We start from the raw sequence: 71894 nt of genomic DNA on the forward strand, positions 1-71894 counted from the left end.
GCGTGCTGCAAAAGTACCACCATTTGCTTGCCTCTGTCTTATGCCCTTTCCTAGGTATTCTCCCCTGGCAGCTCTCACTGACTCACTTCTAGTACCTTCAGTGCTCACCTTAGTGAAGTATTCCTCCATTAATGGCAAAACTGACTTGCACACTCGCCACTAGGTAAGGCATTTTGCAGACCTACAAGCAGAAAAGGGTTCAACAATAAGATGAGTAAGATGCGCTCATACAGAAATTTGTACACGCGGAACCATTTGTCTGATTAGTTTGACTGTTTTTATGATAACTTCCTCACACAGAGTTGCACACAACATTGTTCCAGCTGTAAGTCACCACACACTCTGAAAATCTGATTGCTTTTCAGACCTTTTACGAGAAAGATGGGCACAGCAGGATCTGAACCTTCATTGAGCATCTGCACAGCTGAGGGTCCAGGACATCGCTTTACCCTTTCACAAGATGAGGCCTAATCCTTCTCGCACATCCTGCAACTTCTGCTGCAGAGATGAAAAGTGCTCTTGTTCATCCCTTCCTTTTTTTGACCCTTTGAGACTCCCGTGGAGAGAACTGAGAAAGTCATCCTTATGCTCCCATCCCGGTAAAACCCACAACTCCATTCAGCTTTCACACGTCTCAAACAAAATGGAAATCACCATCTAAGGAAACTGCTGCTTTCTCTCCACCATGGTGGACTGACGTGAATGCCACTTCCATTTTGACACAGTTTTACAAGTGAAAGAGTTCTTTAAAACGCTGCAATTCCTTCAAATGCATTGTAAAATACTTCTGGTATAGAACATCTTTAAATACGTTCAGTGTATGAACAACACAAATCTTTTTGTACTGAAATATTTTATTTGTATTTCTTTAATTAATGTTGAATTGTAAAAATACTTGTACGTAACAAAATTTAAAAATGTACAAATTGTGTCACATTTTAATACCTGTCAATTGCAGTGCGTTTTTGTGCAGAATGCATAAAACAAGATGATCTAGTATTAATGTACACAGTTCTTAATTGTATGCTATAAATTTAAGTGCATGCAAAACTCTTCACACTAGAAGGAAAAAAAAAAAAAAGAAGATTTTTTGGCAAGTAACATTGCGAGTTACACGCTCCATTGTGTCCTTAGGTAGGTACCCTGTTGCGAGTGAGAGCAGAATCTACATCCCAGAATTTTTAGAGTAGATGTCGTGGTTTAAGCCCAGCCGGACTAATCACCACACAGCTGCTCACTCACTCCCCTTCCTCAGCTGGACAGGGGAGAGAAAATATAAGGAAAAGGCTCGTAGGTCGAGATAAGGACATAGGGAGATCACTCACCAATTACCATCATGGGCAAAACAGACTTAACTTGGGGAAATTAGTTTAATTTATTACCAATCAAAATCAGAGTAGGATAATGAGAAGTAAAACCAAATCTTAAAAAAACAACACCTTCCCCCCACCCCTCCCTTCTTCCCGGGCTCAACTTCACTCCCGATTTTCTACCTCTCCCCCCGAGCGGCGCAGGGGGACGGGGAATGGGGGTTGCGGTCAGTTCATCACACGTTGTTTCTGACGCTCCTTCCTCCTCACACTCTTCCCCTGCTCCAGCGTGGGGTCCCTCCCACAGGAGACAGGTCTCCACGAACTTCTCCAACGTGGGTTCTTCCCACGGGCTGCAGTTCTTCACGAACTGCTCCAGCGTGGGTCCGTTCCACGGGGTGCAGTCCTTCAGGAACAGACTGCTCCAGCGTGGGTCCCCCGCGGGATCGCAAGTCCTGCCAGCAAACCTGCTCCAGCGTGGGCTCCTCTCTCCACGGCTCCACAGGTCCTGCCAGGAGCCTGCTCCAGCATGGGCTTCCCACAGGATCACAGCCTCCTTCAGGCAACCACCTGCTCCAGCGTGGGGTCCTCCACGGGCTGCAGGTGGATATCTGCTCCACCGTGGACCTCCATGGGCTGCAGGGGGACAGCCTGCCTCACCATGGTCTTCATCACGGGCTGCAGGGGAATCTCTGCTCCGGCGCCTGGAGCCTCTCCTCCCCCTCCTTCTTCACTGACCTTGGTGTCTGCAGAGCTGTTTCTCTCACATATTCTCACTCCTCTCTTCTCCGGCTGCCGCTTCCCAGTTTTTTCCCCCTTCTTAAATATGTTATCACAGAGGCGCTACCACTGTTGCTGATTAGCTCAGCCTTAGCCAGTGGCAGATCCGTCTTGGAGTCGGCTGGCATTGGCTCTATCAGACATAGGAGAAGCTTCTAGCAGCTTCTCACAGAAGCCACCCCTGTAGCCCCCCCCGCTACCAAAGCACTGCCACGCAAACCCAATACAGTAGACGTGGTATAAAAGCTTACTTGCAAAGGAGCCAACCTCAGTGGCATGGTTTGGATCACTTACAGTGACTGCTACACTCATTTATTAATATGACCTACAAGAAAGAAATACTACCTTGCACTTAGCTACATTTCTTCATGAAGTGGGCACTTAAGAAGGTCTTCTATGGCATGTTAGAATGACTAGTTCCAAAAGCATGAACAAGATGTTTTGTGGCCAAATGTTGTCAGGCTAAACCAAAACATCAAGCAGTTTGGTTTGCTTTTGTACCGTGGCGTGAGCTGCTATGCTTATAGACTACACTGGAATATTGAGACGTTACATTATGGAACGTATATGTAGATAACATGTGGCTGCCTAAAATGTTCCACAAAATATTCCACCACTAGCTGCTAGGGGAGATGGGAAGAAGAAAGTGTCCGTGTTTCCCAAGGCCATTCCTGAAATATATGCCATGCAATTTAAGCGGCTGTCTTATTCTTTAAGGACGTCAGCTTTGCGATTTTTCATTTGGGAACATCTGCACTTTTGAAGTTCTGACCACTATCGGATATCATAGGAAACTCAGAGGCCAAAATTCACCCTCACCAGAGTTTCATGGGGCCCGGATGAGTTGCTGGCACGTATGGTGCCTTGTGGCAGCTCCCCTGAAACCAGGGAGGAACAGTATTAAAAACCAGTACTTGGTCTCTCGGCATTTCATCGGATGCCATGCTGAGAACAGAATTGCACTGGCTCAGGGCAGGGTCGACAACGAATATAGATCTGGATGCTCTGGGTTGTGGCCACTCAGGTCTTGAAGGCTGATTTGCAGGCTCAGGGATCCAACCTCGTCTCTGGGCAACCCACTCCAGTGCTTCATGATCCTCACAGGGATTTTGGTTTTGATCCCTTACCTCCAGCCTGAACCTCTCTAGTTTCAGAAGGTGCCGCCGTCTCTCACCCTCCCACCAGGCAGTGCTGGGAAGAGCCTGTCCCCATCCCCTTGATACCTTCCCCATAGGCACCGGGGTGTGCTGTGAGGTGCCACGATGCCTCCTCTGCTCCATGCTGAACCAGCCCCAGCCCCACAGACCCTCCTTGCCTCCCCTGAGCCCCTCTGCTCTGTCAACGTGACTCCGGGACCCCACGTGGGATGTAGTGCCCGCATGAGGCCTGGTGGGTGCTGAGCAAAGGGGATCACCCTTGTGCCCTCCAGCTAGGGCAGAAAGAGAGGAGAAAACCCTGATGTCACCGAGTCCCCGAGCGATGGGTTCTGTTGTCAGCGACGGATGGGCTGTGTCACCTAGCGATGGTGACCAGGCGACCCTCGCTGCTCCTATGCGGGCACTGAGTCCCACTGAGCTGGCTCATGCCCACACTCCAGCTGAGCAGCTTGTGAGGCTGGAGTGCTGAGCGAGGCCTTGGAGCTGGTGTCCTGACTGGGGAGCTGTTGCGTGCAGCTCTCTGTGCCTGACCCCAGAGCCGTCAGCAGATTATCCCCGGCCCTGCCAGCTTTAGGCAGCCGGGGCACCCAGGAGGTGCGCTTGAAGCAGCAGCGGTGAGCTGGGTGGGGAAACCTCACCCTGGGGAGCTGGGAGGGTTTCCTTCTTGAGGGACCTGGGCATTTCTTCCACCCCTCGCCAGGCCACCCAATGACCGTGGCCTCTCTTCCTTTTCCAGCACAACACCCGCTGCTGCAGCGCCAAAGGGAGGGAGCAGTTCATCACCCCCGGCTCCCCCCGCCCACTGCAGTGAGTGGAGAGCATGGCCATGGAGGTAGGCGACCGCTGTCCAGTATGCCTGGACAGCTGGGATGATGCTGCCTACGTGATGCCGTGCCTCCACCAATTCTGTTACGGGTGCATCCTGCGGTGGGCTCAGAGCAAGCCCGAGTGCCCCCTCTGCAAGAGGAGAGTGCAGTCCATCGTGCACTCGGTGCGGGCAGATGATGACTTCGAAGAGGTCATCATCACACCATCTGGGTTGGCATCACCATCGGTTAGCACCCGCCAGGCAGGAGGAGCGCCCAGGCAGCCAGCCACCCAGAGCCCCCCGCGCCCTGTCACACCCCAGCCGCGGGCGGTGGAGTCGGGGCCCAGGCCTCCAGTGGGCGGCCTCCAGCCCGACACCTGGGCCTCCCTCTTCGACGAGCACCCAGCTCTCCTCCAGCGCTTTCTGCCCTGGCTGCAACAGCAGCTGGGGCTGATCTTTGCGGAGGAGCCCTCAACGGCAGCTGTGCTGGAGGACCTCACCCTCTCCGCCGTGGGCTTCTTTGGGCTGGACGAAGGGGTCCTGGTCCGGCTGCTGCAGGCCAGCCTCCACGAGCGCGCGGCGACGTTCGTACACCAGCTGATCAACGTCGCCGTGCAGCGCTGCAGCAGGGAGGCCCACCGCCTGCTGGGCCTCGAGGACGGCCATGCCGTCGAGGAGCGGGAGGGCAGCCCTGCGGCTGCCCCTCGGCCTGCTGCCTCCCGAAGGGGGTCTCCTGCCCCTGGCCCAGGCCCCTCCGGCAGCCCTGCGGGAGCCGGCGAAGAGGAGCGCCCCGGCACCTCAAGCGCTGCTCTTCGTGGGGGTCCCAGCAGCCCCCCCGACGCCCCCGTTCCCACCCACGGGGAGCAGGAAGAGCCGCAGGAGGATGCGGGTGAGGCTGGGGCAGGTCCCTCCACTCCCAGCTGGGGCAGGGACCGCTCCCCTGGAGGGCCTCGGCGAGCCCCGAAGAGGAGGGCCGGCAGCTCCCCGGACTCTTGCCAGCCACCCAAGAGGCCACCCCACCGGCCCAACTAGGACCAGGCCCCAGGAGCTGCCGAAACCAGGGCCGGGCCAGCAGCTGGGGCGCGAGCCGGCCTGCAAGTCCATCAGAAGGCCCCAGATCTATCAATCCAAATAAACTGCCCGCAGGCAAGTGCGGCCCAGCTCCAGCCCTGCATCTCTGCAGCTGGTCCCCGGACAGATGTTTCCAGCCGGGGGGTCTCCAGGGCCAGCCCGTGCCCCATCGCTCATCACCCCAGGCCCGTCCTCCTCCTCACCGCACCCTCTGCCCCACGTCGCGGGGCTCCGCTCTCCTACCAGCCTGCGCTGCCCGGTGCAGCCTCCCTACAGCGGCACCCAAATCCTCCTCCTGCGCCGAGTCACCAATGGTGCTGCTCTCTGCATCAACCTGGGGTCGTACCCTGCCAAGGCATCAGCCCCAAGAACTGCAGCAAGGGGAAGCGCAAAGCCCTGCACCTGGGGAGGGACAACCCCCGGCACCAGCACCTGCGGCAGGCTGCCTGGCTGGAAGGCAGAAACAGCCCTGGAGGTCCTGGGGGGCACCTACTTTTTCGGAAGTAAAAAGTTTTACTTCAAGCTCAAGCACTGAACACCCAGAGATGCTTATGAATCTCAGTTTTCATTACGAGGAAATGTTTTTGATCCTTGTGACTGCCGAGGAAAAGCTGAAAAGAAACAAAGAGGAGCAAAGCAGAGAGAGTAAGTAAACAAAACTCCAGGTTTCCCCACTTTCTGACTCTGTAGCACCAAAAAACCCCGACAAACCAAAGCCAGGGAGTTTGGTGACCAATTTTCTTGAATTCAATTGCAATTTTGCAAATTTTGCAACTTGCAATTTGCAAATTTTCCAAATTTCAGAGCAGAGGTTATGTAGCACCTGTTCAAAACACTAAGGCTATTAAAAGGCTATTAAAAGGCTAGCTCTATCCTGAAAATTTTTTTTTCCCACAGTAGACATTTGGGCAGCCTGATGGATCACTATTCAAAGTCTGCATGAGAGATCCTTGGTCTTGTACGCACTTCTAGGCTCGTTGTAATACTAACTACATGGGCAATTACCTAAAGGCTATGTACCTCAGGTACCTCAGGGACATCTCAGATACCTCAGAGAAGTAGGACATGAACTTGACGTCGGGGCCAACACACACAGGGCTGTTTACATTTCCCTGGGACTGCAGAACATTTCTGGAGAGTCTTACCTGCTCTTTTACCCACACAACTTTACCTATGCTTTATGGTACATACAAGACCCTGCCTGCGGCAAAAAAATCCACAAGTTAGTATAGTCACGGAATATTGTTAAAAATGTAAGCAATCTTGATGAACATACCAAAAGTCCAGCTTGTCAGTAAAATATTTCTAAACTGCAGAGTGGAGGCCACATCATTTAGAAAAGGCTCCCAGACTGCTCAGGTGTTCCTGAATCCTAGCTTGTCACACAAGGTGTTTCAAGCATTTGTAGTAATCATGGCTGAAACTTCAAAAAGGAGACCGGTCGATGTTACACACATCAGATTGTAGGGATCTTGTGTGATCTTCACAAGTCCTCCTCGATGACCGTTTCAAGAGATGGCAATTACTGGTTGCCTGAAATACGCTAACAAAGTTAATAACACTGACGCTAGAAAGGTTTTTTTCCAAATCTTAGTACGTGCTTGTGCATGATGTTGTTTGAGACTTCAGGGTGCTGTTCTAAATACTGAAAAGATGATAAATAATGCAAAGTTATGAATCACCATGTATTGCAAATGCCAGAAAATCCTGAGGTGAAACCTGGCTACCTGAGAAGGTACACAGTGTATTGCCTGAAATGTGTGCATGTTCATCAGACTGCTCAAACCTGTGGAGGATTAGATGATGGTCTCAAATTCCATGGGACCACAAAAACAATGCAGGCAGCGAAGAAGAGCATGTTGGGCGCATCTTACAGATGCACAATACTTAGCATACATCCATAATACACATACGATACCATACGAATTAACTGTTTGTTTCCAACTTTTTGGGGATTTGCCAGGGTACAAAAAACAATCTAGACAAAATTATGACTCCAAGTTTTAAAAAAAAAAAGGTGTCAAATTGCTTCCTGAATTCGTTTTCTTTCATTTGGGTTTTGGATCCTTTTTACATTTCTAAACTTCCAACTTGTTTTTAATTGCCAGTGTCTTTTTCATTCTACTGTCACCCTGGCCACATTCTTTACTCTGGATGAACTCCTCTGCCCTGACAAACTGCACAATCTTTTTCACTCTTTACTCCCTTTTTCTTTTTTATATTGTTCTGGGCCTTTGTATTCTGGTGAACTCCAATATGGTATTTTTAAAAGTTCTCAAATTAAATGGTGGAATTGTAATTAGCTTATTAACTCCCAGTCTCTGTCTTAAAACTCGTTATTAATTATAGTAATGTCTTTTATACCTCTGAAATAGCTAATCTATTATTCCCCCCCCCACTCCCAGGAAATAATATGGGCTTGCACGGGGCTGTCACTTTGCACGTGGCTATGCACGTGGCTTTTGACAGTTGCTGGAGGACTAGTGTTGCTGCTTGTGTCTCTGAAGACCTTTTTCCCATCTTTCTGGGAAGATCTGATCTACTTCTTGAGGCGCAAGAGCTTAAAAGCAAGAGCAAAGAAGTGGGCAAGCAGTGGAATTCTCTCCATAATTGACCTGTTCATGCAGAGAGTGGGAAAGATTCCCCACAAGCTGTTCCTCATCTCCGAAGGGAAGGTGAACACCTACCAGGATGTGGACAGGAGGATCAGCAGGGTAGCGCAGGTCTTCCTACACTCTGGGAATCTGAAAACAGGCGACACAGTGGCCCTGCTGATGGGTAATGGACCTGACTTCAGCTACGTCTGCTTCGGGCTGGCCAAGCTGGGCTGTGTGGTGGCTTTTCTCAGCTTCAGCATCCACCCTAGATCTCTCCTGCACTGCGTTAACACACGTGCAGCAAAAGCAGCGGTGATAGGAGAAGGTAAGTTCTGTACTGTGTTTGACTTACTACTGACTTTCTACTGCTTCATGCTTTTGCTCAAAAACAGGAAATCAGAGCCATTCCAAGCTGCAAGCACTTCCTAGAGACATACACATATGCTGGATAAAAAAGAGGGGAAAGCGATAGTCTTGTTTAAATATCAAATGCATAAGCACCAAAAATATGTGGAATTAATTAGTGTAATAAAGGACTCAGATCTGAAACTCTCCAATGTACCAGCAGAAACAATCATCCATCAGCAAGAGAACAGCCTGGGCAGATGATTTAGCATCATCTCATTGCTGTTTCTATTTATTGGCTTAGGTAGCTACAACTCCACTGACTACAGGCAGACTCAGATTCCCTTTGTTAGTGGTGATTTCCTTCAGCTCAGTATTTTCACATACAAATTTATGGTTACTTCAGAACTCTTTTAAAGTGGTGGTCCCAAGGTAGCGCTGCTTGGAGCAGAGTACAGCATGTTGAGCTGCAATTTTGGCCCTCTTACTGGCGTATTAGGTAATACTGGGCAATTTATTCAACCTTTCTGCTCCTCTTTTCCCATCTTTCATACAGGTTGGCAATACTTCCATAACTCCATATGAACCCGTGAGGGCTCATTAGTTGGTATGTGTACCAAGACATAAAACAAATGTTCTAACATACCGACTAAATGAAATCCTGTATATTAGCATCACCAAGTAGGAACAGGGAGTTCCTCAGGACACATACCAGGATGTATGACACAGGTGCAGTTTCTGCTACTAAGTAAATGGACTGAAATCTAGGACTGCTAGGAAAGACCCGTAACCATATTACGCTCTAGGATAAATGTTTTCTCTCTCTTCTGCTGATCCTGTCGTTTTTATTTCAGCTGAGACTGTTCAGTCTTCTTGACATCACTTTGTGTGTACTTCCCAGTGTTGTCCTTGCCTTCAAGGACAGAAAAACCCACCTTTAAGATACATTCTTCACAAGGGAACAGCAACAGCAAAACCACACATCTCTACTTCCGTTATTAGAAATAAACCAAACCGTTCCTCTGCCTGACCCTCCCTCCTAGCCATTTGCTTCCTGTTTTTCTTGCTCTCTGACAGGCCATTCATGGTTTCAGACAACTTACTCCATAGTCATGTGGTCTCCTTTACAGCTTCTTTAATCTTTTCCTCCAGTCAGGGTGAGAGTCCAATCCTTCCATAATGTGCCAATGTACCATACGACCAGCCCAGAATTATGATGTCCTCCAAACACAGCAAGTGAAATGAAATATTTAGTATGTGAACGGAACAAAGTCTCTAAGCTTAATTAATATATTCTAATCAGGTGACATAATGTAATCTGTTAATTAGTCAGTAAAATGAATTGTAGGGAAAAAAGTAATGGCCTATAGCTTTTCTAAAATCCAAACACCATCATTATGCCTCAGAGAACATTCATACAGTGATAGAAGATACTTCTTATGAAAAATTAAATAGTACACAAACAGGAATGCAGCACACCCATGTGTATTTAGCAACCTTTTTCAAAAGCTGTTCAGCTTGTGATTTTGACTTTTAGAAATGAAAGGCTTAGTCCGTGTGATTTAAGTTGTTAGCCAACAGTGTATATGCCTTCCTGTATTCATGTAGTATTGTCTACTTCTTCAACCCATTAGGCAGCCAGTGGCATATAGTATAGTGTCCTTTTTCAGCATTTACAGTCTGTAACAAGACTGTCCTCTGAGGTTTGTATGACTAAGCTTAAAAAATGTGTTTGTCAGAAAATACTCTTCCACCTAATGAGGCCTTTGTACCTACTGCAGAGAACATACGACAATGTGAGAGAAATGCTATGGAAACATTTGCTGTATACTGAATGTATTGGAGTTAGGAGTACACAGCAACATCACCACACTTCTTCCATTACACTGAAACAGTCGTTTCAACAGAGTAGTCCTTTCCTTTGGTACAACGCCCTGGCTTGCTGCTTATGGTCCTCTTAAGCATATAAACTAACAGAGCGTAATTGACTGCTTTTGCTTTTAACAATTCACTCTCCATACAGTCAGCAAACACACTGCGTTCTAAGGTGCAACGTCCGATTCCCTTTCAGTCAGATGCTTGAAGATAGCTGCAAAGCTGAGGAACTACAGAACAGGAGACCTGGGACATCCAGGAGACAGAAAGGAGGCTTCAGCTGTATGTGTGGGCATGCAGTCACCAGTGAAACACTACGGGTGTGGAGCTTCAGGAGAGCATCTGCTTGGATAAAATGAGTATGTTCAGATTACCCACGCAACCTTCCTATGAGTGATGCACAGGGGCAGAAAGGATCTAACCGAATACAGGACACACTAATCAAAATACAAAATCAAAAAGTTGGTAAGAAAATATCTGTTTACTTATCATTCAGATGCTGGAAAAAGCACTGGTTATACACTTAGCTAAATTATAATGTTCTCATGTCTTTTATAGGTAATTTCTCAGTACTTACACAGAACAACGTCCACTGTATGTAGCTGAAGTCAGATTAGATTCATTCCTTTCTTTGCTTGCCTTACACTTCTCTGAAGCTGTCTTCTGTGCCTCTCTGCCTCAATCAGATAAATTTCTTAACCTATTCCTATTAACGAAACAGTAGGGTGAGCTTCAAAACGGAACTTTTGCTGCCTGCTGATTAGATTGCTTTTAGCAAGGGTAGCATGTTGTGTAGCTGAAAAAGCTGGCAGATGACTTGGAAAACAGAACCTTCACTTGAATTCTTAGTGAATGTTTGGGCTCACTGTGTTTGGAAAGCCTTCCTGTTTGTCATTAGTCCTGTGGTTGCCTAAATACTGCAAGACAGTTAATTGTGCATTTCGATGCCGTTGACTACTGTCTTAGTCTTTTGTGTTTTACTTCAAGCTCAAGCTCTGAACACCCAGAGATGCTTAAGAATCTCAGTTTTCATTATGAGGAAATGTTTTTGATCCTTGTGACTGCAGAGGAAAAGCTGAAAAGAAACAAAGAGGAGCAAAGCAGAGAGAGTAAGTAAACAAAACTCCGGGTTTCCCCACTTTCTGACTCTATAGCACCAAAAAACCCCGACAAACCAAAGCCAGGGAGTTTGGTGACCAATTTTCTTGAATTCAATTGCAATTTTGCAAATTTTGCAACTTGCAATTTGCAAATTTTCCAAATTTCAGAGCAGAGGTTATGTAGCACCTGTTCAAAACACTAAGGCTATTAAAAGGCTATTAAAAGGCTAGCTCTACCCTGAAAATATTTTTGTCCCACAGTAGACATTTGGGCAGCCTGATGGATCACTATTCAAAGTCTGCATGAGAGATCCTTGGTCTTGTACGCACTTCTAGGCTCGTTGTAATACTAACTACATGGGCAATTGCCTAAAGGCTATGTACCTCAGGTACCTCAGGGACATCTCAGGTACCTCAGAGAAGTAGGACATGAACTTGACGTCGGGGCCAACACACACAGGGCTGTTTACATTTCCCTGGGACTGCAGAACATTTCTGGAGAGTCTTACCTGCTCTTTAACTGACTGAATGCTTCATGTGTTCTTTCTCTCTCCAGGACTTCCCCTGCCTCCCTGCCTTCAGGGAAAGTACACCAGAGTCTACCGACTCATTGGAACAAGTAAGTTTATTTCTGACCACGCAGAGATACAAATCTGGATACATGTGCAGCAAAATGCCCCTTTGTGAAACCTGGTGAAAAGAACGCAAAGGAGAAGTAACACAGTCACATTGCAAGCAGTTACCTCTTACTTTGACAGAGGGCCTTGGCAAAAAAAACCCAAACCAAACCATGCCAAAACTGGACCGTTAGTCGATACTGTAAGAAGAATACAAAGGCTTTGCTGAGACTGCCAATTAAGCATGCACTGGGTAAGATGGGGAACAACTGAGTTGTATGCATTTACAGCTAAATCCCAAGTTATTCATCAGTGTATGAATAATTATTTTCTCCAGCGTGCCTTGAGTTTGTCTAGATTTAAGAAAATGCTTCGCTGTCCTGAGCAGCTCCTTCTTATGGAGTGTTTTATAAATTCCTGGGCACGTAGCCTTTGTGAATGTTTTGGAGAATCCTGAAGTCCAGTAATCAGAAGCAAGCGAGGTGGTACCGCCAGGATACTGCAGCCAAAAGCAGGTATCAAGCTTGTCATTCCAGGCATAGGGGAGGTCATGGCAGTATGGCTTCTGGACTGCAGCTGACTGTATGCCTGTAGTCTCACTCAGAGAGACGCATACTCTTTCTTAGGAGTCACTCTTTCCTAATATTCCCTCCTTTTCTTCTCCATCTATATATTCTATGTTTTTCCTTTCATCTCCTCTCTTTAGCTTGTATTTAATGTTTCTGCCCCATAGACAGTACCTCGCTCAAACAATTCTGAAACAAGGAATTGGTGGGCCTTCCTGTGCACATTCAAGTGTGAAAAGGGTGAACCTAAATTAACCCTGAAACAACTCTGAAGACCAAAACTCTTTCATGTAGCCTGCTTTAGTCTTTTGTCTGTTTTAGAACAGGGAGTTTTACTTACTACAATTAAATCCACAAGATAAATAGAGGGAGATTAAACCATGATTTTTTTTTCCCCACTGTCGAATAGATGGGTTAGTTCTGCTGTACGCAGGTTCACTGTACGCAGCAGTAGTGTCTATCATTCCAATGCAGCTTATCGGGTCTGTAGTTGTTCTTATTTTAATAATAAGCATATAAATTCTTTAACTTGGCAGATTGTTTGGGATCAACAGAGAAAGACTTTCTTTTTCATCTCTTGGAAAATAATGTTGCTGTCTGGCTGATGAGCACTAGCTCTCCTTTCCAGCATCTTCACACTACGCCAGACAAATTAGACAAGGTGCCACATCACCCCGTTCCATCTCACCGTAAAGTTTTCAGTAACACAAGAAACACTGCTTCGTGTATCTTCACATCGGGAAGTACAGGTGAGGATGTGTGCTAACAAAGTACAACTGCAGCTCTCTGAAAATTTAGCTGGTATAAATTTAGCAACAAAACAGGCGCACAAAAAGACAGAACTTGAACTTTTAAGCCAAGATAGGGAGAAATTCATTTAGTTAAAAGCATAGTACACTTTAAACCATTTTTGTCTTGGCATAACAAGGGCGTAATTCCAGTTAGTGACCTTTCACATAGCTATTCCATGGCTGAACTTTATTTCTTAAACATAAGGCCAATAAAGTCAGTCTCTAACAGCTGCTCAGATTCCATAGTGACAGAATTTCACAGGTCTATACTAAAAAGAAATATGGGCAGTACAAGTGCTTGGGCCTTGGGAGAAAAGTGTTCCCCTGAGACTGACCTGAATAATGAAGCTTCACCTTACTTCCCTGGGAAGCAAAGGGGAATCCTTCCTCTTGTCAAGCCAAACAACTTTGTAAAAGTTTTTCCTATTGCAAATAGCAGCCGAGCAGCACAGTGGCTCTTCAGAAGCTTTCCCATTCTCGCTTTGTGGCGAGGGAACACTGTGTGCGCGGTCGGTCTGCACTCGCCTGTGAAGGGTATGGACTTTCTCCCACAGACACAGCTTTCCTCACATAGTAGAAGTGATAGTACTCATCCTCCTTGCAGAAATACTAATGTGAACAAGATCAACAGTAATAAAAGAAGTGTATCTTGAGTTCCCTTTGGCTTCCTGTGGATAAATGCCATCCTCCTGAAGGAAATCTTGTAATATCCCTTCACATGCAGTCACGAATGGAACGGAGAGAGGAGAAAAACTCTCCTAACTAGATTTTAATCCCAGGACATGCAAGGTCAAGCTTGGCTGCTTCTCTGAACCAATGTTGAAATAAAAGGTGGGGTTTTTTTCATGAAACACTAAGTTTATCTGAAAGGTTTTGCCGCAATAATTTTTTCAAAGGCTATTAAGCTCAAGTTGTCCACAAGAAAAGTGTGGCGGAGAGGAGCTTTAGCTTTAGCTTTGAAAGCTGGTTGGTTGGGTTTTTTTTCTGAGGGCTACTTCTTGGTGCTGAAGTGGTTCAAGGCTTACCTGCCATGAGTTGCACCACTATCAAGTCATGAGACTTACAGAATAAACAGAATAAACTTGCCTAAAGGAGGGAGAATTCCCTTCTTAGCTCAACATACATGGTTCAGATTAATATGTTCTTATTTCCTTCTTTCTTTCCCTAGGAATTTTCCTCTGGCAAAATTGAATGCTTCAATGGACACTGTTTGAGATCAATGAGAAAAAACATGCCGCCCTGTTCAGACCCTGTTTTGTTTGACAAAAGCAAGGAAATATTAAGTGAAAATGTCAATCGAAGACACTTTACGAGGTATTGTATTTCTAGATGTCCAATCTCTGTTCAATTCATAGAATTAAAAGGAAAAGTGAAAGCATGCACAATGAGCCACGTCATGATAAATCTACAGCTAAAAATCTGCAGGGGAGTATGATTATGTTAATGTCAGTGTCAGTGTCTTAGAACCAGAATCACTCTTCTTAGTAAAAGTCTTCTGCTTGTATAAAAAACGTGCATCTTTTCCCAACTCCTTTGAGATCTCTCCTCCGCTTTGGTTACTGAGATGTTATTTGCACTATTGAGACTTCAAGATTAGCCGGTTAGGAAAGTTGCGTCCTTACCGAACTGTCTGCATATGGTACGCAGCAGACTTGGGATCTGAATCCTCAGTGTGGTCCACAGGCTTTTCTTTGCATGATGTGGAGCACTGGATTACAAACTTGGTCAGGTTCCCTAGTCTTGATGGGGAACAGTACAATACAAGACTTCTATACAATATTCTAATACAATAATTCTTTTCTTCTTTCTCTCCTCTGTTCTCTTTCTTAATGTAGGCGGTTGGCAAAGCCAAAGTCAGACCAAAAAAAAGGAAGAATATAAAGAAGGTAAGTAGTGGTAACTCCCTAGGATTCCTTTTTACTCTGGTTTCTGAGAAGGATTGCGTTTGGTCACTCCATCTATTTAACTTGGCCACAAAAACTGCTGAACTCATCAACCCAAAGCAGCTGAAGTTGTGAAAATAGATAGTGAAAAGATAGTGAATTTCCTATGAGTTTTACGAAAAGAGGTAGGTGAGAATAGGAGGATATGCTATTAATTCCTGTCAGGCTTGGGGAGAACACAGCGTGAATTCCAGCCTGCTCTTAGGCACTAGTGCCTGAGAATCTGTTCCTTAGCTCAGGTTTCTTCGTGACACGGATTTTCTGGAGTCTGCAGGACACAAATTAATTGAAAATCGTTCTTGCAAATAGGAGGTAATATTTGAGTTAAAAAGTAATTCAGTCATGAGGCGCACAAACCCGCTGATGTGGGGAAGGTGTCACTGAAGTTCAGTGATTCACCTTGGAACTAAATCACTGTGCTGAGTACACAAGCAGGCTTGGTGCTGTGAGGCTGCTTGCTGGCAGCTGGGAAAATGCGTTATTTCCAGGCAGCGTCCTGCCAGCCATGGATGGGCTGAACGCAGGAAGGGGCCTGAAATGCGCTTTGTGTGTAGTAATTCAAGTTCTAATTGTGCACTACTTCCTCACTGACCTCTCTTAACTGTTTTAATGATAGTGCAAGTAACAGACCCGTGGCAAAGGATGCTGTGTGGTAAATACTGGGCAGATCGTTTTTAAAGCAGGCAAGCGTTTGAGTTCTTTGCTATTTGGGAGTTTATCTTGAGACGTTTCTTATCTTCTAGAGCTTTTGTGTCAGGATGCAGAAAATGAGTGATGCATGCTTAAACAATGGACTAAAACCACGCATCTTAAGAAAAGACTTCCCACATAAATAATTTTTTAAAAAAACTATTCGATACAATTTGACATGGATGGAGTAAAAACACCTTAGAGAGAGGTATTTGTTGTTTTCACTTTTCCAGAAAGAAGTAACTGGAATGAACTTGCTTCCTGCATGGAACAAAAGTTGCTTGTTTGTTTTCATCAGCTTGGCTTCCCAGTCTATTAAAAAGTTGCTATACAAGTCATGCTTTTAGGTAGGTAGTTTAAACATAATTAATTTAAGTTGAATGCTGTGGTGATGACAATAACTTCCAATTCAGTATTTAAAGAAAAAATCAAGCCACTGCAGATTTTTTTTTCATTTTACTAGAGCAACGGTGAAATAAAGGGAATAACGTATTTTCTGTCTCAAAATATTTTATACATTAACGCATTGTAGTCACCAGAATACTGAAGACCGGAGCTGATGCAAAAGCTGCACAACAAGTCCATGAAGAAAACAGGGATTTGGAGGTCCGCTGAAGCTGCAGACTTCAACAAAGTCATTACAACATTACAAATCAATCTGTTTTGTTCAACAAACTTATAACAAAGTAAGTGGGTTTTTTTCATGATCTTACAAAGCTACTAAAATGAGCCTTACTAGCAAGCCTTTCTGCTATGGCATCGTATTGGCTAGGGACTTTCTCCTTCTTTTGACAACAGAAAAAGGTATTGTTATTGCTGGCAGCAAGAGCTAAATGTATTCAGTGGTCAGGCTGAGACTTCCCTACGTGCCCTTACGTATACGGTACATCCGTGTGACAACTGCTGGGCTGCAGGTGCCTTCCATAGTAGAGTTCCAACAGGGTGGTGCAGCTTGGAACTTCTGGGTTGTTACTGGCAACCTCCGCTAACATTCCGTGGTCGTTGATCAGGTAGGGTCTCCTCCTCTTCCTCTGCCTGCACTGGTATGTCCTGTAATTATAGTTAATACATTGATTTGTGTAAGGTGTGGGCCTTTGTACTTGGCAGCAAAACTGTTTACCCTGTTTTTTGGAAGTAGGTGCTTGTGGCTGCTTAAGACTTCCAGGTCTGAGAGCATGTGCAGGAGGATGTATTTGGAAGGTGTTTCATGTGTAAAGAATTTGGGCACAGCCAATGTTGAAATTTGCCACTGGTGTCTCTGTTTTGGGATTGCCAGTTGCAGAGAGGTCTTCATACGAGAGTATCTTTTATGTATGGGCTCGGTGGGTTTATGTGTTGTCTTGTGAACCAGGAAGATCACTTTACGTTGTGACTTTCGGTAGATTTAACTTGCCCTCTAAATGAATTTTCTTAGCATCAGAACTGCCTTCATTTTTAATTAGCTTTTCTTCCATGCTTATGAATGTTCTTATAATGCTTGGTTGAGTTAAGATACTGAGGAAAGTTGGATAAAGCCAAAGTGAAGTAGTCCCAGTGTTTCTGCCTGTCTGTCCATGGCTTAATTCTCTTTGTGAAGCCCAAATGGACATTGTTTTCAGAAAGGTTTGCCAAGTGTAACAGCAGTGGGATGTTTTTTCCAGCATGTATAGTCATGGAAAACCAGTACAAAACTTAGATTACAGTTAAGAGAAGAACAAGCAGCCTGTTGTCTGAGGAAGGCTGTGAACTGAAAATTACTTAATGCTATCATGCAGAACAACTTAAGTGCTATTATAAACTGCCATAATTTCTTTCTGTTGTCTTACTATGATCTTTAGAATTCTTATTTTTCTCTTGCTTAAATGGATTTTTTTTACTGTGCTCACCGAGAGGGAAAATAAACCTGAAAACAGTGTATTTTTGCAAATCTCAAATGCTTGTTCTTAAATCTATAAAAACCTTGAACATTTGATCTAATTTTTAAGTAGTGAGAGCTTGCATTCATGTATGTGCTGTGTTGACTGGTGTGGCTATTCGTAAGTGCTAAGAGTTGTTAAAGTAAACCCAGTTTAATGCCTGCAGTGACCTTTTTCCTTTATTTACTCACAGACATTAAATAGAAAACAATTTGAACAAGTATTTAACTATTTAGGAAGTTTAAGCTCATTTGTAAGGTTTTCTGCATTCACTTGCCATTGTTATAAAAGCAAAAACCTTCTAGCTGCATCCTAAGTTAGAAAGCGCTTTTCTCTTTCTCCTTAATTCAAATCAGGTGTCTTCCACTAAACTTTCGGAAAGACGATTTGAAGGGAATTCACAAGGATCGAATGAAAATTGGAGCACGTCTGGCTGACGTTGATCCAATGCAAACAGATTGTTCAGTAAGTATTTTTAGTTCATTGTGTCAGTGAGATGTTTCCAGTGTTTATGAAAGCTTTCAATAACGTGCTGTCTACAGCTACCTTGGTTTACAGTTTTCTCTCAAGCAGTTTGAAAATTGCCCAGAGCATTTCCTTTGTGCTGACATACAATTTCTGATGGAACCTTATCAAGGTTGCAGCTTTCTTTAACATATAAAATGTGTTCTTTTGAATTTCTCTTTAGGTACGCTTTGATGGTGTGGGTGGTCTTTCTGACCACATTTCAGCTTTAAAAGAGATGGTCGTTTTTCCTTTGCTTTACCCAGAAGTCTTTGAGAGATTCAAAATTCAACCTCCAAGGTAACAGACATTGTTTCATAGAATCATAGAATGGTTTGGGTTGGAAGGGACCTTAAAGATCATCCAGTTCCAACCCTCTTCCATGGGCAGGGACACCTTCCACTAGAGCAGGTTGCTCAAAGCCCCATACAACCTGGCCTTGAACACTTCCAGGGTTGGGGCGTCCACAGCTTCTCTGGGCAACCTGTTCCAGTGCCTCACCAGCCACATGGTGAAGAATTTCTTCCTTATAGCTGATCTGAATCCACCCTCTTTCAGTTTTAAAGCCATTACCCCTTGTCCTGTCACTACATGCCCTTGCAAAAAGTCCCTCTCCAGCTTTCCTGTAGGCCCCTTTCGGGTACTGGAAGGCTGCTCTAAGGTCTCCCCGGAGCCTTCACTTCTCCAGGCTGAACAATGCCAACTCTCTCAGCCTGTCTTCATAGGAGAGGTGCTCCAGCCCTCTGATCATCTTTGTGGCCCTCCTCTGGACTTGCGCCAACAGGTCCCTGTCCTTACGTGGGGGGCCCCAGAGCTGAACGCAGTACTCCAGGTGGGGTCTCATGAGAGTGAAGTAGAGGGGAAGAATCACCTCCCTCGACCTGCTGGTCCCCCATTTTCATGAGAATATTCAACTGAGGTATCAATATGTTTCCATGCTTCAAAATTTTCAGGAGTGTTGATGGGGTTTTTTAGCAGTAGTCAAAAGTAATTTCTTAAAAATGGATAGAATCCAGAATATATGTAGGATCAAAGATGTACTGTGTGGTGAGAATATACTTTGAAAGTGTCTTGCCTTTAAAAGGCAGGGTTGGAGTGTTTTTGTTTTGAGTTCTACGTACAAGTCAACTTCATTAGTTTATAAGCAGGAAGAAGGAATTACCTACTGGTAGTCAACTGTAATTTGTTTCTTGGAAGTCCAGTTGTCTCTCCCACCGACTCTCTTTTTTTTCAAGTGCTCAAGTATCAAGTTTACAATTGATAGGACTTGCAACTAGAACCTTGCAGCGTTTGTTGTACTTAGTTATGAAATGAAATTATTAGTTAGCTTTACATATTCTTGGTCAGCAAAACTCAATCATGGTATATTGAAATACGACTTTTAATCCTTTGCTTTCAGTAACTTTAAAAGTATTACAAAGAACGACAACAAAATCTGTGTTTTGCTTCTTTATTCATTTAAATTCTTTTTGAAACAGCAGTGTATTGGCTTTTCTAGCTGATGGCTATATTTATCTGATGGCTATATTTATCTGATGGCTATATTTATATATCCCAGCTTCAGACTTCCTCCTCATTTATCATCAGCAATGGGAGACCAAGTCCACTAACTTAAAGCTTTTTACGGGAGAATTAAATGCTTTACTATCAAATCTTGTCTTTTGTGAAAACAAGAATGAATGTGCCATGTATCATTGAAGAATGAACTGGTGATTCATAAGTTAGCCCAGTCTTAGATTCTGTGCTGAAGTTTGTTCTTGTTTGGCTCCACTGTGCTGTAACCACCCCTGTTAGTTTGTCAGCAGTTTTGGAAGTGTTGTTCTGGGACACTACGATCATTTCTCAAGGTTCTGTACATCTGCATGATCCTCTTTATTCATGTTGTTTACTGCCTTGTTGAGTTGTGTAGGAACACAAAACTTCCATCTGGTTTGACTTTTCTCACGCTTCAGCTGTTACCGCTCTCTTACACGTGAAGTGTAAGCTAGAGAGAAGAGTTGTGTGTTGTAGGGATGAGGGTTGTAATAGGTACTTTGCCATGATGTTTTTTTCTTATGTGAATCTTTGGTATTTTTAATTGCAGAGGCTGTCTCTTCTATGGCCCTCCAGGGACTGGGAAGACACTGGTTGCTCGTGCACTTGCTAATGAATGTAGCCAAGGTGACAGGAGAATAGCCTTTTTTATGAGAAAAGGTGCCGACTGCCTGAGTAAATGGGCGGGGGAATCTGAACGACAGCTTCGTTTATTGTTTGATCAGGTAAGGTGGAAACGTGCCACGTGTTCTGTCCGAGTTGTAACTGTAGTTTTCTGTGGTCAATATTTTTAAGAACTCACTCTTTTTTGGGTTTTGTCAGTTCCTTCCACTGAAACGGGATTGTCAGTGTTTCTTTTTTCAGTGGGTTTTTTAGGGGCTTGAAATCTTGAGATGTATTGGGAAAGATTAATAAAACAAATGAGAGAACCTCACAAAGCAACACCCCTCCCCCCCCAAAAAAAAAACATCAAACAGCCACAAAAAAGGTTTCAAGAGGCAAGAGACGGTGGCTTTAGATCAGAGGGAAACAGATGCAGGCTGCAAGCATGGTCATTTAAATTCATAACAGAAGCTTGCTTCCAGAACCTGTAATTGAATTAAGTCCTGGCTCTGTTCTCAGTGGTTGCCAAACAGCTGTAAAAACTACTGGTATGATTTGTTTCCTGTCACCCAGTCTCAGTGGGTTGACATAGCTGCTGTCTTCTGTTACTCGTGCCACTTACTCCGTTAGCTCAATTAGTAGAGACCCCTGATGCTAGTTGGAAAAATCTAGCTCCAGTGACTTTCCAACCATGACGTTTTTCTCTTTAAAATTGTGCTGGTTTACTTATGTCAGTATTCCTGTGTTTTCATTCTAGGCCTACCAGATGCGACCTTCAATTATTTTCTTTGATGAGATAGATGGTCTTGCTCCTGTGCGGTCCTGTGAACAAGACGAAATCCATAGGTAGTACATTTTTTGTACCTACATAGAAGCTGCTAGATCTTTGTGAAAAGAAGACCACAACCTATTTAACTTCATGTGACACATTCATTTGTCCTGAAAACTAGTAATTCAATGCTACTAAACTTCAGATGGTTTTTAAACAATAATTGAAAACAATTCACTAAGCTTGATAGCAGCACAAGACCTGTGTTACCTTGTCTGGTTTTTTATGTCTTAAAACGAGTCTTTCAGTAAGGAGCATCTCATCAATAAAAGCTTGTCCTTTTTGAGTGGTCATTGGAGAAGGTCATGTAAAATGTAACAAAATTTACTAAACCAGTGAATGAAAATTACATTTTTCTGTTAGCTCTATTGTATCAACACTTCTGGCACTTATGGATGGGTTAGACAGCAGAGGAGAGATTGTGGTAATTGGAGCCACCAACAGGCTGGATTCTATAGATCCTGCTTTACGAAGACCCGGACGGTTTGATCGAGAGTTCCTCTTCAGCCTGCCAAATAAAGAGGTCAGAACTTAAACTCAACCCTAATGCTAATGTGGCAAAGTCCCTCTTTGTAACAAAATCACGTAACAGTGCAGTATCCCGGAGCAGTTAAAGTCGAAATCAGTGTTGTACAACTTGGACAAAAGAGGGATGTCTGGAGAGAGCTGCGTTGTGCTGTGGAGGGCAGACCTGGTACTGAATATATATGACTAAGATGATTTCAACAAGTAGGTAGTTCTAGAATTAATTTTGGTTTCACTGTGACCAGCCAAGAAAAGGGGATGCTGCTAGTCACTGAAATGTTTAAGTAAGGATCAATGTCTGAATTAGCTATAAATTACTGCTATCTCATCTGGAAAATGACAGAAATGGTGTGCACACAAGAATTCCTTTTTGCTAACAACAACTTTTACCAAGGCTGGTGCTGGAGCAACTTAAGATTTTTCATTCCCAAAGTGGTTCATGTTTGCTTACTTATTTAATCCAATTAGGCACTTTCACCCTGAAGCACTCTTGCTCTCAGTTCTTGGTTTATGAATGGATAGTGGACGTACCTGTGTTGGACTGTTCCCAGGCTGGGTATCCTGGGCGTTACCTATAAGTATTTGGGGATCTGACATTCTTACTGGTACTCGTTAACAGCGACTTGGACAAAGATGTGAAGTACACTGCACAGGTGCAGGGCTGGGAAGCTTCTAGTTCAATGGCAATAGCTAAGCAATGAAAAAATAGGTATATAGCAACAAAAAAATATTGGGGGGACGATAGTGTGCAAAACTGGAACCCTGTTTTTGTGGTTTTTCTCTGGCTACCGCTGATACTGCTTTTTCTTTTAGTAGCACTTTTTGGAAAAAGGATAAAATGCTTATTGGAGTGAAGGCTAATAAAAGTGCACTGAGCAGTGTAGTTAACACACACATTTGCCTCCAGTTTCTATCTGCTTTCAGGAACAGGAGAGGAGGTGCCATGAAATGGATATAATACACGGTTCCCTACTGTGGAAGAATTCTAGAAATCTGCCATAATTAATCTGTGTACCAGGAAATACTTAAATGAAAGTCTTGCTAAGATCAGACACGAAGACAGGCAACATTTGACATTTTCTGGATCAATGACAGGAGTTTGAGTCATAATTATTGTTCTTTGTAGTAACTGTAGCAATTTGAAAGGTAGTGCTAGGACTGTCTTCCTTGAATGAACTGGCAGAAAACCAAATTTGATGAACTAATGAGCCTGTCATCATGAGATTTTGCTGAATTGGAGAGAAAAAGTATTTTTATTAATGTGAGGTGGTTTTGTGTTTTGTTTTTTATTTTTAAGAGAAAACTTAGGACAAACCAAAATGCAACCATTTTGTTTCCAGGCTAGAAAAGATATTTTCAAGATTCACACACGAGACTGGACCCCTAAGCCACTGGACATGTTTCTTGAAGAGCTAGCTGAAAAATGTGTTGGTAAGTTTGAAAACAAAGTCAGTCCCTGCACGTGACTGAGTCCTAAGGAATCTGAGCTTGTACCAGGCAGCACCCGAGCTCTTGTGCCTTGCTGCAGAGTGAGGCAGCTGACACGCCTTGGGAGCAAACAAAGTTAGATGCTTCTTTTCTTGTCATTTTCTTCTTGTCTCTCAGAACATTAAAGAGCTTTGGGGCATCTTCCTCAGGACTAAAGTTCTGATTAGGAGGCCACTTCATAAGCGCAGGGTATCAGGCTGTGAGCCACGTAACAAAACTTCTCTGCAGTTCGGTAACGCTTTGGATTATCTCTTAGCCTGTTAATTTTTAGCTGCATACAAAGTCTTTCAGTGTTGCACTTTGGAAACCTTGGCCTTGACTTCTGTGTTGCCTGAGACTGACACAACATTTCATTCTTGTTTTGTTTATTAGGATACTGTGGTGCTGATATTAAATGCTTATGTGCTGAAGCTGCCCTCTGTGCTCTGCGCCGCCGCTATCCTCAAATATACAAAAGCAGTGAGAAACTGCAGTTAGATATTGCTTCTATTAAAATAACAGCGAAGGATTTTGTCATGGCTATGCAGAAGACTGTTCCAGCTTCACGGAGGGCTGTGGCTTCACCTGGGCGAGCACTATCACCTATTTCAAAACCACTGCTTGAAAACACACTAGCAAGAATTTTACAAGCCTTGCAGAGAGTATTTCCCCACGCAGAGCTTGCTCTAAAGAAGGACCAACAGCAAGGTATAACAACAGTAGCCGCTTCTTTAAACTTCTGCCAAAGCAAAAACTTCCGATTTGTGCAATCAACATACAGAAACCTCTCAGCCATAATGACAGTAGGATTTTATAATATGCACATGCACGCCTTTATTTCAGGAATATCGTGCATAGTTTTTATTCTGGATTCTAAACTGAAGTGCTGGATGGGAGCTGTGAATGACTCGCAATACATAGGAGAGAACTATGCATTCTCTCCTAGAGCACCCTGTTTCTCACAGTAGCTAATATCATGTTTATCATTCGTAGAGATGGATTTAAGGTTTAATGTGTGAGGCACCTCTTTCAAAATAAATGTTTAAATGGGCGGAGAGGGCATTTTTACATGAATGCTTCTAATTCCTGTGAAGAATGTCGGAACCACAATACAAGTATAAGTGGTTTAAGCTAAATAGTGTTACAGCTATCGTGATTTTTAACCATAGTCTCCTAATTTGAATGTTTGTGGATCACACTGTACGCCTGCACATGAGATCAGAATGTTTCAGTAACGTATACTCTGGGGCTTGGCTTGCATAGCGTATGTGAGCTCACACTCCTGACTGCATCAGCCCTGACCAAGTTGTCTGTCGGTTGGTGACAGCAAATAAATTGATAAACTCGCTGCACTCCTGATTAACGGAGATCCATGAATAGTTAGTTACTATCCTAATCCCTGGAGAATATCCTATCAGTATTACTCCCAGTAGAGCTGGTAGATTGTTTGCGTTGGTGAAAGAGGCAGAAACCCACCAACAATATAAAAGCAGAGAGGCTAAGGGATTGGTAATTGCATCCCGTCTCCGTTGTCGGCCTTTCATGATCTCTTCCTTCGGGGATCTTTGAGGAGCCTTATTTAGAAGATGTGTTGGTCTGTATATTCTGACTCACTAGTCCTAGACAAAGGGAAGTCTGTGGCCACCACATTCACTTAATTTCCCCACATCCAGTGGGGGAACCTGCTCCAGAAGGAAGTGGCCTTGTTGGGTTTTTCAGGTGTCTAGGAACTACAGAAGTTCCTAATCATCTTTATTCTAAGGAAGAAACCTCCTGTTGTTTTCACCAACAGAGAGAGAATACCTTATGCAAATCATGCGATGTAGGACAGCTTTGTAGAGACTTGTGCAATCTCCTTAGATCTGTGGTAGGATAAACTCTTCAGAAAATAACATTCTGCATGTGCCCTCAAATGAAGAAATGCAATATAAGGGGTCTCCAGCACTGATTTAGAAGCTGTATTAATGTGAGAGCAAGATATGGACTATTCAGGAAAGTTAACAAACCTCTCTTGTCTTTCAGACAGTTTAAATCATATTTTAAGAAATTATGTGATTGACAGTGATGGGGAATCACCACCAATCTTTGAAGATAAGCCAACTCCTGAAATGCCTGGTAGACAAGAGGAAAAATTCCTCAATTTTAGCAGGTACATATTTGTGCCTTTATGTTTGCATTATTAAGATGGCCGTGTCTGTAAACAGTTTTGGTGTGAGGGGTGGTAGCTGAAGAAGTAGAGGGGAGGGGTGTGGGGGGGTGATCAATATTTGCAAGAAGTAAGCGTGAAGATCCAGCTGGGTACTGAGGTTCTAATGGAGTACACTGCCATAACCCATCAAACTGAATGGCCCAGCCCTCTTTTCCTAAGTCAAAGTGGTCCACAGACTATTAGAATGTGTTGATTTAATCCATGGCATTCCTTGAAAGACTCAAGACCAAAGAAACGTGCTGCCTGTCCTTTTAGCTAAAAAAACCCTACAGATTCATGTAGACATCTTTTGCCCTTCTAATTTCGAAGATTGTTAAACCAGCAGCGAATTATGTAGCAGAAACAGAACTGAGAAATGGTTTGTTAAAACACTGTGAGAAAAACTTAAACAATGTCTGCATTTTGTACCTTTAACCGACTAAGTTTATGTTAACTTTTTAACACTTTAATGTGGAAGTCATATAAGCTGACAGTTGAAAAAACAGATTATTGTCGTCACTGGTGGGTCAGTTATTTTTCTCACTTTCTATTGCTGCGCTGTCCAGAAAATCTTCTGACCTGCTGAGCTTGGTTAGGTCTCTAGATCTTTGACTTCAGCCAGCAAAGGTACAATAGTATTGTGGTGGAAAAAAACAAATGCTCTTCACAAATGTGTTTCATGCTAGTAAAGCAGGATTACTAGGAAATTAATAGACAATTCAAAGATGAAACATTAGAATGACTGACTAAAATAAATATACATCTTAATACATATTGAGTGTACTGCTGTAATTTAACCAGTCCATTTGTGTACTTCTTCAGATACAGCTAATGTGTTTCAGTGCCCACGTTAATTTTTTTCTAGAAATGTTGTTCTACTCCTTCCTTCCCACTATCTCCAGTAACTATGGCCAAATTTCAGCTAAACTAGACAGATGTAGAGATCTCACAGCTACTTAAACTCAAGACCTACTGAAAATCAGTGTCTACGGGCAGTGAGGAGATCCAGACTGGCGTGTGCTGAGAGATAGAGTTGTTATTCTCCCCCATATCGGGTTACTGATAAGTTGTCACATGTGTATTTGGCTGGACAGTCCCCCTGTATGATTTAAGAGCCGTTACTTAACCCAGCCAAAGGAACAGCAGACATGCTGGGGATTGGCAGGATTTCTTAAGGGAGGTATGGTACAAGTTTTTTAAAAAGAAAATGGGCTTTGACAGTGTTCCTGATCACAGACCAGCTTATTATTTGCTGGAACATGGAGAGTATTTACCGAAAGGGAAAAAAAAAAGAAAGAAAGGTGTATAGGAGAAAACCTTATCATCTGTGTGCCTATTCATCACCTCATTTTTAAATTTGTTTTCTTCTTCCTGTTCCAGAAATGCTTATTACCAGCCAACATCTTGCAGGCCACGGTTCTTACTAGTTGGAGAGCCAGGATACGGGCAAGCTTCTCATTTGGCACCTGCAGTAATACATGCCCTGGAAAAGTTTCCAGTCTATACACTAGACCTATCTGTTCTGTTTGTTAGCATCACATCATCGGAAGAAACATGTGCACAGGTACCTTTTTTTCTCTTTAATCTCATAGGATTCATGAACTGTATATAAACTAGTAAAGTAAGCAAAATTCATTGTTAATGGAGGTGGCCTGGTTTGAATGTGCTGTTAGGTTTACTTCTGTCTGAAAAGCCACTTTTCTGCTAGATCAAATGATACCAAATGAGGATGTTACATGTGGCCCTATCTTTCATTCCAAAGAAATGGAAAGTGAGGATGTTGCTAGCAGCTTGGGAAGCTGGGAGGTGCTGCTAATAAACCCCTCTTTATAGCAAGAAGTCCTCCCCATCTCGGTGGGATCCAGAAAGTTGTTTTCATTGCTGCTTAAGAATCTGTGCTCCCAGTAGATGGCTCTGCAGCAGCCTGACTGCCTGTCATGCACTTTTTGTAACCTTCATTTTCATTATATTTGTAAGGCAATCAAGCTTTTGGGGAAAAGAAGTGTTTCTTTTTTATATATACATATACAGCTTGTACTGCTGCAGTATATGCAGTAAAAGCGTTAAAATTCATGGAACGCTTACGTTTGTTTTTCTTATACTATAAATTAAATATAAGCAGATTTAGTGCTGTTTTCCTTTTTACTTTTAGGCAGGAAATCCGTTTCGTTGTTTGACATCACTGTATTAAAATATTTTCACCTTTAGTAGCAGCATTTGAGAGCTCTACAAGTAAGGATGGACATGTTACATGACTGGAGACTCATTTGTCACATAAGAGGAACAATTCCTTTTGTGTTATGTGATGGTTGCACCTGCGGTCATATAACTAGCATGTCTAGTCACTGCCCGGATATACCACGTGCACTTCCCGTCTTGTGACAGGAACTCCCTGAATATTGATAATCTGAAAGGGTGCATGGAGAAATTTGTCATGTGAAAGGACTGTTGCCACTTCCCTCATGTGGTAGATGCATGTCCTCTTCTGTGATCGAGGTACCATCTGTAGGCAATGGCTTGTGGTCTTCCAAAGCACGTAATCTGGTCTGATTGATAATGAGAGGCTGTGAGTGGTTTAGCTATTCAGGCAGCTATTCAGACTGGTCACCTCTTATAAAATGTACGTGAAGTTATGAATTGTAAACAGGCTTCTTTCACAGTGTCAGCCCTCATCTTTTCACATAGGTCTTTGCTTGTTCAAACTGTGCTTCAGAGTGACTTGGATATGTGCGCACCCTGAATTGAAAATGGTGCAGTCAGAGTCGTGTAGTGATTTACCCAGGCTAATACATCTTGCTCAAGGGTTAGTCTTGTTTTTTCAGGCACACCACCACAGCAGCTGAGTTGTAAGGCTCTTTAGGCATTACCTTACACCTAAGTAGTTTTGAAATCAGGCAGAGATTCAGGTCAGTTTCTGTCTGTGTAGCAATGTCCATATTTGAGTAAAGTGAAAATTTTGCCTTATTGTTAAGGAGTTGTTTTTTGTTGGATTGTTTTGATGTTTTGGCTGCATGTGCTCCTATTTCATAAGACAGTTTGACTGACACGTAGTTATTTATTAGCCTGTTCTACATGGTTTAGTTTTCTTATCCAAGCTTTCATTTTACCAGTTGATGCGAGAAGCACAAAGAACAGCACCAAGTATCATTTATGTTCCACATATCCATTTGTGGTGGGAGGCTGCTGGAGCTACATTGAGAGCTATTTTTACAACACTACTGCAGAACATTCCAGCATTTGCTCCAGTTTTGCTGCTTGCAACATCTGATGTGTGTCATGCAGATCTCCCAGAAGAGGTATTTCTGTTGATACTCTTCTTACTTTTTTTAGTCAGTTTTTTGTTAATTTATAAATCCTTTAAACATTGGAGTACTGTGCACTCTTAAGCAAATTCATACTGTTATTACTCAGGCACCCTAACCAGGTCTCTTAAAATTTGCTTAGACAAAACAATGCTTGAAAGCATTTGCCTAAAGTGTTTTCTGAGTAAAGAGATTGACTTTGACCCAACTTTTTCCCCCTTCTCACACACTCATGCTTATTAGACAGACATAAACATTTACTTCAGACAATAATTCCAGTGACTTCAAGATTGTTAGGTACGTACTTAGTCAAGAATATACGGTGCTTGAAATGTACATGGGAAAAAGATACTTTTACTGAAAAGTGAAAGATAGTTTTACAGAGAAAGTACGATGGTCACACTCTTAATGATGGAATGTAATTTCAAATTTAAATTCTTTATTAAAAATTTCAATTTCTTTCTTCATATCGGTGAAAGCTTTACAAATCAGAAAGCTAAGTTCCAACTTCTGTTTAAGTAACTTGGAAATCTATTTTTAGTTGTATTTCTTAACAAAATTCAGTAAGAGTATGTGCTTAGCTTTCTAGGTATCTGAGAGTGTGCATTAAAGGAAGGTGTTCAAAATGTGAATATGCTGCTCTGGTTATTTTGTCTCATTTACTGGGGGGGAGAGAGGGGGTTGCCTAGATGTGTTTATCATCAAACGCTTTGAAAGGGCTTAACTTTCTACAGAAATTCTTCTACGGTTAATAAATTCTTTCTAAAATAAGTATTGAAATTCCTTCCATACTTTCTGGTAGTAGAGATTGAAAAATGGAGTAAAACTTGGAAGTGTGCAGCTTTAGACACCTCATTTAAATTAATTTAAAAAAACCCCACAGCACCTTACCAAAAAAGCCCACACTTGTCTCCTGAATCCTGCCTGTTCCTTCTATAGCTGCCATAAAGATTCAAACTAAAGGACAGCAAGGCAGGTAAATACAAAATAAGCAGTCTAGGAGGTGCTGAATGTCAGCACTTTATCAGTGTATCATAGGGTCCCTTCATTGAGCTTTAACTCTAGAGGTGTTCCTTAGAGAAGATACTTTAATTTGCCATGCTAACCTATGAAAATCCAGCCTTTTAAGGCCAAGAAGACACCTTTTCACAGTTTGTCTTATCAAGGTGATTATTCAGTTTAATTTGGAAAGGCACTCATCTTTTTGGAACAGAACATGAATTTGTGTGACCTTACATCTGAAATATCTTTTCTCCTCGTGCTTTAGATAAAAGAATTGTTTATTAATGATGATGAAGTGTTCAAAATCCAGTTGCCTAATGAGGAAGAAAGAAGAACATTTTTTGAGGACTTAATTGTAAATCAAACTGCTAAACCTCCTGCATCAAAAACTAAGACAGGTGAGGATATTCTACATAGAAAACTTTGCTAACTGTAAGTTAACAGCTCTACAGCATTTGCTTTGGTGGTAATTTTCTATCAATAATTTTTCATAGGCTTGTATTTGAGTACCGTAAATTGACTAAAAGTTTCTGATTCTTTTAAGCTTGGCAGACATTGGAAGTACTGCCTGTAGCACCACCGCCTAAGCCTCCACAGCTGACAGAGGAAGAAATAAGACAGCTGGAGGAGGAGGAGGAGGATATATTGCGTGAACTGAGGATTTTCTTAAGGGATGTGACTCGGAGACTTGCCGGTGACAGACGTTTCAGAGCATTTACAAAGCCTGTCGACCCAGAGGAGGTAAATTAGTGTTGATCTGTAATACCATTTTATCTGCGTGTATTCATAATTTCTGCGTGTTTATATTTCTCAGAGTTTGTGTGCTCTTTATAGGAAGGTTTGTCTTTGTTTTTAGGACCGTACTATTCTGATTTTTCAAGAAGCAGGAAGTGTGCTTTTACTTTTGCTGACTCCTTGAGGCCCTCAAATGTCTGTTATTTGAGTTTCACTGAAAGCCCCAGGTTCCTTCTGCAATGCCTTCAGAACTTTAGAATATTTCAGTTGGAAGGGACCTATAACGATCATCTAGACCGACTGCCAGTTAGACCAACTGCCAGTTAGACCGACTGCCAACACAGTTCACTCATGAAAAGGCTTTGACATGTAGGCATGTTACAGCACGGAAAGGCAGAGAGATCTCTTTCTTTATAATTATAAACAGTATCTATAGGACTGTTTTAATAAAGCCTAAAGCTCTTTAATTGACTCGCAGTAGTTTCTGTGAGAACAGGAGTAAGAACAGCAGTTTTTAAAATAAATTCCAAGATTCTATTCTCTGTTTCGTCTGGGGCTTCTCCGTATAAGATCAACCATAAGGGCTGTGTGGTTTCTTCTTCCTCCCATACGCTTCTGTCTTTTTTTTTTCTCATGTAATGTATTGAATAAGTCTAAGCCAGGGGCATATACTTCGAAGTCAGCTGTCGTTTTAATAGAGCTTTGCATTTCAGCAAAGTCCTGTTCCCCTAAACATCCACTGACTTGTCTTTCCCTTTACTTCTAGTTTCTGAGATGTAAATAACCTAAACAAACCTAGATGTCCTCATCTCTACTAGTCATTAGGCTCCTTTTATGGTCTGAGTAAAGAAATCGGCACCTCTCGGTCCAGTTATCTCATGCAAAAGTAGATGCCTAGGACAGATACTTCAAAGGTGCATTCCTGCACCTTTTTCTTCCCGCCAACAACAAAGAGAATCTCGGGTGACTCTACTGAGAAAGCTTTCTTTGCTGTGATTTTCTGAAGCAAAGTGAAATGAATCCCACTCTGGGTGTCTGCTCCCTTCTCTGCCCCACACGTGCTTCTGACCTCCCTGCTTCTTGTTTTTCCCTCTTCTGGTCTGTCTCTTCAAAGCCAGTTGAAATAGCCCTTCTATTTTCAAGCAACTAACTGGTTCATTTCCATATCTTTGGATGTGTCATAAATATTTGGGGTTTTGAAGAAGTCCTTTATTTTACGTTATTAAAATAATTAATGTTGGTAGATACTGTGTTAAATCTCTGAACACGCATATTTCATTTGTAGGTACCTGATTATGACGCAGTTATTAAACAGCCCATGGACCTTTCGGCAGTTCTCTCGAAGATTGACTTGCACCAGTACCTAACTGCAGGAGATTTCCTAAAAGACATCGATCTAATCTGCAGCAATGCTTTACAGTACAACCCAGATAAAGACCCTGGAGGTAAGAATGTGTTTTGATCCCTAATTTGGAAAAATTAAAAATGTATAAATTGATAAACATCATCTGTGGACAGTAGACTTGGGATTAGATCATTTTAAACATCCACAGAGAGCATTTCTTGCCAGGTTGTAAATGTTGGAGCATTAAACTACTTGGACAAGAAATTGTGATAGAAATGTTGATCAGTAACTAGTGCTTTTGCTTTAATGATTAACTTTTATGTTGTTATGCTGAAAATATTCACTGAGATAACCCTTCAGAACCTATCTATGAAAAGAGCAAAATCTTTCGATAAGTAATCAAAATAAAGGATTTCATCAGCTGGTAGAAAAGACTCAGTTCTGACTGTAAAATTTCAGATCGTCTCATTAGGCACAGAGCTTGTGCTTTGAGAGATACTGCATATGCCATCGTGAGAGAGGAAATGGATGAAGATTTTGAACAACGCTGTGAAGAAATTCAAGAATCTCGCAAGAAAAGAGGTACGGTTTTTGACGCTAATGATTTTAAGACTTGTCTTGGTATTTGTAACCAACAATGCAAGACACAATTCTTTGCTATCTGTTCTTTGTTGCAAGGTTGTAGCTCTTCAAAGTATGCTCCGCCTTACTACCGTGTAATGCCAAAGCAGAACTATGTTCCTGGCTGTGAGAAAACAGACCCAAAGTGTAACGAAAGGATGAAGATGCCAGCAGCGCCTGTAGATTCCAGTACACCGTGCTCTGAAGGCAAGTTGCATTTTATTCAGACTTTCTTGGAGAAGGTGCTAAAGTCACTGATACCTTCTCTGGTTTTGTGACACAACAGGTTTCTGTGATGCCTGGTTCTTCGTGCCAGACGCGTTCAGTGTTTTTAATTTGCTTCAAAACGTGAGATAAATCCAGAGGTCATTCATTCGATAGAGTTATGAAGTTCAAGTACAGTGGATGGTTTACATTGTAAGACACTGGACTTGATGACCCAACTGATGTTTAACGGCTCCTAAATTGCTCTCTCTTGAAGTAAAAAATGTTGTACATGGCAGTTTCTGAATACTCAACTAGCTTTTAGTTATGAGAAACAGTATTTTTCCCTTCCCTGCCCTCAAATGCTAAAATCTATGCCACCTCTTAGTGTGATTTCCAACTGAAGGGGGAAAGGGCAGAAAAATAGGGGAGCAATAATAATAGATATGTAAAGGAAAGACAATTATTTCCTCACTTTTCCTGTGAAAAGGACATGAAAGAACAAAGGGACTTGGGTCTCTTTCGGCTAAAACGCATGACATGGTGTGAACTTTCCTGGTCTCCATAACAGGACTAGGAATTTTGCCATTGACTTCACCCATGCGCTTTGTGCAGTACTCCGTTGATACAAAGAACGGTGGGTTTTTCTGGAAGGCAAAAATGCTAAGTTTGTTTTAAACAAGGTTAACAGAAAGCGCGTGAGGTGTAAGTCTTCACAGGCAAATTTTTCTCCAGCAAATATTCCCTTAAAATTGTCTCTTTAACTCTGCCCAACATGTGTTTAGCTTCTGAAGTTTACAGCTTTATAACCGATTTGAAGAAGGGCTCGTCTCCAAATGCTTTTCTGTTCATCTATATTAGTTCATGTAGTAAGACAGTAAGCAACTTCACCTAATAACTTTGCTTTCTGGTAATACTTCCTATCTAAAGTAAGAATTTTCCGCTCATAAAATCTTGAAGCTGATGGTTTTGTGAGTGAAATTCTGTAGCTGGCTTTTTAAAATCTAATAGCAAATTGACCTCATTAACTTGCAACTCTTTCTCTAGACATATGTAGGGAGACAATGTTACCTGAGCTCCTTTGATAATTTTCCTTGTAAGTCAAGTAAGATGAGGATGCTGGATTTTGAAGGAAGAACTGTTCTGGTAAGGTTTTGGCTTACTTTTTCTGATATCTCTTTGTAGAGATGTCAAAAAGGAAACGCAGAAAGAACAAAGCGTCTTCAAGTATCGCAGCAAAGAGGAGGAAATTTTAGTTCAATAAAGAGAATAAAGTTCCAGAAGACCAAAATGAAGTAGAGAGTGCGGAAGAGTCTCCAGAAGAACATGTTTCTAACATGGATTGCACGGAAGTTGAGTCCACGCAGGATTCTTCTATGGAAGAAAATGGAAGCGTACGTCAAGAACGACAGAAAAATGGGAATGAAAATAAATGTGGGTCAGAAAATGAAAGAGAGAGGGTTCTCCTTGTGGCTAAATCTGCTTCTGAAAAGAAGAGTGTCATGCTTTCTGAACATTCAGACCTAAGAGAGGACAGTGAAATGCCAGATTGCCAAATAGCAGAAAGTTCTGAAGACGGAGATTCAAATGGTAAGTGAAAGGTCAAACAGGTCCTTTAGCTCCTTTTTCTTCCTGAGGAGGATTACACTATTTATTAGGTTTTAGCCTTCTTTAATTCCATTCTGCTATTTCTGTTGCATCTCTCTAAAATCAGCACACAGTGTTTCTTGCATAATGGTGCTGCCCCTCTAGTTATAGTAGCCAAACTCATGTTTTTCTGCAGCTGCTGTTCTTTTGATTCTGAAGTTTGTTTTTCCAAATGGTACCTAATTGAAAAACAGTCATTGACTTTCTTTTATTGTATGAGTAGTGTTCCACTAAGGAGCAGCGTAAGTTAAAAAGCTGTACTTCAAGCAATGTGGACCCAGAGTCACATGTGGAAAAGAAGACTTCTGTCCTAATGTTTGCAATGCAGGATGTGTTTCCTAACCTAAATTACTTTGGAGTTTTACCGTGCAGTGCTGTAATGGCAACGTGACTCTATTTTTTTTCCTGTTTTTGCCCTCCCTTTTTCTCTAGTGCTTTTCTGTGTGCCTGAATTTCTAATTTTTATGGAGCACTGGCTTTTGCCAGGAAGAAAGTAAAAGTCAAGCATTTCTCAGTGAAAAAATGGTAATGGGTCTGTCTCTGTCATTGCAGAGAGAGACTGTATTCCAGGCACAGGACACTTCACTGATACTGTATTCCCGATAAACAGGCCGGTGGCCGCCGGCGTCTCCTCGCCCTTCGGCCAGGCGAGGTGCCGGCGCGCAGCGGTTGCGCAGGTTGGGAGTTCTCGGGTGGCAGGGACGCCCTCACAGCCCGCTCCTTCGCCACCAAACTTCGGCTCCGCGCTAGACCGTCCCGCCACGCACCCAGACAGCTTTTAAAGACAGCGTCGTCTCTAGCCCCGTGAAGGGTTTTTCTCTGATGCCAGCCCCGAGTTTCTCTCAGGCGCCCTGAGCTGTCGCTGAGGGAGGACATGGCCGCAGGGTCCAGAGCCCCAAACCAGGGGCGAGTGAGCACAAAGTGACGGCTCTGAGGGAAAAACCCCACACCGCACCACACCACACCCCCCCCTTTTTCTTTGTTTAGTTACAGAACTTGGAGAACGGGGACCTTTTCCTTTAGTACATAACCTAGCTATTGAGGCAATATTTAGTTTTGACTCCCGCTGCCTACTTGTCAAAAACGTTGCGTTTCTACATACTATTTCTTTGATCGCTGCTTGCCATTTTGGTTCAGACACTAGAATACGACTGTTTCCCTGAGGAAGAAAAATAAAGGCGTGCCTTGTGGGAACCGTTAACAGTTGGTCATGGAAGCTCAAGATACACAGAGCTACAATTTTTTTAAAAAACTGTATAGGTACAGTATCCTGTCGAGACTACTGCCAGGAAAGAGTTTGGTCAAAGTTTGAAAAGCAAAAGATTTGATCGCAGGAATGTTTCTGGTTCCTCGTTTCCACACTGTCACTCCTGTTCAGTTTTTCAAACAGTCATCTTGGGGAACGTGGTCAGCAAACCACCCCCACAGTCCCATCGAAAATGGCTGTCAGCAGTCAAGGTGGAGGTCAAGTTGAGGAAAAATTACGTTAATTCCTTTATTACCTTTCCAATGTAATACATTACATTAAAATGTAAATTTTCAATATAATTTTTCATCCTCCTGTGCTTGCCTTGGCCACATAACCAATACACCTAGAGTGGGGTGTAGCTAGCTACACCTAGCTCATGTACAGTTCTTATTTTAAAGTCTTAAGGCTCATGCTGTTTTTCAAGTGTAAGATTGTTAATGATCAAAATTATTCTGTGCTTAAAATAGAGCAGACAAAACCCCCCAAAAAGGTGATTCATTTTTTATTAACACCCATCCAAACAATACAGATAAAAGAAAAAATTCTGCATAGTACACAGATGTTGGCACAAACACACTAGAAAGAAACAAACAAAGGAAACTAAAACATGCGTAAGAAACTAAGCACGGAGGGATTGCACAGTTAGGCATTCAGTGTCACCAGACGTTGTGTGTGTGAGGTGACATAACAGCAATGTATCATGCCACATACTTTATCACAGCTGGTATAAACTTTTATTCTCATAAACTTACACTTTGCCTATCCTCAATTTTTTAAAAAATAGCCGTCAAATTAACAGAGACATTTTCTCTGCTGGTTTGAAGAGGCATACATCTTCAAAACGGGGTACTGCTTTGCTTTTACTTAAACATACTTATCACTAACAATATATTCACTTTTATGTAATAAACAGATGTAATTCTCCCCAGGTAACTAGAACACTATTTACAGTTAAATTCAACTACAAGCCACCTGACCTGTAACTAACAATTTATATTAAAATGCAATTCTCTGGTATCAAGAAGATTGTCATTATTACAAGCAAGACTCAACTTTACCTTAGAAAGTTACAGTAGTACATCTTGCTTTGTTTCAAGTTAGGTTTTTTTGACAGGCAAACATATGCCATAGCAAAAGTTCTTATGTTTGTGGAAAGAGCGTTTCTCCCACATACTTTCTTTAGGTTGTTAATTCTATGAAAGCCACTTGAGGTGCCATCAGGTAATTAAAAAAAATTACCTCTGAACTGCATTAAGAGGTTTCTAAAGGATTTACTTTTCATATACCAAAATGAGATTTGGTTTAAGACCTTTATGTAATATGCAATTGACTATACAGCACCACAAGCTACTTCAGAAAAATGTATTCCCACAAGCTGGAAAACGATGGTAAAAGTGTATCAAGTTTTCAATTGTTTTCTTTTAAAGAGAGGTACTGAAATTATCTGGGAGATGTTCGTATCTGCAGCATTCCAAAGGCAATCACAGCAGTATGTCACATAAAAATATGTATATAGGAGACAAATATGAAATAAAAGCAGTTGAAGGACTTTATTTCAGCTTTCTTAAATTTTAAGGTATATTTGTTTAATGTATGTATAAATATATATGTAGAAGTAATCTTTATTGAATTATGCACAGGTAACAGCATGCAATGAAAAGAAAACATTAGAGTAGAAGTCGAGTACGCTGAAATCAAGTATCACTGAGCATAACTGAAGGCTGTAATTTCTTTCTTCATTTCCTAATAAGAAAAAAAGACAAACTAGCAGTCAGCATAAATATAAGTTTAAGAACCCTGTTTATTTCTTCATAAAAAGAATGAAGAATCTGTACATACATACAATTGTCAGTAATATTTAGCAAATACATGTGCTACCACCACCACAACGTCTTTCTATACCCACTAGCTTCAAACGCATCCTTATGCATCCAAAACAGAGAGTAGGCTAGAGAGACTGTATGGCTCTGTATCAAGAGACTATGGATCTGTATCAACAGTGGTTTCAACAATTAGAAAGAGGAGACAGTTCCTGAAAAGCCACAACTAAAAGCTGGAAATGTTGTTTTCTGCACTCTGAATAATGACTTGTCGAAGTCTCTCTCTTCATACAGTAGAGCTTGCTCCTGACTGACCTACACAGTCACTCTGAATAGGAGATTTTTTTTTTGTTAAAGCTAAAGGTAGAAGTAGAAAACAAAGAAATCAAGTCCCTTTTAATTTAAGCATTAAAAGTTAAGTCACAAAAGCTCACAAGCCCTGAGATAACAAATAAATCCCTTCTCATGCTAAAACACATCGTTATCCTAGATGAGAGAAGGGCGCATTTTTCAGGAATGGCCTCCCCGAAGCCAAATAATCCTCACTGTTGCACAATGGGAACAGAGCATCTGTTCTAACTCTTCATCAGACCTGCAAGAAGAGATCGAGATGACCAGGGCTGAAAAGAAGAGGCTTCCCCTTTTTCAAGGCAGACTGAGAGGCATAAAAAATTTTATCTATTCTCAGGCACAAGCGTCTCAAAGACAAATGGATTCAAGGATATTGAATCTGAAGACTGAATATCCAACCTATCTAAATCGACTCAATACTGGGAATGCCTGACTGGGACCACAGGTGCTTCTGGAAGATGACAACTCAGGAACCTTCTCTTACAGGAAGAGATCACAGAATCTCACTCATTAGCATGAAACTGGCATAGGCAGAAATCTCCCCTATGTCAAATTAAAGATCATAGAATCGTTTAGGTTGGAAAAGACCTTTAAGACCATCAAGTCCAACCGTTGACCTAACACTGCTAAGTCCACCACTAAACCATGTCCCTAAGCGCCTTGTCCACATGTACTTTAAATACTTGCAGGGATGGTGCCTCAGCCACCTCCCTGGGCAGCCTGTTCCAGTGTCTGACAACCTTTTCAGTGAAGAAGTTTTTCCTAATATCCAATCTAAACCTCCCCTGGTGCAACTCGAGGTCATTTCCTCTTGTCCTGTCACTTGTCACTTGGGAGAAGAGACCAGCACCCACCTCCCTGCAACTACCTGAAAAGAGGTTGTAGAGAGCAATAAGGTCTCCCCTGAGCCTCCTCCAGGCTAAAAAACCCCAGCTCTCTCAGCTGCTCCTCATAAGACTCGAGATGCTCGAGCCATGCTAGTTAAAAAGGGATTCTGGTGAGACTAGAGAAAAACCTCAACGTCTTGTTATATTTCATACTTAATTTCTTCTCAAGAATAGAATGACTACTATACCAAGTATTACCATGTCTGACTGCCTGTAAGGGGAGAAAGAGGAAGCAACAGACTGTGAAAAGCACCCTCCTTTCATAGCCCCCCACACCTAAAAAGGTTCTGGAGAAGGACTGTTTGCAGACTGAAGTTTACTGCTTTGAGAGAGCTGTGTGGATGGACCCATTGTCTTCAAGTTCAAGCCTTTTCCTGCTGAAACTGCCAACAATTATGCCAAATACAACAATGGTTTTGCAATATGGATAAATGTCTTCCAGACTGAAATGAAAAGTCTTGTGACACAGGCGACTAAGCAGTAAAGAGTAATGCTAAATAAGCATGATGTCCAGCGTGCACGCATACATACGCATAACACACACATGCATAACAGTGGTAGAAAGTGCTATAAGACAAAAAAATTTACCTTCACTAATTCGGTTTTGTCGTAATCTTCCCGATGTTGGTAAACGCACTGACTAAGAACAGCATATAGTTTTACCAAGTGAAATATTTTGAAGTTCTTGGTTATCACAGTGACAAAATGCAACAGTTGCTGAAGAAAAAAATGGGAACTACAAGTTTAGAATAGCGCAAGATCCTTTGAATAGGCTCTTTAGGTTTTCAGAAGCTAAACAATAACAATGCAACAAAGTGCCATCTTACTTTCTTATAATTTTAAATAAAATATGAGTGACACTTCAGAGAACAGATTAAATATCTTGCAAGATTTAACTGGAGAAAATGAGTTAATTTTTCATACTTCAGAAAAAAAGGAAGGCTTACCTTTCAGACAATATTTTATTACTAATCAATCTATCGCATCAACTATCATAATTGCGAATCAACTGCTTCCAGAACAGCCGGGAATGACACAATCCACTTTGTCGTAGAGTTGCTGCCGCAGCAAAGCCACTGTAGCATTTCATTAGAGAAACTGTTGCTGCAATGCAGGGCACCGTAAAATGGATCTTTGGAAGGCGGGCTACAGGTCTTCTAGATACAGCTGTCCCAGCTGGAAACAGAAGCATCCTTAGGTGCTCGCCTTTGCCCATTAGCTGAACGTGTACTGTGCCTACAACTCTGAACACACTGCTCAAGTGTCTAAAGCAGACCGGGAAGCAAAGTTAGATCACTTAGCTCCTACCTTTAAACTGAAGAGTGGATAAACTAGCAGAGTGACTCTGCCTGGAGCAGATTACTAATCTCTCACACAGTCGTTTCTGTTACCAAAGACGTAAATGTGATAATCTCTGGGAAAACAGCAGTAACAAGCTAGTGGCAGCACCTTCTTCCCCTGCTGCGCTGTTCAGTATCTGTGTTGTGTGAGGCTGTGTAGCTTAAAAGAGCAGCCACACCAAATGAAAATATTACTGCCTCACAAGTGCCCGTCATCAAACTCTGCCTCCCTCAGATCAGCTAGCACAAAATTTGAGTATTCCCCTCAACTTCACTCTATACAACGTGCAGTTAAGATGTACAAAAACCATGCAGTGTGCTTTCAGCTGCTGCAAACAGAAAAGGTAGGATGTGACAGAGGTGTATGGTCAACATCCCATGTGAAACTATTTCTCATTGCTGCCACATAGATGATGGCATGCTCTTCTGTATGTTCATAAAGTTCTAGGACTGTTACCGAGCCAAGAAACAAACAACAACAACAAAAAACCCAAACAAAACCAAGCAGTTACATTTTGGAGGTTCACCTAGCTTATTCGCTGCCGGTGAGTTCCAAAGAGGTTAAAAAGCTGTACTTCAAGCAATGTGGACCCAGAGTCACATGTGGAAAAGAAGACTTCTGTCCTAATGTTTGCAATGCAGGATGTGTTTCCTAACCTAAATTACTTTGGAGTTTTACCGTGCAGTGCTGTAATGGCAACGTGACTCTACTTTTTTTTCCTGTTTTTACCCTGCCTTTTTCTCTAGTGCTTTTCTGTGTGCCTGAATTTCTAATTTTTATGGAGCACTGGCTTTTGCCAGAAAGAAAGTAAAAGTCAAGCATTTCTCAGTGAAAAAATGGTAATGGGTCTGCCTCTGTCATTGCAGAGAGAGACTGTATTCCAGGCACAGGACACTTCACTGATACTGTATTCCCGATAAACAGAAATCCTGACTTAAGAAATTTTTGTCATGCCAGATTCGTGGGCACACCATATGACTCGTGAGAGATGTTCTCGGGTAGAAGAACAACAAGTGATAGGAGTTGAGAAATCAAAGGAAATTCTCACACAGCCAGTGATTGTGGATGACTGTGAGCTCAAAGTAAGTCTAACTTTACTTATGTTCATACTGAAGTAGGACGTTTTCTTGCTACATGTACAGTTGTAAATTAAGTCGTTTGTTAACCAATGCCAATTAAAACAATTTATGGGAAGGATACATGTGGAGGAATGGCTTAGTAACAAGGGACATGATCTGATTCCCATGAGCAACCCAGTCTTTGATGAGGGGGAAGGCTCAGAGGAAACCGTTCACTGTCCTTGAAAGCCTGTTGTGATAAGAGACAGTGGAATGGTAAACAAGAAGAAAGAGCTACATCCGCGAAGAGGAGAAGTGCTCTTGTGCGTGCAACTGTACCAATCTCACTCGCCGCCTTGACGCGTGAACAGAGGCTGTAAGCCAATCATACAATTGTTGCGGACGCGTGTTCTTGGCATCTGTCTATATATACTCTGCAAGCTTGAATAAAGGGGAGAATGACTATACTCATATTGAGATTCCATCGTTACTCCGGGTCCGTCTCCCACTCCGACAGCTGAGGATTCCTGGTACACAGATGGAAGTAGCTTTGTTCGACAAGGTGTCCGCAGAGCAGGGTATGCAATAACCACCGTGAATCAGGTAATAGAATCTGCAGCCCTTGCCCCAAATACTTTGGCACAAAAAGCAGAAATAAGCGCTTTAACCCGAGTGTTGGAGCTAGCCAAAGACAAAAAGATTAATATCTGGACGGACTCCAAATATGCTTTTGGGGTAGTCCATGCCCATGGAGCCATGTGGAAAGAAAGGGGACTCCTATCCACCCAAGGGAAACATATAAAATATGCTGAAGAAATTCTTAGGCTCCTGGAAGCAGTACAGCAACCTGAAAAAGTGGCTATCATACATTGCAAGACTCATCAGAAAGGAGATACCGCTCAAGAATTGGGCAATGCTATGGCAGACCGAGAAGCCAAAAGAGCAGCTGAGAAAGGTGAATTAGAGGTGCACTCATTGGTTCCAGACAGTAAAATACAAATTGATTGTGAACCCAGGTATTCCAAAGAAGATCAGAAATTAGTTGAAGACATAGGGGGAGAAGTAGAGAAAGGTAAGTGGGCAAAGACTACGCAGGGCAAAATAATAATCCCATTTGTGTTATTGTGGGCCACAGTTATAGCAGAACACAGGAAATCCCACTGGGGAGCTGAGGCATTGTATAAACATTTGAGTCAGCGTATAGTTGCCCAAAACCTCTACACCACTGTTAAACAAGTGACACAGCAGTGTGAAATATGTTTGAAAAATAATCCTAAGGTAAGCCCTAAAGTCCAACTTGGACAGATAGGGAAAGGAAAACTATCCAGGGCAGTGGTGGCAAATTGATTTCTCAGAACTTCCAAGAAAAGGGGGGTCTCGATATCTGCTGGTTCTAACAGACACCTTTTTAGGCTGGCCAGAAGCATTCCCTTGCTGAACTAATAAGGTTAGAGAAGTAACTAAAGCACTATTACAAGAAATAATACCGAGATTTGGAATTCCTGCAACAATCTCCTCGGATAGAGGACCACATTTCATTGCAAAAATTGTTCAGCAAGTTAGTAAACTCTTGGGAATAGATTGGCAGTTACATACCCCATATAGGCCACAAGCAAGTGGTCAAGTGGAGAAGATGAACCACTTAATTAAGTTACAGATTGTAAAATTGGGCAGGAGGAGGCTGGATTGCCACAATCTCTGGCACTCCTGAGAATTAGAACTAAGCCCAGAACTAAAGAGGAGTTGAGCCCTTTTGAAATACTGTACGGGAGGCCCTATATTGTACAGGCAGGAATATCAACTCAGACTGGAGATGAGATGTTATCTGATTATATTGTAAACCTGCAAAAACAACCTCAGGAGACAGAGAAACTTGTCTTAGGAACCAGAGCCCGAGGTCTTGGTGGGCCGGTGCATAATATTAAGCCTGGTGATTATGTGTATGTGAAGTCCTTTACAGATTCACCTCTGAAACCGAAATGGGAAGGCCCCTTCCAGGTGCTGCTGACATCCCATACAGCGATCAAGATTAAAGAGCAGACCTCGTGGGTGCATCACACCAGAGTGAAGAAAGGCCCTAAGCCACGATGGGAATCAACACCTATGGGACCATTGAAGCTTCGCATTCAAAAGTGATGATATGGATTCTTATGACTCTGCTGAACTGTAACCACTGTTGGGAGTGGCCTTGGACAGACGTTTATTTTGGGTATATGGGAAGCTCAGGAAAGGATTTAAACGGATTGAATTTGGGAACTGTGGTAATATATAATAATAACATGACACTGTGACCAACTGAATGGGAAAGGATAGATTCGGTCTACACCTGGATGTTTGAGAAAGGAAAGGAGGTCCAGGTAGGTTGTAGACTCCTTAATGTAAGTAACCCGCCTCCTCTCCAGACCCAAATTACTGCCAAGAACGGTGCTGTCTGGGACTCTGCCAATAGAACAGGCAGCACGATATGTGAAAGCAAGGAGGTTTGTTGGTATCCCTTCAATATAACTCAAACGGTGACCATAGTATGTCTGGGGGCAACTCAAGAGGGGGCCCAAGCTCTAACTTTTAGATTTTGGTTGCAGACACCAGAGGAAACCACCACTCCCCCTGCCTACACCACCCCGACTCAGGCTACTAAATCAAGTCCCACAGAGCCTGAGCAAATGGGACCATAAGTGTATCCGACAGGACCATACGTAATTCAACATGTCGGTCAGCAACAGGTAATGTCTAATCCAATATGGTCTCTTAAACGAGTGGAATTATTAACACAGAACAATATTTGCACCGTTCAACCAGCTTGTTCGTCATTTATAAGACCCTTACATACGGGGTAGACGTCATGGTTACATAAAAGGACCCTTCCTTCCCAAATGAGGAAAAGGAGATATGCAATTGGTGCAGTAGGAACAGGACTGGGAGTTTTAAATAGTATAGATACTGCGATAATAAGGAACAAACTCGCCACAGTGACCAGTGATCTAAACAAAATACAGAACCCTTTAAGATCTTCCCTCCTAACTTTAGGAACCGGCCAATGGCTTACAGCAAATGTGTTACCACAGTGGGATAAGCTTAATGAAAAGGACAGTGAACTAATTATAAATGCATTAGACGTGGCTCAGACTAATGTTTCTACAGCACTTAGTTGTATCCAAGCTCAATTATGGATACAGACAATAGCAGCTGCAATCATTAGGGAAGGTGGAGACGGAATCCTACCAAAAGAAATCCGAAAGGTGATTTGGAATAACGCAACGGAATTTGAAAGGAGATTCCCATCGTGGTGGCATTTGGTTAATTTTACCTTTGACCCTACTAACAACACAGCTACAGCTTTTGTACTGACAATATCTAAAGCTTTAGTATATAACATATACCCGATTGTTGCGCTAGGATTAAATTACCATGGAACTGTACCTTATCCCCTAGAACACAGGGTATGGGCTATGAAAAACAGGAATAAGTGGCAAACTACTGATGTCGAGGCCTGTGTCGTACGAGACCAGCAAGGATTTATTTGTGAAGGAAACACCATCAAAGGGCAAGATATTTGTCTTGACACTGAACATAATGTTTGTCACTTTGAGGTGCATCCCAACGAGACCCTAAGAACCATCATAATTTACAGGGGTATGGGATGTGTTTGTCGGAGAAGTCAATGGGATTTTGTACAAGTAGATGATCAAATGGTGGACACGAGCAACCATTCAAATATTTGCATTTGCAACTTTGTTAGTCTTACAGGATGTGATTTTACCTACACGGCTCCTGTTACTACTTATCAATTGCTACAGTTTAATTATACATCGATTCAGGATATACAGCCCACCCCTATTGGAATGAATCTCACTCTAATAAGAAAACTATTACATCATGAAAATTTAAAAAGGTTGTTAAAACAAGTTGAAGAAAGTGGAAGAAAGACTTTAATTACTGTCCATCATGATGCAGATGGGATGTGTTTAGGGGTTATTCCCCGTCAGCTACCAAAATCTTAAACATAATGACCCACCCGATATTGGTGTTACTAATAGCTACGACAACATTAACAATAGTAAATCTTATCCTTTGGTGTAAACTCAAGGAACTTACTGGACAAGCGTGGACACTAAAAATAATGATGAAACATAACAAACCACTTTTAAAAGCCAAAGAATTTGCTTAGGGGACAGAAAAGGGGATAGTGTTACAGGACTTCTTGAAAAATAAGTATTAAAAGCAAGTAAGAAGATTTAGAAGAATGTAAAGAAGATGCTTCGTAACAACTGCGCCTGGCACTTAGACGTATTAGAGATAAAGACTGTCTTCACTGACTCTCTGCTAACTAGCAATAATGATTAGCACAAGGACGTATCTTAGAAAAATAGAATGGACTGCCAAAATAGTGCCCTAGAGTTAACCTGTCTCATTATAATCTCATTCTAATGCTAAGGAACACACCTCCCAGCTAGAAAAGCCCCAACCCAATTAAGGCCCCTACTCTCTGAGCATATGTGGTGAATTAAAAGAGAACTGTAACTTTAAGATGAAGAAAACTATTAACCAATAGTTAATTAAGGGGTAGCACCAGGAGGCGTAACTAACTTTGTTAACTGTTTTGAATACCTGTCATGATTTTAACCCGGTGTGCAAGTTTTGAGGAGAAATCCCCCATGCACCCAGCGCTTCTTTATTTTTTATTATTTTTCTCCCTTCTGTATTTTGCTCCTTTTTGAAGAAAAAAAGGGTTAAGAAGAAAGTCAGCATTTTTATTTACTTTCTTTCCCCATGCTCCTCTTCTTGTTCGCCTCTTATGTTGGCAGACACAGGACTCATTCCTAACTGAAAATGGGTAATCTGTTTCTCTTAAGCCGGGCGGGGATTTGGGAGATGGTATATGTCTCAGAGGGTTGAACATTTAGCTTTTCTTCTAAGGTTTATACAATTTGCCACTTGTTTGTGAACTACTTTGCCCTGTACCTTCCTCCTCATCGGTTTTGAGCCATGTGGCCAATTTCAGACCAATTTGATGCAGCGGGCAGCAGAGATCAGAAAAAAATGAATGCTCAGGAAAACAAACTTCATTAGTTTTTGCAGCTCATGGAATCAGCTTGTTTAAACTCCTCATCTAATGATGATAGGAGAAGCAGAGGGAAATACCGCCTTTATCCTGAATTTTGCAAGCACCTTAAGTCTGCAGATGTAAGCTTTCAACGTAAGCGGAATTCGCCTGGAAAGTGGAACACTCTGGGAATGAGTTTCTAAACATGGTAAAGCCAGAATAACTACCCCGTGCTCAGCCGTACTCTCTTAATTTTTGTTCTATCCTTACGAAGTCTAACAATATTTTTTCTTATTTTAGTGAGAAATTTTGACTATAAATATCTCTCCCCAGGTAATGGACTTGCTGTCTAAAACCAGGAACCTGGTGGGCGCAGGATTAGAGAAGACCAGCAGCAAGGTTGTTATGTGGACAGTTTGAAGGTGGTGCCTTGTCGTAATTACGCGCAGATCGAGAGGAACAAGGGAGTAAGGTGAGAACAACGGCTACGACTGCCATGAATGCCACCAGCAGTCGGTCTCACGTGGTCGTCACCATGCGATTCAAACAGGTGTAGTGTGCGGGCACTGTTTCCTCTGTTCAGTGTAGCTGTTTAGCACTCTTAATGAATTTAGTCCTGTTAGATGCACCATAAAATGAACTCGTGGAAGTTTTTGCAGACACAAAAGCCAGGGTGGCTCTGTTTTACCTAGACCCACCATAGTTTACTGCCACCTCCAGGACAGCGAGCAGATGAGAGCATGTTGGGTTTCCTCACCCTGGGCTGCAGGGTCAGCCTCGCCAGCCCACATTTTTGGCGCTCGCACCCTGTCCACCTGCTGCTCTCGGAGTGAGGATCACCAAAGGCAGAGACGTCCTAAACCACTGCCTGTTTGCAGATGGACTCCGTCTTTAAGATCCTCTATGTCCCAAATATGACAAGTGGTCTTGGAAAATCTCTCACTGGTGTCCCGAAATAACCTACGGTCCCTGTTTATCTGTGGTAGCTGCTGCTTGCCCGTTAGCGAAACGCAGAACTCCTGGCCTCAGTACAACAAGCGGCCCTATAGCGAGCAAGCTCATACAGCGCGGCACAAGTGTGGGGCAGTCTGTGGCACCTCCCCGAGCCCGCCTAAGGGAACGCCGCAGTGGGGCAGCTGCAAAGACACGACCCCAGAGGGTCACAAGGCCCGAATCGTGCTGTCCTCGCTGTGTGTGCCCGGGGCCAGGCGGAGGGCTGCTGGGTGACCGTGGTGCTGCTGCTGACGCATGGCCGAACCATCTCAGAGCAGCCGTGTCGGGGGAGACGACTGCTCGCGGCTCCGCTCTGGAAAAGGGGCCTTGCTCCTGCCATCGCTCCCCCAGTTTTTCCCCTTGGTAGACAGATACCAGAACTACAGGCTTTGTTGAAGTCCCCTGTCGACAGAGGCAGAGAGGTGTCTGCAGGGCAGCTTACACAGGACAACCCTGGGCTGGGGCCGGCTGAGGAGGAGGGGGGTCCGGCTGGCCCGGACGTGCACGACCCATCTCGGCAGCACGAGCGAGCTCAGCACCCCACGGCTGCTCGCGCAGGCAGCTCCAAAAGCTGCTCAGCCCTGGCAGGCAGGGCCAGTCCTGGGCTCATCTGGAAGGGGAAGAGGAGGGAGACATCTTCTTTGCAGCCAGGGGAGGTTGGGAGCCAGGGGTGTTTCCATACTCCCTTTCTGCGGGTGCAGGGGATGAGCGGTATTGCCTGTTGCTTAATCCCAAGAGACGGGAGGTCATTTCTTTTCAGGCACACCTTTGCAGTTCTCATATTTAAAGCAATTCTGCACATAGAAGATGTTCCAATACCGGTAACTATCCCAAGATATTTCCTCTGAGTTTCTGCAGAGTATCGTTTTCTGTATCTTACTTAATAATGTCCGATCAATTGATTTGGTAATTGTTCCTGCTGTTGATACCATATTTTAACAGATTTTTCTCGACTGAAGCAATCACCAAACGGTCAGTTATAAATCTGGTGGGCTTGGCAGGAAGCAAAAGGCAAAAATCCTCAGGACTGGGAAGAGACAGATTGAAGGAAGGAACACGTGTAAATCTAAGTCTAACCACATTAAGAACTGTCATCAGGTTTTTTTTGTTTTTTTAATCCTTTCCTGTGAAGTAAAAAAGAAATTTCTAGATATGAAAAAAATCTTCCCTCCATTCAGGATTCTTTGCTGCATGGTTAATCAATGAATAAAGCCTGAGATGTACATAAGAACAAATATAGTGAAGCATGTACTTAAGCGTGAATATACTGAAGTTTCTAATCTGGTAGCTTTCCCCCTCCGTGCCCCGCCCCCCCCCCCCCCCCCCCCGCCCCCCAATTTGATTTTGATAGTTACGCTTCTATTGTTCACATCTTTTCACTTTATTTTCCCTTAGTGCTCTGGCCGAGGTTGCTACGGAAAAGAAGGTGCTGCATATCCCATGCAGGGACTCGGTCCTGAGGAAACAGCAGGGCCCATCATGGTAAAGTGATTCTTGAATTTATATCCCAGTTTACCTGTTGAAATAGAATTGCATGGCTCGAACGTTGGTGAAAGTGGGTGTAGCTTCAAACTTAACTGTTTGCTTTCTATGCAACATAAAGGTGAGAACCCTTCTGCTGGTCAAAAGTTTCTTGCCACTATTAAACGCACTACTCAAATGGAGAGCACTTCTGTTTTCAGAGCAGAAGTGTGGCTGGCACAAAATCTCTCTCGCTCACTCGCTCGCTCTCTCCATTAGAGATACAAACCCCATTTCTTCTGAAAGAGTTTTTGGCATATTTGTAAAAATGTATCTAAATGCAGATAAATCTAGCTAGATAACTCATAAGCACGTGTTTTATAGAAAAGCCATGTTCTTTACATAAAACTAGGCAGTATTACGAAACAGCTACTTTGTTTCCTGAATGCTGAGATTATTGTTTGTGCTGCGCACCAGATATTGCATTCCTAAATAAGATGAAGCTCCCATAGGTTCTTCTTTGTCTCAGGTGAATTAACTGTATCCTCCAGCATCTTTGAAGAGGTATTTTTGTTAAAGAAAGTACTATCAAGTGAAAGATGGAAGGATACAAATAGAAAATGTGCCCATGTGAAAACGTTGCCTGTAAATGCTGGTAGTCCTAAAACAGTTTACTTGAGCTTCTTCAAATGCTAACTCCCGTAATTCACCGAAGATGTTTTGAACAAATTTAAGGACAGATTCTTCAACTGTTACTTGTACAAATACCATCAAAGTGGTTTTGCGAGGTTGGTTTTTTGCGTTGATGCTAGCGTAAGCCACGAGTTACCAGGATTCAAGTGCCTCCAGTATTAATTTTTGCAAAAGCCACCTGTATCCTCTCATCTTTCTGTCTGTCGGTCTGTCTGTCTGTCTGTCTCATTTCTTGTGAAAGTGTTAAAGAGTTAAGTTATAGCCAGATTGCGAAGATGCTAGGGTTCTCCTTTTATGTTTAAAGACCTTAATGGTTGATTTTTCCATGTTAATGCTTATCTGATTTTTGGTAGTGTTGACAGCTCTTTCAAAACGCCTCCTTCAAAATCTAATGTCAGTTCATACTTGTCATATGCTTACAGATTGCGAACGTGAGTCCAGCAGACGTCTGTTACGAAGAAACTCTGTCAACTTTACGATATGCTGAAAGGTACACTTCCATAATTTTTCCCTCTCTGGTCTTGGTGCAAATTGCAGCCAGGTGCTGGGCAAAATGACAAAAGATACCAGTTCAAAGTGATTGACAGCTCAGGATGAAGAAAGAGTGAATCTGTCAGTAAGCAAGGGCAGCATATGAAGAGCTTATTCTGTATTCTTATTAACGAACGGCATATATTTTCACAACTACGTTGTATGACAGCGGTAACTCTTTTTCCTGAGAATTCTGGGTCTCTCTCACAGGTGTGACTTAATTCAGCGTCTTTCCTTCCCTTTCTCTCCCAGCACCTCTAAAACTAAGCTGTAATTTGGGGTCCCACAGACCAAACATGGCTGAAACATAGAACATACAGATGATCCCTGCTGCCAGGCATTTGTCGTCTCTGTTTCCCAATCCCAGATCCCAGCGATAGTGCCACGCAGAGCTATTCCTTCCTGCCCAGGAGCCGCTTGCTCCCCGGCCACTTTCCCAGTCCGTCGGCTCCTTCTGGAGGAGAGGGTTGCCTCTCTCCTCCCCTTTGCTCTGCTCCTGCCCTTTCTGGGGCTCAGCACTGAAAACCGCTCTCTTTGCAGTCCTTTCAGTCAGGCTTTCTCTGGGACTCCAGCACTAATTCTTATTCCAGCTCCCATAAAAAGAGGTCAGGCACTTAGACGTCTCTTATCCCAAAGCGGATGGATCGTGGCTCTGCAAGCTCGTAGCTGCAGCAGCCTGGCTGTTAGGAGATATCAGGAGCAGAAGATTTAATGTTTCCAGCCCCAGTTCAGTCCTGCAAAGAGCTGAATTGCTTTCACGTGCCGATGAACGCAGACCAACAAACTCCCCACGCCTGAGCCAGCTCCATGCCGGGGCAGGTGGACTTGTCTCTGCAGGGGATTTGTCTGCCTACCTGGCGTACCCACAGTTACAGTGGATGAGGGCTGGTTTTCAGGTATCCCATCCCACATTGCCCTGCATACTGGAGGCACAGCAGCTATGGCTACGTTGCTGCCGGTTAGGGTTAGCTGCAGAAGAGAAGGTTTTTCCTGGGCTGGCAGGGGCAAAACCAAACCAGGCTGTGATTGCTGGTAACAGTACAGGAGAGGGCATCAGATGCTTCCACCCGAGGAGCAAAGTGGCCATGAGACCTTTTCGCTTGTGAAGTTCCAGAGCTACATGGGATATTTCTGAACAGGGAAAAGAGCAAAAGAAGGGGGGGGTGGGGGGGAAGACGAGTAATTTTTGACAGGAAATCTTGCTGTTTGCTGGGATTATCTGGGTACCGGCTTCTGTTTTGTCTTTTATGGATTTTCATATTACCACAAAGCAGTGGTAAATGCAATTCCCGGTGAGAAGCTTATAAGAGACTGAAGGCTGAAAATATCAAAGTGTTGTCCAGTCTGGCTGGGCTCGGGAGCACAGGGCCACCAACAGCCGACGAAACACGTACGTATTTCAGCATAAATAGCAAGTAGATTTTGACTTCCCCAAGCGTTATCAGGAGGCATCTTTGGTAATCTGTAAGATCGAGGAAGTGTGGTGGGAATGCAGCTGAGGTAGGTCCACCGGTGGATTTCTTACAAAGTGGGTGGCAGAGAACATTTTGAACAACTGTGAACACGCTGCGTGGCTGCCACGGTGCTGGTCCTCGTCCCTCACGGGGTTTGCTATCTTACACGTAGATACCCTGGTTAAAGCTGTTCAGAAGAGGTGTGGTTTTTGCTGGCTGAGCATGAGCGGCAGATCCGGAGCACACGGGCAACGAGGGAGTCCCGGCTGGAGGAAGCCCGGAAGGAGTGGGAGCACCAGTATGCCGCCGTGGCTCAGGCGAGTTTCCCAGTAACAGGCATCGCGGCCAGATACCTTAACCTGTGGTCTGATGTTTTCCCCTTCTTGTCATCTTTCAGATTTGTTACTCACACACCTCTCTGCCAGCAATGCCCCGACAAGACCTTCCAGGGGCTTTTAAGCCTAGGTAAACTGGCAATAACGTAGCCCTTGGTTAGGGGTCCACAATGTAATATCAAATCTCTCATGAGTTCAGCTGACAGAATATGCTGTCTACTTCTAACTACATTATAGTTTCTTGTCTTCATTTTGTAGTTATAAAAAATTATTACGGAAATAAGAGATGCCAGTGAATGCACCGAGCCATGTCGAAGCAGCTCAGGCTTGTGTCGTTTCAAAGTCCTTGACAGGGAGAACCAAAGATATTCCCTGTAAAACCAGTCATGAGATAAACACCCTAGAACGTGGGGCAGACGCGTTCTTTGTTCTTTTTCTTAAAAAAGGTTAATACTGCTTTTAATTTGGGGCATGTTTCTGAAAGCAACCGATCTCAACGTGACTTATTTAGCCAGACAGAAGCATTTCAGTAGGAGGCTGTGGCGTGTAAGAGCCAAGGAGTGCGTGACAGGCTGCTCTGGGAAAGACGGGGTCTGATGGTGACTTGCTTAATAAATCGTTCAAGGCACACCTTCGCTGAAAGGCCATATGCTGCTCCCCTCCCAGTTGCTCTACACGAACCGTTTCTTTGCTTCAACATGGGTAACTGCCAAAGGGAGGTGTCAGGAAATTCGCTATCTGCGTAGAGCGGCGATCGCGGCAAGAGGGCTGGGTTTAATGGGGAGAGCACAGCTTTACAGGAATCCAGCGCGTTTTGTGTGGGTCTCTTGATTTTTGCACGAAGCACGCATCACGCAGCAAAGTTGCTGCCTTAAACAAAAGTGCTTGACTTCTTCCTTAATGAAGGAAGGTGACTCCGGGTCTGGAGCTTCTGCCAATGGAAAGAAGCGTGGTGTCAGTCTTTCAGGTCTAATAATTGCTTCCTGATCGTGCTTGGTAAACTTATGGGAAATTTAGGGACTTAATTCTGTGGGGAATGCTGAACCCCACGTGGTGTGTATGGCTAAACGTGGTAGTTCAAGTGCCTTCTTAGTCTGGACGGTTGTATCAGTCTTGGCTGGCAGCTGCCACAGGCGTTTGGGCACACAGGACTGTATCCTGTTCTGCTGAGGACAGCTCCTCATTCACTGACTGCATCAACTCGTTTTCCTGCATTGATTTGCCTGGGGTTTGCTTTTTTAGGACAGTGAAATGAACTTAATCAGGCATCTATTAATTTTGTTTCTTCTACCTGGTAAGCTGTCAGGTACGGTTTTAGAGAAATAACGGTGACAAGGCTTTGCTGGTGTGGTAGTGTTTTCCTTATGTGGTGGAGAGAATGCTTAAATTGGTAGGAGAGAGTCACCAAAAACCAGGGCCTGTTGCACGTGTTGCAAATGCTTTTGCAGTTCAGCTTGTCAGGTTGCTGCTCGTAAAAGTACGTTTCAGAATGAGCTATTCAAAAGCCGTGTGGGCACGGTGCTGGGCAGCCTGCTCTAGGTGACCCTGCTTGAGCGGGGGGGTTGGGCCACGTGGGTTCCAGGGATTGGAATCCTCTTTGTTGTGATTCTGTGATTCCGGAACTTGTGCTGAGAGGGGCAAGCGGTGTGGTAGCTGGAAATGCCTTATTAACTACTGTCTCCCTGTGCTGGAAGGCTGCGTGTGTGTTCTGTACTGAGACACTTGGCACCTCCATCCATCTGTCCAGGTAGACCAAGCAATGTAAAAAAGAGCGCAATTTCAGAACTGGCTTTAGGAACTTTTGCTAGCTTAGCCACGTTAGGCAGGGACTGCAACTCTTGAATGGCAGTATAGTTTTGTTAGAGAATAACCATAGGAGGTAGCTGGGTAAACTGGCTCTAGTGTCAAATTCCGATCTGTGTTGGTTTTGTTTGTTTTCTCATTTAAAGGGAAATCAAGGCTATGGTCTGCATCAGATACAGGATCTTAGCTGTTGGGGGCTGTTGGGCTAGAGAGCTAAAATTCTTTCTTCTTCTCACCTTCTGCTGTAGATCCGTGCTTCTTGGAGAACTTGTGGAGCATCCGCACAACCTCTGCAAGACAACGTGTAGGGTGCACTTGTGTGAAGTAAGCCTGACTCCAGAATTCTGATACAGACAGTCTCTGTTGTGCTAGTGGCTTTTAAGACTAAAACTTTGGTTTTGGATTAAATGTAGGGGTTTTGCCTAAAACATTTGGGGGAGGTTTTCTGACTAAGTGGGAAAGAAATGACCCAGTGGTACTCACTAAATCACCGGCTAACTCGCTCACAAAATCCTCTTTCTGCAGGAGTAAAATATGGCAAACTTCTGTCAAGCTCAAAACTATTTATGGCTGACATGAGTCTATTTTTGCATTGTTTTCTTTATTTACAGTGAAGAATGGGAGAGCTAACGGCTCGGGCAACGAGCAGTCTGCTGCAGTTTCCAGAGGTGACTCTTCAGGCACTTGGGGAAGATGGCATACCCCTAGATTCTGTGCTGTGCGGGAAGCTTTCTAGAGGTGAGCATTTTCCCTTAAATTTGGTGGTGGTATAAAGCTGTTACGGCCTGGAGGTTACCTGAAGCATAGGGTCATAGTATCAACTGTGTCAGGTTGGCGCTGTTAAGATGCATCAAGTTTGGAGAGAACAAAAAGGATGTTGTAACGATTGAAAATGCTAATATTAAAACATTAGTATAGTTAAACTTTGAAATTACAACCACGTGCACCGATCCTGTGCTATTAGAATAATTTACTTAAACCTGCTGAGTCAGTGAGCTCTCCTCAATTTCTGCTTAAATACAAGGCAGTTTCCCAAAAAGTAAGAGTGTTGGTTTGGGCCGTATTTATTTGCACCAGCTCAAGCTCTATGACCGTCATAACATCACACGCAGAAATAGTTCTCCCACACTGTTACAGCGGCAAAAGCCCCTGCTTTTTCTTTTCTAGTCTGAATAAAAACAGAAGGAAGAGGGCAGCACTGTTAAGCGCTGCAGCTGTATTTCCAAAGTATTTAATAGGATGCAGATGAGTAGGCAGCGAGAGCTGCTGGAAGTGGCTAAGCAGATTAGGTAGGTGACTTTCCAGGTGATCTGAAAGCAGAGCTGGGTGCCGAGCTGGATGTCGAGGCTTCTGTCAAGACCAGGTAGAATCTATCTGCCTAACTGTCAATGCAGTAATGGAGTTAATACTTCCTTCGAGTTTGAAGCAGTTCAGTGGAGCAAATGTCTTAAATTCTTTCTGTGATTGGCACGTGTAAAAGTTTAAATTTACTAATGCAGTGCCCGTTTTAAGACAATCTCTTGCTGAAGTCCAAATCCCTGCCCAAAGTAGGCACGCGTCAAGTGAAATTTATAAACTAAAAATGAATTGGCTTAGATTTGTTATGTTTGAAGTATGCTTCAAGACTTGTATTCCCGTCTGTATGTAGATGATTTCTAGCAAAACCAAGCCGACTATGGTATAAAGACTATAGATCAATATATTGCAATCTTTATCCCAAACGATCAAAATTCTTCAGTGCAGGAATGACAAGTACAAATGCAAAATAAAAAGGTGGTTGATGTTAAGATGTGTTGCTTGAGGATTTCAATGGGTGATTTTAGAGAACTGACCAGAATTAGGGAAGTCGGTCTTCCTCCGTTAGGGCCTTTTATTGAAGGAAAGGGGCAGTGACTGTGACTTTTTTCAGTTGTTTTGAGTCTTGTGTTGGAAAGTTGCTTTAGTCGGCTTTCTTTTCTCTTACAGGGAGAAATGGCCTAGCATGGTTGGCGTGTGGTCCTCAACTGGAGGTGGTGAACTCTGTGACAGGAGAGCGGCGCTCTGCATATCGTTTCAGTGGAGTAAATAAACGGCGTCCCACTGTTCGTGTGGTAAAGGAGTTTTCCTGGCAGAAGAGACCTGGACTACTGGTTGGGTTGGAAGAAGCAGCGGGAAGTGTTCTCTGTCTGTACGACCTTGGAATATCGAGAGTGGTTAAAGCAGTTGTTCTTCCAGGAAGGGTACGTACTTTTTAAGCGGCGAAAGGAAGTTTTATGTTGTTAGGTGCTGCATAATCCTGCTTCAGGAAAAGCTTTGGAGCGCCTCTTTGTAGGAGGTGTTTTGTTCTGTACTGCATTAACGTACTGTCACTTCAGAGAATCCAGTCGAGAGAGCCTTGATGTAAAATCTTGGGCTTAATGGTACCATTATCTTCTGAGTCTACTGAGAGTAAACCAAATTTCCTGCTTTTATTGTAGAGCACATAGTTACCTAATTCTCCGCTTCCACAAAAAGGCATTGCAAAATACCTTTTCCTGGCCAGAGTCAGAAAGGAAAAAACCCCACTCTTTCAAGCGTCCATAGCATGCATTTCCTAAACGGTTAATTTCTGTCAGAAATAATGTCTTTAAAATACCTCAAACTTCCACAGTTGTGCTGTAAATGACTGAGACACATTCCCATGAATCTCAGGCTAGCAAGCAGGTCTGACTTCAGAGCAGAACACATTTTTGTGTTGACCTAAGTAGGAAAAACGAGCCTTGAGTGAGGTATCTGACAGACTGTTGAAAGATTGACTTTCAGTCTGAAGTCCTTGAATCTCTGCTCATTGAATATTGTGTTTGTGTAGATGGGATGCACTGGTGTGATGTTACTCATTTTTTTCTGTCTTCTGTAACCCATAAACTCAAGTGTCGTAATGTCCCCTAGTCTCATTGTCTTAATGTAAACAAGAATCAGCGTCAGTTAATAGAAAACCCAGATTCCCTGTATTTTTCTCACCTTAGAATCTGCCACAAATAAATACTTTTCTGTTACTCAGCTTTCCATAATGTGATTTGGTTTAACTTGCTAGAATACAGCTGGAGGGAGTTTTGTTTGTTTGTAGTGCTACAGCACGATTACTAGCAGTAAGCATTTGTATTGTGGTAATTTCTAAAGATATGAGTTGGGTTGGTGCTCCGCTGTGTTAGTTTGCCTATCATCTTGATAAATCTTAGAGTTTGAGGTGGAAGGACAAGCTGTGTGCTGACATCAGCGTATAATCAGCAAGTAAACTATGTTTGTGAAAAAGGTCATAGCTTTGTTAAGTTTTATTTCTTTGATCTACGTAAGCAGGGAATAGGAAAAGGAAAGGTTAAGAAGGATCACGTCACATACCGAATCTGCGTCTACCAAAGTGATTTGAAATAGAACGTAGTTAGACCTGCCCGTTGTATTGGGGAGTTCTTCTATACCGCAAGGCAATGGTTCAGGAGAAAATATGAAGAAGCCTTGGGGGGAAAAGTTGGCTGTTGTGTGATAAAGGTTATGGATTTTGGAATAAAGCCAAAGCTTACCTGAAGTTCTGCTCTTATGCCCTCAACGCTCTTGATGACAAGCATGTTTGGCCTGTTGCTTTTGTTTTGCTTCCTATCTTTTTGCTATTAGCTTAGTTAGATCAGCATAGCCAGGCCACAGGTATTGCTAGTCGGACTGTTAACTTCTAAGTTGTGAGTGGGAGTAAGGGTTAGCAAGAACAAGTAGATAAAACTTGCCCTTGGCCACTGTCCCTATGCTTTGAATTTATTCTGTAACTCATACTTCCAAATTATACATTATGTAACATGCGTTTTTAATCTGCCTGAACGTTTCTCTGATTTCCATAATGATTATTTTTAAAACTAAACTGCAGACCTAGTCTTAACATCACGTTCTGCAGTTTTTGTTGTTACTGTTTTAAGGCTTTGATGAGCACCTTAATTTCTGGACTGTTTTCCGTGTGGGTATATCTTCAGTGGACAACTAAGTTCTACAGGTTAACCCTAACTTTGAGCAACTCTGGTCCAAGGTGTCAAGCCATTAGTGTATTAATACGGGGTATTTATAGTGACTGTATGACTGCCTTTTAGTGTAAGAGCAGATGTGTAGTCATTCAGAGAGCAAAGAATGAGTTAAAAAACCCAAACTCACAAGCTGAGAAAGAATTTAGGCATAATTTTTTTTTCTTTTTTTTCCTTTTTTTTTTCGTGGTCTCTTCTCCCATGTATCTAGCAATAGAACGAGAGGAAATGGCCTCAAGTTGCGCCAGGGGAGGTTTAGACTGGATATTAGGAAAAATTTTGTTACTGAGAGAGTGGTCAAACATTGGAAGAGGCTATGCAGGGAGGTGGTGGAGTGACCATCACTGGAGGTGTTCAAAAAACGTGTAGACGTGGCACTTTGGGACATGGTTTAGTGGGCATGGTGGTGTTGGCTTGATGGTTGGACTTGATGATCTCACAGGTCTTTTCCAACCTTAATGGTTCTGTGATTCTGTGCTCTCTAACTGCCCTCTGGATATACAGGTGAAATGCCGCAGACAACTGAAAGAGTTAATGGAGTATTATTTGAACTGGATTCTAGTAAAAGCAAATCTGAATTTAAAACATTCATTATATTGAATTGGTTTCTAATGGTTGTATGTTTCAGAACTATGGAAGGGTTCAAATTTTGCTGGTTTGTATGAGGCAGAAGGGTAGCATTCAGATTCAGTGAGGTGAGAAAAGCGTCCTTTCTTCATTCCCAGAATGAGTTGGCAGTAGTCTGGGAGAATATGAAAAGCCAGTGCATAGCGCAGTGGAAAAATATGCAGTTTCAGGAGCTTCTACGTGGAAAACTGAAGTGTTAAAACCAGGCAACATTTTTGGAAGACCGTATGCAAAAATGGAAGATATTCCTTTGGGGCCAGTTGTACAAGGAAAGAAATCTTAAAAGAAAAAGAAGTTAGAAGGAACACTTGACCTTTGGCTAATTCTGCAGCAAGATATGTACAGTATTTTGAAGATTGGAAATGTCATTAGCTTTCCTATAAATCTGACAGAAACCCAAGTTGTCCAAATTACTGTAGGTACTTCTAAGATTAGAATTCTCGTGACCAAGATGAAAGGTAAATTCTGTGGTAGATTTCCAGGCAGTGTAGTCCCAGCAAGTGCTTGATATGGGAGAGGAGAAAACTTTGGGGCTTAGGGGTTTGGTTATTTTTCCCCACCTCTTGGGGGGTGGAGGGGGGCGGGGGAAATGTATTAAAAAATGGACTGCCTTGTGATGCTCACTTCTTTGTTTTACTTTCCTGTCAAACTGTGCTGTTGATGTAAAGGTTCCTGGTTTTGTCGTGCTGCTTTTTGTAAGAAGGCTAAACCATAGCCTCTGTTCTTTTGTTGTATAGCTTTAGTGCCGGAGTCTTTGTGCGCTTGTATCTCTGCTAGAGCAGTCCGTATAGTCCTGGGACGTGTTGCAGGTGCTGAAAGGTCTGTCTTCCCCTTGTAATAAAGCTGCGTGCAGACTGCTCCGCATGTTCAAGAGCAGTGTGCGCTTCTTCCTTAGCTGGAGTTAGCTCTTTCTCTAACAAGCTGCTGTTCTTTTTGCCGTTGTTTTAGGCTGGCTTTTAAAATTTCTGTTAACATTCCTAAAAGTGCCTGTGTGCATTTACACCTTTTCTGACTTTATCTGGTGGTTATTTTTATTCTAAATGAGGACTCATGTAAATTTTGCTAAGCTACTATCTCCCTTCAACACTTTCCAAAAATGTTTCATTCCCATGGAAAATGGTGTGTCTACCATGCAGCTTGTCCGCTGCCTCATCTGACTTACAGCCATGATCTCTCCGAATACCTGTTTGGCAAAGAAGGCGTAGACTGTATCGCAGTGCTGATGGGCTGTGAGCAGTGGGAGAACTAGGTGTAGCTTTGTCTTTCTAACTTAAGTCCCTTAAATAGGATGAAGTTTCTTGCATATAACTGGTTTTCTGTGTTTAATTCTTAGAGTTAATTATTTCTAAGTAGGGAGTGGCAATTGGTAAGCTGTAATAATAGAATGGACCTTTTCAGCTGAAGTTAATTCAGTTAAATATTAACTTGTCGCTTTCCTGCAGGTAACTGCCATAGAACCCATAACTAATCACGGAGGACCCAGTACGAGCACTCGGCACCTACATCAGAGTCTGCGATGGTTCTTCGGAGTGGCAGCCGTGGCTACAGATGTTGGTCATCTACTTCTGGTTGACCTTTGTTTGGATGATTGTTCTTGCACTCAGAATGAAAGAGAAGCATCGGGTAAGCTTGCCGTTTTTAAGCTTGAATTTAAAAGTCAGAAATCTTGTGTCTTTTAAAGAAACTATATGCATCCCGCTTTGAAGATACTCATGTGCAGACATTCATGGCTACTGGTTACAGGTGGCAGTTTGACACCGTGTAGTGCTGAAGTGATTAAATATGGGAGTGGCTTAATACGCCTTCTAATGTTATAAATGCCCCCCTCCCACCAAGATCCCCATGTCACTATGATTCTTGCCAGTGAGGTGTAGGAATTTTCCCATCTGAGTCAGTGCAGCTGCCTGATAGGAAGTTGTGTCAGAGGTGCCCTATTTCTTGGGAATGTTCTTCTGCTTCTGTTAATTGACTTGGGGCAAATTTTAGGCTTGTTTTTTAAAATCAACCCGACTTATCAAAAGTCATGCGTTTGGATGAACGAAATCTCTGATTTGTGTGTTCAGATTGCATAGACTGTTTTGGCTATTACAACAGTGGCTTCAGGAGCTGATGTCACTTCAAATAGCTTCGTCATGAGGCCCAAACTCCTGATTACAGAGTCCAAGAAGAATTTGTCTATGAAGGCTACACTTTTACCTGGTTTTGAATGACGAGTGAGAACAAGTTTCCGATCAGAGAGTTGTTGCGTTCTTTGAAAACGTACAAAATGGAAATAGCAGAACCAGTGTTGCATAAAGGGGTATTTTGCCTGGGACGGTAGAATTAGGTTATACACCTTGTCACGTCAGTGTTTAAAATGCAACCTCAGTGGCATAACGCATTCATTTATTGCGTGGTGTTGGGTGTCTAGGTCTGGAAGCTGTCACTGGAATTCCTGCTGAAGTTGCACAAAGAAGAGAAACTGTGGCTGGAGAAGGGAGACATCTCTGTTTGCAATTACAAAATCCTTCAGGAACAGCAATATCAACCCTGTGCTACATAAGCAGAAGCAATCAGCTCGCTGTGGGTTTTTCAGATGGCTACCTGTCACTATGGAATATGAAAACTTTGCAGAGGGAGTAAGTAGGCCTTTACACTTGGCCATGCCTGGAGGTGCAGGGCTCTCAATGTTTTGCTTAAGGAAGTATGTTAATTTAAAGAGAACTTTTTCGGGGACTGAAATTCTGAGTATAGTCTTGGAAGGTTTAGCAATCCTCTTCTGAAATAACTGTTAAGTCATACATGGACTAAATGGGACCGCCTTCTCCCCAGTGGACTAGGATTGTTTTCCGTATTGTGCCTGTGGATTGAGGAATTGTGGAAAGCATGCTTCTTTGGGTTATGCCAAGCAGTTAGGATGTGATAGAGCTGGTTTCCATATGACAGTTTGTTCTATCAGTAGTATTCAGTGAAAGCAGGAAATGTGTGTATTTTGACAAAACAGATTTTAAAAATTATTTTTCAGGAGAAGTTCCTGCAATTAGGGCATATGTTGAAAGGCTTAAGTATGTTAATAATGTGATTTAACCTGTAGGCACCACTCTCAGCTTGAAGGAGGAAGGATTCCTGTCTATGCTGTTACTTTTCAAGAGCCTGAGAATGATCCTCGCAATTGTTGCTACTTGTGGGCTGTTCAGTCTACACAAGAAAGGTGAAGAAAAACTTACTATTAGCCACTGAATTAATTGTTATATATATAGATATATTTGTTCACGTACAGTTAATACCTGTATATTTGTTTTGTTTGTTTAGCTGTGCGGGAGATTCTCTCAGGTAGGGAAGCTGTTAAGCTTACAATGCAATTTTGACAGGATTCAACGGACGTGAAGGAGGGACCTAGGAGTTCCTCTCTTCTGAAAGAAGGCAAAGCAACAGTGGCTGTATTTTAGTGCTTGCATTCTTAAGTGATTTCCTTTGTTGCTTGATGACTGCTTCATGCTTTGTCTGATATTCACACCATGGTATTAACACAGTAGTTGAGGCTGCACACCTAGAACACTAACCGTGCCGACATAACAGCCTGCTGCCCCTAAAGGAGGGAGGTGACAGTACTGCCCATTACCTTGTGCCAACTTTAGCAGTCTCTGGAGCCTTCATGAGCCAGTTCAGCTCACCTGGCAGAGAACGATCACTGTTCAGCAGAAAAGTCAATGGCTTCCTGCTGGGCTAATGGATGAAATCGATATGTGGAAGGGTGCAGCATATGCAAGAGAGGGACTGGAACTCTGGTGGTGAGGGAAGGAGAGAAAGGTATCTCTCTCTCTCAGCATCAGCAAGCTATTTAATCAGCTCAGCTGTTCATAGGGTGGCAATCTTTTTAAGTTTGACTTTAAAGCAGTTTTGATTGAGAACTCTTCCCTGTGAAGAACTATTTCCGACAAGTTTTAGCCCATACAACACAGTAAAGCTTTCAAAGGGTATGGTTAGCATTTGCCCCTGAAGCGGTTAGTGTCAAAATTTCCTCCTTTCTGATTCAGCGGCCAAATGTGACCAATTGTCATGTCTTGGGAAGTGCTGTTTGTCTCTGCAGCAAGAGAGCGCTATTAAGAAAACTTCAGTCTAGATCTAATAAAATGATAATGAGGACTATAAAGCAGCTTTGTAATCAAATTTCATAATGTACACCTCTTTCAGTGAAGGTGATGTTGTGAGTTTACGTCTGTTGCAGTTAGCATTTGGTGACCGAAAACGCTTGGCATCAGGACAGGTCATGTATGAGGTAAGACGTGCACGTATGTGAAAGGATGGAAATCGTAGTTTTCTCTAAGCAAGTATCAGTTAAGTTGGCAGGGGTAATATTTACCATCAAAATTCAGAGGTGACTAAAAAACCATAATCTTTGGCTGCGTCTTCTTGGGCATGGCCTTTGTCCATACTTTTTGACAACAACTCACGCCATTTCATACTGCGGCGTCGTGTGTTCCAACTAGATTCATCTGCAGAGAGCCCATATAAATTCAGTTGCTGAGGAGGAAGCAGCTTTTACAAATAAAATTATTCTTCATTTAAACACCAGATTAACGGCATGTCAGAAGAGAAGATAGGGCTTTGAATAGCTTTGTTTAACCAAACTGCAAGCTTCTGTCTGTCTCCCTTTCTTAAAGTAAGGTCATGCAGCTTTATTCTTTTCTGATCTTTGGGGTTATATATTCTTGTTTCTCTCTTGAGCTCTGTCAGCAGGACTTCAAATGAAACGTGTCTACAGTGTCTCTCTTAAGTGTTGGTCCTGAAATGTAGGAGCTCTAAAGATATCTCCTTCTACTTTTTGGCTGGGTTACCTATGAAATCTACTCTTAAAGCCAGCAAAATACGTCAATACAGGAACCGGTGGTATGATTTGGTCAAAAGAGTAGACGTAAATTGTTAGAACTGGCTCCAATGATGATGTTGTGTTTAAAATAGAGGTGAGGTATCATTATATCTCAGAGATGTAACAGATAGCAGACGCATCTGTATAATGTATAATTCTCTTTGGTAGTATGCTTGAAACTCTTCCAAAATCTTTTTGAGGGGGAAGCGATCTTAATTCCGAGCAATTCTTTCCTCCTCTTTTGATACTTTCTCTTGCATGTTCTCAATAGGTATGCAATGAAATAGGGGTGATTCTTGCATCGTGGTACTCCGTTTCAATAGGGACGGGGCGTTTTGATTTTTTTGAATAAGTTTAAATGTTGACCTTTTTCCTTATATATGGGAAAGCTCCTTCCTCATCTGTAAATGTTGCTGTTGAATAGATGAAGGTTAGGCGTTTGGAAAAGGTGGTGTTTCTTTAAAATGCATTACCTATCCTGGTGACAAGGTATAAATATCTTCAAGTCATTCAGTGTGGTCTAAATATGGATGTCATCTCCTTATCTTTATGTGCATTTTTTTTATGACACAAACGTACGATGCTCTAGAGGAACAGAGCACCCTGATTAGTTTTTTTCCGAATTTTAAATTAAAATTTAATTTGGTGGGGTTTTGTTGTTGTTGTTGTTGGTTTTTTGTTTGGTGGTTTGTTTGGGTTTTTTCTTAATTGTAGAGCGGCTATTTGTCCACAATACACACATTCATGTGTTGCATTGTAGACAGTTTGAAGGAATGCTGTATTTGGAGAGGCAGTATTTCAGTTAATGCTTGCTTAGAAAATGGTGGTATCAGAGGTTCAACACAATCCTGCTGGAGTTTCTGTATATCCCAACGTAGTTTGCTGACTCCGTAGGAATTCGTGATCCTAAACGCATTGCCCATGTGCATCCCACGTGCTCTCTGTTTTCCCCTTTTGCTGTTGGGTGTGCTCGGTGAAGGAACTGAGGGATATTTCACCCATTAGTCTCTGACCAGATTAGAGGAGGAGCTGGTAAGAGCTTACGTGGTTTGAAAGGAGATTGCTAAGCAGTAAGAAGTTCTCATAGCTACTAGAGAGAGAGATGCGTTTTCACTCTAGTGGTGAGCTTATAGAGAACACCTCTCAAAAGAGCTTTAGCTGCTGTAATGCCATGACTTCTCTACCTACCTCAGTTCTGTTCTCAAGACATGGAGCAAAGAGCTTTGCATGCATATGACGTGTTGCATTATTTCGGATATCTCTTTGTAGATATATATTTAGGTTTGTAAAGAAACCTTGATGTTGCAAGGCATTCTGCAGAACATGTTTAGAAATTAATAATGTTAGGGAAATGCTAACTTTTGAAAGCGTGCAAAGCCTTTGCAGCCAAGCTTACCTGTTACGATTTGGCATTTAATTCTCTTGCATGTCAGCTGTAGTTTCTATTTGCCATCAGAAATAAGCGCGTGGGAAACATACACTAGAATATGCATATTATATTAGAGATATACGTTCTTTCGTATTTAGGTATAATGTATGTTTTCATCTCCAAATGACCTTTTCTCTCTCCTTTCATTTTTTCCCCAGGGTTTGGAATACTGTGACGAAAAGTGCAGTTTAGATCTCACGAATGGAGCCATTCCCCTGAGAGGGGAGGCCAGCAATACCAAATTACTCAGCTGTCAGACTGTAGAAAAATTTCCCAACCATGCTGACGGAGAGGATAGCATTAACAAAGGTTTGTTCTGATGTCCGCGTTTGGCTATTCTAAAATAAATGGGTTCGGAATCTAAGCGATGAATGCTGCTCTGTACCCACAGTCTGCAAGTCTTAAATATCTGTATAGACTAGCTTGTTGGGCTTATTTAAAAAGAAAAATTGGGTGCTTAAGTTATGTGGGACTCCTTTAAAGGAAAAAATAGCCTTTATTTTATGCTTGCTGACATGCCATAGCGATGTATGGTGGGGTCATGTCAGTGTTCTATTCCTCCAGCTGTTGTCTTGGAACAGTAAGATCATTCTCTCCCTTGCTTAGGAATGTTACCTTTCTGTCTCCTTTTTATGAAGTTTGAGGCATGGAGAAATACCTGTAATTTTTCTGATGGTTTCTAATGAGCTTTTTTTCAGAATCTGTCCAAGTTAAGTTCTAGGCACACATGAGCTTCTGCTGGATGTGGGTTGAGGCTAGCAATGAAGCTGTCTTCTGAATGATGAAAATAATTGCTATCTTCAAAGGCAGTTTCAGGGGCTAACAAAACTGAAAAGGCACAGAAGTTCACAATGCAACCTAGTAAAGTGTGTGAGGATCCCTAAACGGTCATGATGAATTCAAGAGAGAATCATTTTGCCAAACAAAGTGTCGTCTTGTTCCTTGCCCCATTAGGGTGAACGATAGACCACATACTTTGCTTCTTACATCTGGAGAATGCATTCTCCCCAGAGAAGAAAGACCATTCCACTTACTGAGAGAACTGGAGTGCAGCATTGTGAATGTTTTGTGTTACAGTCTTTATTCCGCTTTCCTGTTTGTTGGGTTTGGGTTCTTTTTGTATTTATTTTTGTGTGCTAGTTGTGTTCTTTCATTCTGAATATGCTGGGGAGGAGCTATTCTTAAAATTTGTAATTGACTCAAATCTGGAAATTAATAATGCCAGCTGAGCAATACAAGTGTATACAATAAGTATTTGTCTGCTTTCTGAAAGTAGCAATGTATGTGTTGCTAGCACATCTTTTTTTGCTAAACTGTTCATCTAGCTAAATGTCTTGGTCAACTCTTCATGTATGGAAAACCGAATTAGCTAGTAAGCGTGTATTTGATTTGGCTTAGAACTGATACAGTTTGAATGAGAAAAAGGGGCAGTATGACTGAAACCTACCACAGGGATGTTTGCTACTCCGTACATCATTTTTTTTATTATTCTTAGCAAGTGGTGTGTTTCAGGAGTGATAGAACAGGATTAAGCCAAAGCAGAAAGTGGTGTTTTAAAAATAGCAGCTGTATCATATTTTCTACAAATAAGAAACAATGTCTTGTCTTTTCCAGTAATATCCCCTGACACCAGCGTATCAATCTTCAGTTGGCAAGTGACGACATGTAGTCAGAGAAAACCATCTACTTATTTGGGTGTATTTGACATTAATCGCTGGTATCATGCTCAAATGCCAGATTCGCTAAGGTAGATTTTCATTAAGTTGTTCTCAACATCCCTGCAAATAATTCATTTGAAAGTCAGCGTTCAGCTTATGCACTTGTTTTCTTTAAGGCCAGAAGAGTTCCTTCATGATTGCCCCTATTTTGCACTGTGGTCACTGGATACTGTAATAAGTATGACTTCGCCAAACCTCATTTTGGATATTCTGGTCCATGAGCGGAGTCTAAGTTGGGGACTTCCTCCTTCTTATCCACCACCGGAGCAGTTTTTTCATCCAAGCACCTATAATTTGGGTAGGTATTTCACCGCTTTTAACAGCGAGAAGCGTAAATTGAGGTCCAACGCCATTTACTGGTTCTCTTGTTCGTTGTTTTTCACTCAACAACCAAACCAAACCAAAAAACCCCAACCCCCCACAAACCCAGCTCTGATTACATTGTACCAGCAAGGTATGTAATGTTGTGAAATGCATCTGACATTCTGCTGAGTTTTGGGGTTTGGTGCTTTTGTCACGTAGCCGGTGAAGTGGTGATGGTTACAAAATGAAATGACTTTGAACTGAAGCTCAAAGCACAGCACCTCGATAGCACTAGAGATGAAATTTCTACACGCAGTAATAATTTTTTAAAAAAGGTTTGCCTGCGATCTGACGAAGAAAATGGGTACTCAGTTATAGCTTTCCAGATATTGCTGTTTAAAAAAAATAAAGTGGTCCTAACATAACTGTGAGAGCATGGAATGTTGTCAAACGTTCCTTGTTTCTGCAGATGGTTCGTGCTTGCTGAACTCCGGAGTCGTTCATATGACTTGCACCGGCTTGCAGAAGGAGGTGATCTTTTACTGTATCTTTATTGAGACTGTCAAGAGATGTACCTTTTCTAAGTTTTCTGTTGCACTGCTTTCAGTGTCAGAGACCATTCTATGCTCATCCTGCCCATCCACACGCAGAATCGCAATTGTACCCTGCCAGTTTTATGCCAATGGCAACGTTTTCGGTCCACTCTTGGGACTTTAGAACTACCATTGTCTATTGTTGAAGCACGATCAGGGATTGAGTGTCTGGAACGGAATACAACGTTGCTGTAGGAGCAAGAACAAAAATGTCGTGGAAGGCGGCGAAAGCTGTTACTTCTATATTACCCATCAGTCCAACTGCCTGCTTAGGCTTGAGTTAGGGTCTGGATCCCTGATTAACCTGAAAAAGGAGGACAGAATGGAGAAAATGAAAAATTATTTGACTGTTTAAGAAGCAATGAATTCTTTGTTCTCCCAGACTTGGCCAAATCATAACTTCTGAGCCACTGCACAGATTGTAACAAATAATTTTGAATTAAGTTTGAGCTCACTAAACATTTCCAACGTCAACCAGCTTCTGCACAAACAAGCATAGAAAGGGTCTTCCACAGTGTGATTTGAAGTTGTGCTGTTGCTGGTTCAGCTATTGAAAGTATGTAAGATTCTCATTTTACTTTGTCTGTTATGTTTAGAAGGAGCAGTTAGAAGCGGTATTGTCAGCTGCTGTCCGGACAGGTTCTTTAGAACTTCTGACTGGGTGCATTAAACAGTGGGCATCTGAAGGTAATACTTCTTTACATTGTTTTTATGTTATATATTGGTTAGTTTGAAGTTGTTGATTTGTTTCTTTTTTGTTGTCTCTTTTTAAAGAGCAGCCAAGTTCTGCTGCTAATTTACGGCTTGTTCTTGAGTGGACATGGAACAAAGTGATCTCTACAAAAGAAGAATTGGACCAAATATGTGAGTACTAGTGTAGTCATTCCACAAACATAAAATCATTCCTTCTAATTGAGCTTATCCAGTAATCTGCTGGTATATGGCATTGCACGCGGTTCTTTAAGTGTGCTTTGAAACTCTGAAATTGCTCTGTAGGCTAATGCTTTAATGTTTGTTCTTGAAAAGGTGTTCCGCTCTTTGATGGCTCTTGCAACTTCATTGACCCACAGACGTTACAGTCTCTTCAGCACTGCCAGTTGCTTTTGAGCAACCTTAGGACAATCTTAAACTGTTCTCTAACAGAAGCACAAGAGCTGACTGAAAAAGGTTTGTCATAGTATTATTAAATCTTTGGTATGCTTTCTTAAGGTTTGGAATTATGCTTGGGTTGTAATTGTGGGAACGTGAGCTTTTGTTGGGTTTGGTGATTGGAAGACGGTTAAATTTAGCTGGGCGAAGGGGCTTAAATCTGAGAAGCTGGGACGAACACTCAATATGCGTTGAGTTCAGGGAAGCAGTTTCTTGTGGAGTTCACGCAAGCGGCTAGGGGAGACTACACTCAGCAAGAAGCTATGTAAGCAACTGGGTTGAAATTGCAGCACCTGAGCGTGGTAATGCTCAACATGTTTCTTTTTAATTCTTAGCCAGCAATTTATAATTGCATGCAAATATTGAATTGCAAATTACTAAAAAAGATAAAGGAAGCGCAAATGAGTGACTTGTAAAGTAAGTTAATTGAGTTTCTATAGCTTTTTAGATCATAAGTTGTTCTTGGCATATTGAGAAAAAGAAAGACTGTCCCTTTGCTCTAGTAAAAATCTCTGCTACTTGAAAACCAGGTGTTGTCTTCCTGCGTGTATTTAATAGTTCAGGCTTAATTTTGTTTTATGTTAACCTTTAGTGAATCTGGTTCTTTGGAGGGGTTGCTTTCTCTTTTGGTGGTGATTGTGGGTTTTTTCTTCAAATAAGAAAGCGATACAGAGTAGAAAATGCAAAGACGAGAGATTTCTACCGTGTCATTTTTGTATTTTCTATGTAGTATGATGAAGGGAGTTTTGTAAAAAGGAAAGGAATTGCATAACAAAAATCATCCTATGCCTTTTTTCAGGTTTTGCAGACTTGACAAACAAGAAGGTGGTAGCTAGCCTCATTTCTTTGTACGCACGAGTGGTCATCTGGTTCTGTCGAGCCAGTCTCCTTCCAGAGGGTTTAGGTAAGCATAAACCGTAAGACATTTGTACCAAGGACACTGTCCAGTAAGTGATTCCTAGGAACACGTGCTTAGCCACGCTTTTGTAAATGTTTCGTCAGCAGCAAGTCCTGTTGGTTCAGTGACAACGTATGCCGAGAAGCTCTGGTGGTGAAATTGAGATTCTACAGGTTTTTCAAATACATAGCGTAGAATAATGCAAGCAGTTTCTTTCCTGGATGTTTTTTAGAAATAGCAATAAGGCTCTGATTCAAGGAGCTGCTTGTGTCCACAGCTTGAAATACTTGGGATTTTAGACAAATTACTATTAGGCAACAAACGCCTGTTGGAATGCTTGTTTGTACAGTAAAAGCACTACCTGCATGTTTTGAAATTTTTATGTATTGCTTGAGGAAATAATACGCCTTGGAAATGCTTCTTTATTTGGATGGATTATAAGCCCTAATTGTCTTTACAAATGCTCACATGACATGTTTAAAAAGCCATTCCCTTTGAGAACTGGTGTTTTTTATAGTGAACTTCAGCTAACGCTACATGTTCTGAATGCTACATCAACTGCAAGCTTGAAATGGCGCTTGAGACAAGAAGGAATTGAGTTTTGTCTCTTACATCTCTTCTGGCAAAGGCAGAAATGGGCTTGGCTTCTTTCAGAGTTGGAGGCTTCTTGATGCTTACCTTGTGTCTGCCTTTTTAGTCAAAAATTTTAGTCGAAAAACGTGCTATTGTTTCTTTAACTTGCTTTTACGTTATTGCCTGTAGATGGTGATATGCATTTGTCTCGACCTTTCTACAACTATCCTCTGATTCAGAGCTACTATGCTGGTCAGCGACAGAAACTTGAGCGTTTGTCAAGGTAAGCCTTACTGGAAAACTCTGGAACACTTCCACTGCAAATTTAGAAGTGGAAGGGAACGGCTTTTATCTCAGCCGTTGTATTTGCTGTGCTTAATGCATTTGCCGGCCATACTCGTGACGTCAGTGATGCATGTGTTCTCTTGAGCCCAGGGGTTACTTGCCCATGGTAAAATGCTGATATATCCCTCGGCTTAGTACCACTTGTTGGTATCATCGTTTTTTGTAGGGTACTTAATTCATTGGCTCATCTGTATAATTTGTCACTACTGGAAAAGATCACGTGACTAGGCTAGGATCAGTCGTGTCTGGTTCAGGAAAGCACAGCGTTCACAGAACAGTTGTTTTGGACACAGAAGAAAGCATGTTTAAAAAGAAAACAAATCATCTCTTTTATGGGCTAGTAATAGATGGTAAGAATTGTATTGGCCTAAAGCTCCTACTCGCAAGTACCTTTGTGTAATTTCGTAAGACAGTCAGAGTTACGTGTAGTTGGCACACCTAGCACTCTATTGGCTAGTGCATAGAAGTCCCTTCCTAACGTAAACTCTCTTTCCTGGACTAGCTTACTAGCATATAGGTGATAGGCCTTGGATTAGACGATAATAGATTTTTCTTTGGAAATGGTACTGGAAACTAAGGAAAGACCTAAACAAGCTTAGGCTATGGCACTGTGAAGAAGAGGCTGCAAGATGAGTTAAGGTGGAAGCTGCAGCGTATTAGGTATTGACTGTAAAGTTCATCTTTCTGAGCTTAATTCTCAAGTAACTGGCACACAGGCTCATGTGATCCTTAGAAGCACACAAGCTCTGGTGTGCTTTTGGCGCTTGCTGTCGTCAGGAAATTAAAGGGTAGCATCGCAGTCAGCAGAAGGCTGTGATGGACTTGTGACGAATGTAATTGTTAAAAGCTCAGCCGTCCGTAATTGTAATTCTATTTTGACCTCCGTTAATAACTGAACATGATCTAACGAACATCTTTCACCTGACTCAGAAATGTCTTTCACGTGCATTTCAAGTCCTAATCATGCCTTTGTATGTCTGTTACTTTCTTTGACTCCTGGGAGCTTTTTTTTTTGCTTTTGACTGGAGGAAATCTGTTACACTGCGAGGGTGGAACTCGTGGTTTACTCTGCCTGAATCCTTGCTACCTTCTGTTCCAGAGGAAAATGGGATTCTGACTGCTTGATGATTGATGGAATGGTTTCCCAGTTAGGAGACCAAGTTGAGAAGTTGTGGCGGAGAGATGAAGGAGGAACTGGGAAATATCCACCTGCTAGTTTACATGTGAGTGTTATGTTCACAGAAAACAAGAATGACAACAGCAACAACAACAAACCCTCACCCCCCCCAAAAAAAAACCCCACCCAAAAGGCAGTGATTTATGAAAGACAGGAGTTTTTAAAAAACTTTCAATTTTTCATTTCAGGCACTGCTGGATCTCTATTTGCTAGAAAGCATTGAAGAAAGCTACAAGCATGCAATTGTATCCTTTCTAGTTATTTTTATTACACCTTCAGTATATGCACGTAAATGTTCTTAAATGCTTGTCACCTACGTGTTTCGTAACATTTTTTAATTTGTCCTTCAAACACAATGCAAGTGAAAACATTTCGTTTAGAATTAAGTCCTAGACAGAAGCATTGTTTTATTTCTTTGTACTGTGCATTTATTTTTTTTTTTTTTTTAATGTTTTGTTGCAAAGCTTTTGTTCTGTTAAAAGTGCATGCACACAGAATAGTAAACAGAGGAAAAAGTCATTGGGCAGAAACTTAATTTCTAAGCTGCGGAAATATCCAGAATTGTTTTTGTTGTTTGTTGCCTAAGCCGAGAGGAGAGCCTAGAGAGCAAGGGGTTTAAAAACTGTTGTACCCCAGAGCTGTCTTATTAGAGTATGTCCCTAAAAATGGATGTCAGAAAGCGAAGATGACACTGCCAGTGAGTGATCCACATACTGGTGTAAATCCCATTTTAATCATTCCGAGCTGAGTTGTTGTAAGGACACCATAGTTTACATTGGTTCAACTGTAGAATTTGTTTGCTTTAATAACTAAGCGTGGGATGTTCCAATGTTTTGAATGTCCAACTGGTAGCTCCACTGACTAAAGAGGGAGCCTGAGTTTCTAACTGAAGTAGTTAAATACCCGAAGTTAACCTTTTTGAATGCCTTACAGAAACCAAAGAGCCTTTCTTTCTGGTTATTTATTCGGAATGCAGTTTTGCGGTTAGGACCCGAGTGTCGTCAGGTTAGAATAGCTTAAAACGGCAAGACTAAGCCATTAGTATTTTCTGCTTCCTACCACTTGCATATCCTTACTTCCTGATGTTTTTCTAAATGTTACGTGATAAATTTTGGTCTTACAAATTTATTAGCCTTAATTAGAT

The 71894-nt window shown here is 42.4% G+C and overlaps 1 protein-coding gene across 1 annotated transcript; it reads left to right on the plus strand.

Annotated features, from left to right (window-relative positions):
* The first annotated feature begins 4067 nt into the window (after positions 1–4067).
* Positions 4068–34832, plus strand: LOC132321036 (ATPase family AAA domain-containing protein 2-like). The gene is made up of 20 exons (XM_059834640.1): positions 4068–4079; positions 4212–4301; positions 4497–4732; positions 17902–18010; positions 18234–18349; positions 20133–20307; positions 20943–21031; positions 21378–21537; positions 22880–22970; positions 23400–23714; positions 25098–25155; positions 26575–26758; positions 28305–28490; positions 29764–29896; positions 30043–30239; positions 31519–31678; positions 32038–32160; positions 32257–32406; positions 32975–33040; positions 34603–34832. Exons 1-20 carry the CDS (start codon positions 4068–4070, stop codon positions 34830–34832), a joined length of 2880 nt encoding a protein of 959 aa, XP_059690623.1.
* The last annotated feature ends 37062 nt before the right edge of the window (positions 34833–71894 follow it).

This window comes from Gavia stellata, unplaced genomic scaffold (assembly GCF_030936135.1).
Source record: "Gavia stellata isolate bGavSte3 unplaced genomic scaffold, bGavSte3.hap2 HAP2_SCAFFOLD_38, whole genome shotgun sequence".
In the NCBI taxonomy this organism is placed as follows: domain Eukaryota; kingdom Metazoa; phylum Chordata; class Aves; order Gaviiformes; family Gaviidae; genus Gavia; species Gavia stellata.

What these genes read in the sequence shown, in the direction of transcription:
- LOC132321036 (XM_059834640.1), top strand. An exon ending in AGCCTGTCGACCCAGAGGAG is followed by an intron (nt 30,240 to 31,518) that starts GTAAATTAGTGT and finishes TTTCATTTGTAG; the next exon opens with GTACCTGATTATGACGCAGT. An exon ending in CCCAGATAAAGACCCTGGAG is followed by an intron (nt 31,679 to 32,037) that starts GTAAGAATGTGT and finishes GTAAAATTTCAG; the next exon opens with ATCGTCTCATTAGGCACAGA.